Below are 72,089 nucleotides of genomic sequence, written 5' to 3' on the forward strand. Positions count from 1 at the left end.
GGTAAGTCTCTTTGTTGGGATCATTTTTCCCTTGAAGAAGTGTGCTGATTCCCGGCTGATTCAAGGCTGAATCTGAGAATAAGAGCAATGCTTTTGATAACCTTACAACGTTAAGAGGATAAAAAACTAGAAAGGACTAATTGTTTAAAAAGAATTTAAATTATTATTTTTTTAGCATCCACTATGTGTCAGTTTCAGTACAAAGCACACACATAAACACACACATCAGAAAAACAAGTTTCCTCAGAACTCCCCAGAATAGCTGATTGCAGAGTCCTAGAGCCATTTTCCAAACAATTGGCCCCGAGTAATTGTCCCAAAACAGCTCTTAGTTCTCATGATTGGAGAATGAACTGTTTTTCAGTAGGACCAGAATACGATTTGGCCTGGGACTCAGAATAATACTTGTTATACTTATTTTGTTTTCAAGTGATTTCTTTAAAAATGTGAGTGTTCTGCTTCAGTTTTAAGTAATATAAAATGAGATCTTATCCTTAACCTCAGGAACAAAACCAGCTAGAGTGCTACAAAGTTTTCTTGAAAAACACTAGTAGTCATTTATAACTCAACACTTTTAATATCTAAAAGACCATTGAGGTTAAACATTTACACACTTTGCACTTAGAATAAAAAAATATTTTTAACCTTATATTTCAAAATAGAATGCAGTCTAGCAGCATTTAAGGGTAAGAAATAATATATTTGGGACATAGTATAGAAACAATATTGTGGTCATATTACTAAAACTTTAGTTTACAAATCTATTTTTTTAAGTGGGGGAAATTTAGTCTGTCTTTTGCCAATTATTATTAATTTATTATTATCTTTCACTTTTAAATTTTGTTCTAGTGATTTTGTTTTTCTTTTCTTAGAAAATAATTTTTTTTGGCCGATTAGGAGAGCTACTCTTTTCTCTCTTCTAGTTGCAGCTAATGTTTGGTTTTGGAAACTGGGTATTTTAAAGACCGGTTTTGCTCAGAACTTTTAAGAATACAGCATTTACATTAGAACTACATCAGAAGCAGCGTGAATAGGCTGTTTCTTGTTTATGGGAGCCTTCTCTTGTCACCCACCATATGCAAACTCCCCACTACCAACATTTTGGCCCGTCCTGTCATCCATGTTAGGAAGCTTAAGCCATTCTCTGCAACTTCTCTCTCAATCTCTACCTCCAATCGTTCTCCAATTATTAACAATACTTCATCTTCAAAATCCCTTTAATTTGTTTTCTATTCCAGCAGCTTCTGTTCTACTATAGACTATCTGGACTATTTTAGAAGCTTCTCTATTAGATTTCTGCCTCCAAAAGCTTTCTCTTTTATCCATTAGCTGCCGATCACATTTCTGTTTAAAGACATTCACTGGCTTCTTTTGGTCCACAAAATAATGTAATCTTTGTTTAGTTTGCTATTCAAAGCCATTAGCATCTACCCCAACCTGTGGTTTATGTCTCGTCTCCCATCACTCTCGATAGAGTTCAGCTGCATTCCCAAACAGCCTGTATTCATCAGTTCTTAGAATTTCTGTACCTGTTCTTCCCTCTGACATGAACTCCTCTCCCTTTTCTCTGCCTTGGAATTCTTACTTAGCCTGCACTGTCCATGTCATATATCAGTACTTCTTGAAAGCTCTCTTTTGCTCTCAGTGGAGAAGTGTTCTACAAGGAGAGGGGTAGGGAAGGAAGGGAAAAGGCCTGCACAGTTGATGCTGGGGAAAAATTTTAGAGATTTGGAAATCGATTGTTGGGGACAGAAAAAGTTTTAGTAATTTCTATTAAAAAACATTGAGACTACCTATAATAGGAAGATTGGATTTGAAAGATATTTAAACATTTATTACCTATGAACTTCTGAAAAGATTGTGTCTTCAGATTCAAAATCAATCTTTACTTCAACTATGTACCCTTCCACCACTAATGCCCAGTATGCAGCAGATGCTCAACGAATATGAATCAAGTATATAATTGAATTGATATACTAGGTAACTATCCAATTGTGTTATTGGAATTCCAACTAAAATATTGGAATTTCTACTGAAATCTCTGGTATTATTATTGACTTTCCCTCCTGGGCACCCTTCCTGATATTATAACATATTATTATTATCCATATAATATATTCATGAGGGTTCTGCCCCAATGTTGTAATAGGGCTCAGCACCTCTATTCAAAGAAAATATAGTCTTAAGCACTTGAGGAAAAAAGATACTTTACTAAAGATTTTATAGGGTAGGAGAATGGGAATCATGTTACTAAACTCATAATATTTTATCTTCCCAATACTGGAAAATTCCTACACAGCATCATTTTAACCATCTCTTTTCTCACTCAAAAGCCACCAAAATTCTGTTCTTTTGTAATTCCCACTCCTACTGATCCCTTTCAGCGTCTGATCTCATTGGTGTCAAATATCCCATTCTAAGTCCTTGGTTTCACCATTTCCTTTCAGGACAGTTTTACTACCTGAGCTTCTCTAATTTTATATTTACACATAAATCAATTAATATCATTTTCACAATGCAGCAAGACATTGAGATTGCTCTTAGCCAAATATTCCCCTCTAGATATTAATATCTACTTGTAATAGATTGAGGAAATATATATGTGTATATATATTTTTTCTGTAACAATTTTTTTGTGTCAAATATAGTAGAGAAACTTAAGAGATTTAAAATATGCCAGTTTAAATGTGAATAAAGAACCAAATATTTAATTTCTCCCATTCCAAACTCCAGCTGCTAAAGCCTGAAGAAATATATGTGTACCATTAATATGAGAAATCTCATACTCCTCCATTCTAAGAAGGTCATGTGTAGGCTAAATTGATAAAACAGTGAGGTTAGAGGTAAACCTTAGTTTTCAACATTTTTTCTTCTAAAAAAGAAGATGTATCAATTAAAGAATAGTCATAAGAACCCTCCCCCCCACCAAAAAAAAAGTGTCAGGGCTTGAATACATATCTTTGAGAAGCAACTCTAAGGACTTTTCTTAATAGAACTGGATTTAAGAATTATATAGTAAGAAAGATTTCCTTCTATATGTTTTATGAAAGCCTTTTGCTGCTTTTCTAAGAAAGTATTTTGTAAGTGCCCATTAGAGTTAGCCAAATTGGATTGGAGTGTGATTGGCTTAGAAGAAATGACAAAGACTCCAACTGAGTTCTGAAGCATACTTGAAGCAGATCTTTGGGCTTTGAATTTAGCCTCCTCATTGACCAATTTCAGCCAAAGATAACACCTTTTTTTTCTCTCCTTTCATCTCCATAGGGTAAATTTCCACGATGATAACAATTCTTCATTCTTGGAAAGTGCAGAATGGACCAGCTTGCTTGCCACTTGGAAAAAGCTCAAACATAAGACTATCTACAGACCACTGTCCACCTCTATTCCTAAACCTGTGCAGTTTGACAATGACTTAGCATTAAAGAGAAGGGTCATTTTAAGTAGGTATCAGTGTATATATCGAGTAATAATTTCACTATAGCAGAGATTTACAATTCTGATGTAGTCAGTGTGCTGTCTTTTAAATGTATAGAAAACCAATTAAAAATAGCTTTGAACACTTTGTGGCTCACCACATTACTGTCTCTCTGGAACATCATCTTCCCTGTAGACATGACTGCTTTTATTTATTTATTTTTTTCTACTCTAGGTTTTATTTTTCTGTTAACAGTATATGAAGACTAATTAAGGTGATTTCACAGCCAATTGATAATATTATCACCAAAAGTATTTTTAAATGATTTTATGCTTCAATGATGGTCTTGTTTTCACCCCCGTACCCTGCAAAAATACTTCAGCAAGGAAAAGAAAGCTTGAATTGAGAACTTTCTGCTGCCAAGCACTGTGTTAGACACTTTATATAGATCATTCAATTTTGTGAAAAAAAGTATTCTTTTTTTAAAAAAATTATTTTATATATTGAATCAAAATCAATTATACATATTTTGGGGGTTGAACATTGAGATATGTTGATCAAATCAGTATTACTAGCATATGTATTGTTACAAATCATAATTATTCTTTATGTCCTTGTCCAACCTCTCCCCTTCCCCCATTCACTCCCCCTCCCCCCTCTAATTACCCTAGATTTCTTCTCTCCTTCTGAAAGAATCATGGTTACTCTGTTAATTTGTTGCCTAGATGATCTGTCCAACGCTGAGAGATGTGATCGGGTCCCCCAATATTATCATAGAGCAGATGCTTCTTCTGTCACTCTGAAATGGGCTTTGTTGAAAGAGACATCCTCTTCTTTTCTTTGACACTGCTGGAGACTCTCCTTGTGTGAATGCACTCCAGTGGTTGGTGGACCATTTGCATGGTGCTTGTGGTGTTTAGTAGCTTTCATGGCAGCCATAGTTATTGTGGAGGCTGCAGTGGGCCACTTACATGGAGGTGCTGTTTCTGGTATGCTCTTTGGCATTGGCAGTATGCCTGGTTGTGGGGTGTGTCTGGTCCCCTTCTCCATGTCTCTGGTCCCTGGGCAGGCTCCAAGTCACTGGTGCCATGTGCCAGGTTGTGGAAGGTGTGTCCAGTGCCCTTCTCCATGCCTCAGGTCACCATGTGCCTGGTTGGGGGAGGGGGTTCCAGTCCCTTTCTCCATACCCGAGGTCCCTGGGCAGGCCTCGAGGTGCTGGCATGGTGTGTCTGGTTGTGGGAGGAAGGTCTAGTCCCCTACTCTGTGCCTCGGGTCCCCGTGTTGGCCCCAAGGCAGTGGCACAATTTGCCTGGAAGTGGGAGTGGGGTCTGGCCCCTGAATCCAAGCCTCTGGTTCCAAGGAAGGCCCCAAGGTGCTGGTGGTGTGCCTGGGCTGGAACTAATTTTTTGTCCTTTGCTTCTAACATGGAGGAACTTCCTGTGGGAACCAGTACTTGAGCTCTGTGGTTGAGCTAAATTGCTGCTTTGCTGCTGTTTCTCTAGGGAATGCTTTTTGTGCAGCTCAGGGTTTAATGGCTGATCTTATATGTACTTCCAGCTCTCCAGATACCAGGTGGATCTGTGTTCTGCAGAATTTCTGATCTGGGCCTGAGTTTTTTTTATCAAACTGCACCCCATGCAATTCTGCATTCCTGAACAGTCTTCTCTGAGTGGTCCTGTGCTGATTGGGGGGTGGATCAGCTGTCCTTGCTGTGTCCCAGTGTTCCTCTGGTGGGCCTGTCTTCCCCACTACCCACGTTTCAAACACTTCCCATGGGACCGGCCCAGTGCTATCCCTTGCAATGACTCACCAGCCTCTGAATGGCTCCCTTTTTTCAGCTGTTCTGGCTCCTTGCTCCTGCGTGGGTCCACGGGAACCCTATTAGTGGTCTTGCTGTCCTGGGGGCCGCCAAGGCCCTCTTCTCTCCTGCCGCCTCCAAGTAACTCCATCTGAAGGGTGCAGCTGTGGCTTCTGCCGGCTCCTGCTCCGTGTGCTCAGCAGCACCAGCCTTAAAGCAGCCATGGCCTGAAATGCTCTGAGCAGCTTTTTCTTTCTCCCATCGTGGTTTCTCCTACCTTCATGAACTCCGTAAGTCTCTCCTCCTCTTCCCCTGAGCTCCAGCGGCCCCAGCTTGGCTGATGTTACATTTTTATAGTTGTAAATTTGGTTGATTTCTGGGAGAGAGTGACGCTGGGAACTGTTTATTCTGCCATCTTGACTGGAACCCCTCTGAAAAAAAGTATCCTTATCTCTTGTTTTACAGATGATGAAAAAAGACCAAGACAGATAAACTTAATATGACAGAAATTCCAAATGATGATTTCAAAGTGTATGCATTTTCTGCTTGGCTATAAAATACTGTGTATACATACAAGTGTTTTCCTTCATAAAGCACTACCTGAAGATGCCATGCTTTTATTTTCTGTCCAACATACTATGCACTCTCCAATACAGGGGGTTAGAGAAAGCATTTTGAGTGGCACTCTGTGCAAACATGATCCTGAGTATAATATAATTAATTAAGCAAATGCACTTTGGTCACCTATCTTGGTGCCAGGCACTAGGTTAGTCTTTTTCATATCTTTCCTATGTTATATCATGAGTCCTCAGACAGCTCCAAGGCAGAAATTATTCTCACCATTATAGAGGTGAGGAAACTGATCAGAGAAGTGAATTAACGAACACAATTTCATTGTGCTAAGTGGCAATATCTGAATTCACACTTAGATATTAATGCCTTTTGCAGCCCATGTTTTTTTCTGCCACCCAGACTTCCTCTTCTCTGAACAATTGGACTCCATGTCTTCTCCTGGATATGAATGAATATGAGTCTCCTGTGTGCCACCAGTCAGTGCAGTAATATTGCATCTAGATGTGAAACATGTATGATAGGAGTCCTTTTATTCTCTGGACTCTCCTTTACCGCAGGCCCCTTGTCTGCAATGCCATTGAACTTGAATATTTCAAGGGAAGGTTTCTGCCTCTGACAAAGGCAACCTGAGCCCTTGTTTGAAGTTTCCTGTATGCTTTTGGCTTAGTACAGCTCTTCTCTGTCTGGGAAGACCATTATCACCAATGCAGATTGCCCTGGCCATGTTCATGCAGCAGCAGAGGAACACGGGGAGACTTGCTTTGGTAGCACAGGTGCATGACGGTTCTAGCAAATGATGAGTTAAAAAAGGTTCGACACTTATTGTCTTCATATGCAGGTTGATGTCTCTAGAAATATTTCCTCTCCTGGACTACAAGAGTGGAGGAAGTCAATATTCTGACACAGTGGTACTTTAGGGCACAGGAGGGAGAGGCAGTGGGGCAGCTCATTCCATTTGCAGACAATAAGAGAGTTCATTGTCTGCTGAAAAATTGAAAATGATAAACCTTATTTTAAAAGTCACTCTGATTTTTGTTCACCCTGCACCAGCAGTCTAAACAACAGGAGTGATAGAATGTCTCTTCACCAGAGCAGACCGCTTGCATCCTTCACTTCTTAAGCCACTGGAGATGCAGATCTGCCTTTTCTAGTTTGCAAACCCAGCTGCAAACACCACTCAAACCATAGTTCTTCCATAGGCCTAGGTTAAAAAGCCTATTTTAGAATTTGGTGACTATTCATTGTGTATATTTGGTATTGTCTCCTTTGGACTCTCTATATTAAGGGATTCATACAAAAATGTTTGTTAAAAAAAATAATGTTTGTTACAGCCCACGGTAAATGGGATCTTAAATGTAATAAGCAGCCCTCATTCCTCAATACGTTGTCCCTTACAGGCACCAGCACGTTTTAGTGAGCCTGTGCCTTCACATTCATTATCTCATTTTGTCATCCTAATGACCCTGCAAACTCAGAAAAAGGAATGCCATCCATGAAACTGGTACATCGATCAAGGAGGACGTATGTAGGATAATCAGACAAGTTTATTCTTTTTCCACACTGACCATCCAAGTGTCTCTTGAGAGGCTAGTTCCTTTCCAGCCTCTGGAAGAAACCTAGAGCAGGCCCCACAGATTTCCTTGTCACTTGTAGGTTTTAAAAAGTCCAAATACTTTCCATCATACTATGGTCTCATTTATGTCAAGTTCAGTGTCATAATAAAAAACTTTAAATTTCTCAAGTTAAAGTAGGAAACCAGTACTGGAAGAGGTAAAAATGGCTCATGTCTTCTCTTACTCCCAGTCCAGGGTTTGCTCAGGTTGTTGGTTCATGACTATCTTCACTGTTGAAGAGGGAGATTGTTGAGGAGACAGGAAAGGGCTTCGCTGCCTGGCCAGGTACCCTCTCGTGTTGATTTCTTTTGGTCATGGAAGATGCTTGAATCTTGTGCTTTCTTCCTTAGGGCACTTTCGTGGGTACTTCAGATTTCCTCCATATTAGCAGGGTTCTCCAGAGAAACAGAACCGAAAGATATACATATAGATATATAAAAGGAGATTTTAAAAATGGGAATTGAATCATTAGATTATGGATGCTGAGAATCCCATAATCTGTTGCCGGTAAGTTGGAGAACCAGGAAAGCTGGTGGTATAATTCAGCCTGAGACTAAAGGCCTAATAATTTGGAAAGGGGGATTGGGGGCATTAGCATAAGTCTCAGAGTCCAAAGAACCCAAGAACCAGTAGCTCCAATGTCTCAGGACTGGAGAAGATACACCCCACAACTCAAGTAGAAAGAGAGAATGTACCCTTCTTCTGCCTTTTGTGCTATTCAGGCCCTCAATGGATTGGATGATGCCTGCCCACATTGGGGAGGGCGGTTCTCTTTACTCAGTCTACTGAGTCAAATAATAATTTTTTATGGAAGAAAAGTTACCATGGTTTTACCAGCTATGTGAGTTTCCATTAGCTCAGTCAAGTTAACAAATAAAATTAATGGTAATACCTTCTAATTTGAGAAATTACCACCTGAAATTCATTTGATGTAGGTGAATAGTTCCCCAGTTGGCTGCTTATCATTCCTTCTTTGTATCTAGGTGTTCATTATCTACATCCAGATACTTTTTGCTGAGGTCTTCTCACCCCTGTAGGTAGCCATCTTGCTTGGGTTATAAAGAGGCTAATAACCAGGTACCTTTGACCCACCATCAGCCCTGCTGTCAGTTAGCTGCCAAAACACTCTAGTGATAGCCCTTTGCCCTGCTGATTTATCAGGCAGGAGCCATATGCCAGTCTGCAATATACTTCAAACTGTAAGGCACATGTATCACAGCCAGTATATACTCTGCTTGAAACCCTTCTCACTAACCTGGGGGTGAAACTAAAGTTTCCTGTCCTATTCTCTATGGGAGTAGAGGAAATCTTCTCATGTTAACAACTTTCCATAAGTAAGTCCTCCCCCAATCTCCAACTCCCCTTGTAGTGGCCAACTTTAGTCCTTTTATACCCTAAGGTCATTGACAAAGATTGTACAAGAGCAGATGAGTTGCAAAACTGGGTTGTCCCTACTACTTTGAAGCCCTATCCAGGTGTTTCAGCATCTCACTTTGAAAGGTGGGAGTGATTGACCCCTATGGTCTTGTAGCCCCAGTATTAATCAAGCCTGTGGAAAAAATTCATTTTAACACATAGTGACAATTACTATCCACATTTTATCCACCATGTTGCCCCTTCACAATGCCGCTGAAGGTTCTTCATTTAAAATTTCTGAGTGTTTGGATTCCTTGGAGATCAGAATAACAGGATTTAACAGTATTAGTTAGCAGATTGCCTTAGAGAAGAATTTTTAATCTAACACTACATTTTCATTGGGATTGTAAAAGTATGAACCGAAAGTTAAAGATTGCACAGCACTTTGAGGAAGAAAAGAGCTGTAGCCCCTGTTTCACGTGCATGCATATTTCCTCACTCGATAAAGTAAGCTCTTATTTCCCAAGCTGATGGGACCTAGTATGTGTGTATATTTGCCTGGTTTTTGGAGAGTCCTGTGTGCCAGCCACTTTAGACATGGATTCTGAAGATAAGTGATAGATGGATCACAGCTCCGTTGGATTGGTGTCGTTGCATTATGGGTATTTAATTCATCACTTCATAAAGCTTTCTGAGATGACTGAATTGTGGAAGGCAGCATGCACTAAAAACAATCTCTTCAAGCTTGATGTTCTGCCACCTCTCTTTTCAAAGTTGCCACAAGAGACTAACAATACACAGGCATACGTGATTGTTTGCTCCAAATGCTTATATTCTCAAAAATGAATGACCCATTAGGCAAAGCTTTGAACTGAAACAAAACCAGCCAAAATAATGCAGAACACACTGGAAAGCTGAGATCCTCTCCTGACTTCCTTAACAGAACGTCATAAATATCTTCCCAGCTCTTTTATTTTTAACCCACAAAGCAAAACAGAAAAGAAAAAGAAAAAGAAATAAGAAAGAGGGAAAAAGGCTTTCTGCTGAAAAGCAAAGTTTAATTAAAAGAAAGTGTAATAAAAAAGAAATAAGCAGAAAAACTAGAAGGTATAAAATGCAAATGCATTTTCTTGTGCACATAGCTTTCTACTGCAGGAGCATATTAAAATTAGTATTCAGATCTATGGGATAAAGTTTGTGTTATTAAAGCAACTAAAGAGTTTTAATATTATAAATATGTATGATTTTATGAAACTGTAAGAAATATATTCTGCTCAAAGTTCTGCTAATACTGAATATTTTAATGAAACTTAATGCGTTTTATACAAGTGGTATACATTATCCACTTTAAAATTAGATAAAAACTATTTGAGAAATAATTATGAGTGTGTGTTCATTAGATTGGAGTTGGAGGACTGCTGGATAAGGGTATCAGGTCAAATCCTTCATCTGCTTCCAGGCACTCACTTCCATGATAATACTCCTAAGAATGTTATGGCAATTGAACCTCAATATTTAGAAAATTCTAATTTATTTCCATTCCTTCAAAAAACTGACTTATTCATGGAAAGTACTTATTTTCAAAAATAAAAATAAAAGTGTAAATTTGTTTCCTTCTACTTGGCCAGTGGTCAGATCTCGCCCTCTACCAGTTTCTGCTCCCCAGACACAGCCAATCAGTACACTGGCATTTTCTAGTTGATAGTAAATGTTCAGATTGTAGTGTGTACTTAATAGAGGCTGGCTTTATCCTTGCTTTAAGTTAATCACAAACAATCCTCTCTCTGTGCGCACCAGCAAGCCTCCTATGAGTGTCCATTGCAAATTGTCCATACAGTCTGTGTAAATAACTAGTCTGCTCAGATCTTATTTTACCAACAACTGCACTAATACTGACTACCAGAGATACAATAGCATTTTTATTGTACTTAGATATATTTAGTTTTAAGATGCTATTTCTCTTCTAAATGTCTTTTTCTATTTCTCTCTTACTTTCCTCATTTTTGTATACCTACCCTGTCTTCCCTCTGCCAAATCCTGACGCTACTGTCAGTAAAGGATGGACCATATATACTGGAAACTGTACATATTCAGTACAGGCACAATTGTATAGTTGTAATATATTTGCCACTTTAGTAAGTATACATATTGCATTATCTATCTATCTATCTATCCGGTTTGTCTATCTAGATCTACCTAATATTTTAAAAACACATTTCTCAGTTTCACACACTATTTGTATGACTTTATAAATCTAAAATAGTGCAGGTGTTCATTTTCAAAGAAAAGCATACTGCTTTGACGCTACCATATTTTGTGTGAAAAGCACTGTTTTTTAAAAAAGAGTCATTCTAAAAAGACTATTGACCACATAGCTGAGCATTTTCTAACCTGTGGTACTCATCTGAGTGAGATAAGGTGGAAGAAGATGTGAGTGGAAATGACTTAGGAGTATTTTCAAACAGCCCAACTTAACCACTCTCCTTCCTGACAATAAGGTATTAGGTTTCTCTGAGGATGTGAGACTTTCTGTACTTACATGTATATCAGGATCTGTGTTGGGGACAGGTAGGTGGGGAAGGATGTGCAGGGCACTTAAAAGCTTGAAAAACAAACAAACAACAAACAAAACTCAGAAAATTTGGATACAACTCTCTTATGATCTTCTGTCCATGAAAATCAACAATCTAAGTTTTGTATCAGGAAAATCTATACAATTTTGAATACTGAGTTGGCACCAGTGCAAAGAAAATTGTTAGCTCTGTTTAAGTGACTGGGATGGGAGTGGGGAAGGGTGAGGAAAAAAGGGGGTTCTGTCCCATTCTGTCTATTCTTAAGCCCTTAGCTTCAAGGTTCTAATCTAATGAGTAGATTCTTTTCAACCTAACAAGGGTTAGAGTCTCCTCCAGTGATGAGATTTTTTTCATTTAAATTTGTTTCAGTTTTGAAGGACTCCTACTGTGGACTTACCATCTGGTCTCCACTGTGTTTTTGGATTGAAAAAAAATATTTGCACTTTAGACCATGGTACTTATTATTCCATCCTGAATATTTGAAGCCAAGACAATGACAATAGTAATAAGGCCTGCTTAAATTTTAAAAATGTATGTCTCCTGCAGGCATTTTCTTGGCTTTACTAACATTTATTTATTTCACCCAAATAGTAAGCATAATGATAGTAATTGGGATAATATTGTGTTTATATAGTGCCTCATTGTTGGCAATGTGCATTCACTTACATTAAACCTTTTAATTCTCATAATAGCTTTGTATAGAACTCTTCATTAGTCCCATTTTTTAGCTGAGGAAACTAAGGTTCAGAGGGTTATGAGACTTTCCCAAAGCTACTCCTCTGGGAAGTGGCAGACTAAAACTTAGATCTTTTGACGTAAAACCACGGTTTTAGTCACAGTTGAAATATTTTAACTTGGACTTTATTAATGTACAATCAAACTTTGTATCACCAAATCTTGGTAAATGCCAATTGTCTCTTTTCTCTGATCATTCTTTGGGAACTTTAGGCACATTCTCTCTCTCTCAGTCTCTCATCTAGGGTTACTAGATTAAAATTGGTCCTGGAAGTTACATGCTTTTCATATGACTTTAACATCTCTGTAACATTGTGGCAGAGATATCACCTGATATGATGATATTTATTTATTTATTTTTCTAACTCCAATGAATGTGTTTAGCTATGCATTTGATTTCCATTAAATAGCAAAAATTCATGCAATGATCTAATGAAGATACACACAAAAACTGCTGTTAAGAAAATGCTATTGACAGCTGCAATGATTCGATTAACTTTTATTTCTTCCTCTAGTACTTCCCATAAAAGACCCCAAGACCTCTTATATTCTGTCTTTTGCTCACTAAAGCTAAAACATCGTCTTGCTCCTAAAGCATAATATTTTGAAAGAAAATTCATGCTGCCAAAGAGACAGCAGTAATCCACACTTCCTTTATTTCAACCATTTCAAAAATAGGTTCACACCTGAGCAATGACCTATCCAAGAGAAAAGAGATGTGATGAAAGAGTAGGTGATTTTACAATGAGGTGCTAATAGCTTAGAGTTATTTTCATGGTGTGTTCTACATGGCTAGAAAGATCCTGTCCAGAACTCAAAATCAGCTATACCTTCAAGCTGCAGCCTGTGGCAGGGAAACACTACCCCTGGCCAAAGACGGTATGGTGGTTGAAAACAGAGCTGAGAGCTTTTCCCTTAATTCTGCTGCTTTACTACCTAAAGAAAGGTTGTTAATCTTGAAAGGAACCTCAAAGATGGTACAGCTCAGCATTTATTAAACAGTAGTCCTACTATCAGAAATTTACAAAAATCAAGATTCTTAGGCTCTGCTCCAGACCTATTCAGTCTGAATTTCTGTGGTTTGGCCCCAGGAAAGTGAATTTTTAACAAACTCCACAGTTGGTTCTGATGCACACTAAAGTTTGAGCACCAAGAGTGTAGATTAGCCTTAACTTTAGATATGAGGAAATCAGGTAATGAAGATCCTGAAAAAAGTTTCTTGCCCAATGGGGTATACATACATAGACAGAATATGAGGTGGTTCTAAATCCCAGATATATGGATGCCAAGTTCAGCCAGTTTTATTCGAATCAACAAATGTTGGTTTCTTTTCTCTGAGCCTTTGCAGACTGAGGAAGAGAAATTAATTGAAAATTAAATGCCACAGTTCTAGGAGCCAAATTTCATTTTTATTATTTTGAGATTATTATTCTTGTTTTTGTAGACTTCAGGAATTGCACCCAACACTGAATTCATAAATATCTTTGGCAAAATCCTTTAAAGTTTTGAGTGTCACTGTAAAAATTAGAATTCCTCAATTCCATAAGAATTGTTACATGTAAGCAATTTGTCTATGTGTGCAAAGTGCAAAAACCAATGGGGTACAAGCCAAGATACATAGAGAAAAAAGGCAATCCTTAGAAGTTGCTTTCTTTTCCCTTTCCCAGTAACTGTGGCCAGTCCTTGTCTTGTAGAGGAAGGCTGAAAAATGCTAGTGAAAACTCAGAAATACTGGGGTCCACTCCATTAGCTTGGGATGCTCATTCCAAAGAACTGACATGTGCAGTGAGCTCAGGTCTACTGAGATTGGCTTGGGCAGTACGAGTGCATTGGAGTTAGAGTGATGCTATGGAAGTTGAAAAGAATGAGATGTAGGGACCATTTCAAAAATTAACCTTTTTACCACTCGAACTATCTATCTGCTTATTTCTATCACCATATTGTATCATAATATATTTGGCCCTGGAAGCTTAGATCATATGCAAATGGCACTTAATCAACCACAGACGTATCCTACCACCTTGAAAGAATAGCCATATCTGAAAGTAGAAAGACTGTTAAGATGACATCGTATGTTTTGGTGATTTATTGTGGCCACAACTGACCACGCTATTTGCTTGAGTGACCAAACTCAAGTTTGCCTATAATCTTCAGTTAACAAGGTGACTTTTCACCATTTGGCTTTATGATGCAATATCTGCTTTGATTTAATAAATGCATGTATGCTGGGTTTGCTACAATTGGAAAAAAAAATCTTCTGTAAGAAAAATCCTTGTGGGTGACCATAATTTTGTCTGTGAAAATATGTGGTTTTGTTTGATGCTATAAAATGTAGGAATTTGTCTCTACTTAAGAGCTTGACTGGAACAATTATAGATTTTTAACATTAAGGAAACAAATGCATGCGGTAGAAAAATTACTTTCAATGAGTTTTTCTTAAGACACAAGTTGCTTGAGATGATAAATCAATAGGCATCAAAGACTAAAATAAAATACAGTCACTGGGAAACTGTAGCTGCATATCTTTGTTTGGTGAAGATATACATGAAAAACATATTACATAAAATAGATGAGTAAGGACAACTCAGAGCTAAGAGTTCTGCTTAATTTTGCCTTGCATTTCCATTTCTTTCTTACACTACAGCTAAAACTTTTTATATTGAATTTTACACATGAATAATAAAACACGTTTTTATTTTCTAAATGTGTCTTTTAATTGCCCTGGGTGTCTAAGATCTTTGGACCTGTTACTCACTTTCAGGACACAATATTTAAGAGAACAAAAACCAGGATGCTAAAAAGGAATTCTTCTAATCCTCTGTTAAGAACTGGAACCAAACCTCAGTTACTAAGGTTCAAAGACCATGGTTAACACTTCTTTTTTTTTTTTTTTTTTTTTTCATCTTTCCACTCTTGGATTATGGCCAGAACCAAAAGCAGCAATGCTGATAAGGTGTGAAAAAGAATGTCTTTTGTTTTGCTGGCCTGATTAAAAGCAGAAAGTACATGGTCTTTTATGAGATTCTGTCCAAATGAGACTCACACAATTTTATGAACCCCAGAGATTGAACTAAACTGGGAATTGGAGCTTGAGTTTCCCCACCTGGAGTTATGTGATAAATTATTTACATGGTATACTTTCTTTTGCAGTACATTATGCCTTTTATTTGTAGTGGTTGCTCCTCTGGGCTGCAAAACTATAGTACTGTCAAAAAGTCCCCACTCTCCTTAATTTCCCACTGATATTTATCATGTTTCCTTGACCATTTTATAGAAGATAGTTCCAAAACTATCACTTGTATACCTTTGGTCAGCCATCGTGATAAAAATTTGTTAATAGCTATACTTAAAGGCAAAAACAGGGGACAAGAAGGAAAAGACAACTCATTCAACTCAGGATAATGCTTAGAACATTTATTGGCTGAAAATATTTGCTATATTGTGAGCTAATGCCCATTGGTTGAGAGCATTCATTGCTGTCTGCGACACTAGCTCTCACTGGCTGATTACATCCCAAAGTTCTCAAGGTAAGCAAAACTTTTTGCTGGACTTAAAATTTAAATCTATTAAATCTCTCTACTCAGATTCACTCCATTTGGTTTTATATTGCTGTCTTAGTCATATACTACTGCATAACAAATTTCCCCAAAACTTTGTACCTTAAAACAACAATTGTTTATTATGTCATAGAGTTTTTCTAAGGGTCAAGAATTTAGGAATAGCTCAAATAGGTGGTTTTGGCTTAGAGTCTATCATGAGGTTCCAGTCAAGCAGTTGGTTTGGACTAGAGTCATCTGAAGCTTTGCTCAAGGCAGGAGGATCTGATTCCAAACTCTCTTGTGGCTATTATCAGGCAGCCTCAGTTCCTTGACATGTGGGACTCTCTATAGGGCTAACTGCAACATGCCATCTAGCTTTGCTCAGACTGAAAGATTTGAGTGAGAGAGAGAATGATGCCACACTGTCTGTTATGACCTACTCTCTGAGTCACACGCTGTCATCTTTACCTTATATTCATTACGTGCAAGTCTTTAAGTCCAGTCTACACTCAACTGAAGGAGACAGGGATTATTAGGGGCCATCTTACCCACCATAGTCTTCCCTCTCACCGCAAGGATTCACATCTCTCCCACAAACAAAATATGGTCATATCCTCCCAGAATTTCTCAAGTCATTTCATTACAGCATCAGCTCAAAGTCCAGGATCTTGTCATTTAACTCAGGTCCAAGTGGAGATAAGGCTCCTTTTGTGAAGTAAAGAAGCAAGTTACCTGCCCTGTACAGACACAACATAGTGACACTAGTATTGAATGACTGTCCTAGGCACTCTTAGTCACAAAGGAAGTGAAGGGGAAAAAGCATCACACAGAGGCTTTGGCCTAGCACATTCTCTCCTACTCTGTCCTACTGCTCTGCGGTTATTCTGTACTGTTCTTAATTCTTGGCTATTGGTTTATCTAATGCCCACGCGAGCCATTCTTCTTTCTGTGTGAAAGGTAGCATGTGTCTGCAGCAGAGCAGTTTCTCAGCCTGCCTCTTGCCAGTGGAATGTGGGAAGTCCAATGACCTCTCTTTATTTCATATTGTCTCTTTCAGTTTAAACTAGCAGTGTTTCTGTTGACATAATACTTTTTAAAAGTTTGTGGGTCTTCTGTAAATCTTATATGGGTCCAGCACATTAGATAGGAACCATATTCACACATCTCTTGGAGATAAGCCCTTCTGTGTCTTGGGCTTTTGCTGAGGGACAATGCCTTCAAACTTCAGAAACTCGATTGATTGAGATGATCTGTTAGTTATACTCTTAAAATATTTAGAGAGGCTTTTGCTTAACTGAGTGGAGACTAAGGCAACACCTTTGATCTTTCTGAGGTCTTAATAAAGGATTTTTATTGTCATAATCTGTGTAAGTTTTAGACCAGGATTTCCTGAGATTTCCCTGGGTTTGACCTTTCCTCATGAGCCATTTCTTAATTGCAGCATTGTCTGCCATGCAGAGAGAAAGAGAATTTTCAAAACCAGCCAATGCAGGCTTCTTTTTTTTTTATTGTGTCTTCCTTTAGCTTATGTTTTGCCTTTTACATGTCACTCTTAGCAAGAGGAAACCAGGTGGCACCTTCGACACTGGCTGTTTGGAAGTCTCCTTAGCAAAATCACCAATAACTGGTTCAGTGCTCAAAATTCTATTAACAGTTATATCCAAGGTACTTTAAGCGTTTACTAACCCTCTCTTCACTCTTTACAGTTTCAGACCACTGCTTGGTTTCAAAGCCATTTCCACATATTTGCCTTTTTCTAGCAGCATTGGGTACCAATATTTGCACTAATTATCTATCTCTGTATAACAAATTATCCTAACATTTAGCAGTTTAAAATCACAAAAATGTATTATTTAATGCAGTTTGTGAGGATTAGCAATCCCAGGATGGATTAATTGAGTGGTTCTGCTTTAGGGTCTCTGAAGTAATACTCAAGGTGTTGGCTGGAGCTGCAGTTACCTGAAATTTCCCTGGTGCTGGAGACTCCAATTCCAAACTCAAATGGTTGTTGGCAAAAGGTCTCAGCTCCTTGACACATGGACCTCTCCTTAAGGCTGTACATGACATCACAGCTGGTAACTTCAGGACACATGACAATGGAGTAACAGAGAGTTACACCACGCTGTCTTTATGACCTAGTCTCTGAGTCACTTCTTTCTTATTCTATATGCTGTAAATGAATCAATAAGCCCAGCTCACACTCAACAGGAGGAGATCACACAAGAATATGAATACCAGGAGGCAAAAATCATGGAGGTCCATCTCGGAGGCTGGCTTCCTGTATTGCAATTAAAAAAATCCATTTACTTGAGGAAACTGGTTCATTTTTACTGATTTGGTAACATTATTTATCTTTAAGACTGTTTATAACATAAGAATATCTCCCAGCAAGAAAATAGAATTAATGATTGGTACAATTTTGTGGCATCACTTTTACACTGATTTTTGATGTTGCAGCATAACAAAATTTCATATTTGGTAGTGCTGAAAATTTTTCAAAATCTCTATATTCAATCTATTATCTCACTCGGTCCTTATCTTAAGATTGTGAGGATGGAATGTGTATTATCTCCTATTTTTTTTTTTTTTTTTTTTTGTCTTTTTCGTGACCGGCACTCAGCCAGTGGGTGCACCAGCCATTCCTATACAGGATCCGAACCCGCAGCGGGAGCGTCGCCGCACTCCCAGCGCAGCACTCTCCCGAGTGCCCACCGGCTCGGCCCTATTATCTCCTATTTTGAGAGGAGAAAAACTCCTAGGAACTTAAACATTTTGTCCAGTCATGTGGAAATAGAAACAAATCTTAGAGATAAATTTTCCAAAGATGGTCAACATTAATACAAGTGTATATCCATTTCAGCTGTTAGAGTACTCCAAATTAGGGTGATTAACCTGAGAATTAAAGAAATATAATGAGCTTTTAATAAGACTCCTTCATCTGTGTTTTGAAATTATGACAAATAATTTTGGAAGCAGTATATAATGTAATATTCCTAACTCCTACTAGATATAAAAACATGTTTTATCATTAATGTAATTTTATAAACTTGAAATATTGAATTAAAATATTTTTAAATATTTAATATTAATTTAAATATTTAAATATTTAAATAAATATTTAATAAAGAAATATTTTAGTATTTTAATAAATAGTCCCTCTTCACTTTTCCTTTTTAATATTTTATTCCCTGGCTCTTTAAATTTCACTCACTAATTTTTAAAAATTTTCTCTAGATCAGTGATTCTCAATCATAAATCGATATGTCACTGGGAATTTATAACTACTCATAATATATTATATTGGATTTTCTAGATATAAATTTAAAATAAATTATGAGAAATTCAAAATTATTTTTATAATAATACTATTTTTATTTACTGGCATTCTGACATAGATAAAGCTTAAGGTGTAGAGTAACATATACAATAAAAATGACACATAACATGCAAATCTATAGTCCATAATAAGTAGTTAATAAATGGCTGAAGTCACATCTCACATAAGAGAAGGATTCAAAATCAGTTCAGTGCATAAAGCTAATTTCAAGAATAATCAAAATTTATCCCTTAAAACTCCTTAAGTAGTAAATAAAGTGGAGTACACCATGCACAATTATTAATTAAGACCCACAGAGGAGTCAGTTTTTTCTTCATGGTAAGAAATAGATTTCTGGTTCTAGCTTGTGTGTGTATGTGTGCGTGTGTCTGTGTGCACACAACTGTTCACACAAATCACATTTATCCCGATGAGAGACTCACTCTAAGAATTGGAGGGGGCAGAGTGGCAGATGGATGTTGGTAGTAAATGAGTTGCAGGTGAATAGGGACAGCAGACTCACCTATGTTTACTCTGGGACCTACACAGGCTGAATGGCAAGTGGAAATATATAGCATTATTTATGTTTTCTGTTTTGCTTTATTTTTCTCTTTCTTTTTAGATTTTGCTGACTGCATAGTTGTATCAGCATAAGTTGATGGAACATAAGATGTTAGTGATTTGTATCATTGTCGTTGGTGATGATTCCAAATTATTAGTTTTTAAATTCAGTGCAAAAAACATTTTCAGGTTTTTCTTAATATATCACTAAGTCCATGGAAACATTGCAAGCCTGTGAACATGTCACATATGTGGCTGTGGTAGAAACATTTAGGACTATTGATACTATAAGAAGTTACCTCTAATTTTGGTATTGTGGTCTTTGGGAAAAATCAATTTCCTCATATGGATTTTAGACAAAAAAAAAAAAATAGTTGGTTGTGGAGAGATACAAGGAAAGTCTTTGAATGTGGCCAATGACATATTGCTTTTTTTTTCTGAAGCCACTGTGTCATATGTCACATATTATCATATTACGCATGTATGTTAAAACATAGTAAGTTAAAATGTTTTTTAAATCACGTATGATTTAAATAAATCCACATGGATATTTTATCTTTATTACAAATCTTAAAATTTTAAGACAAGTTAGGTAATCGAGTTTCTTTTTCAAATTTTAGAAAGATTATTATTTTTATTATCTTTTCCACAGGTACCATTTCCTTGCATTGATATCTTTGCTTTGCTTTCCTCTGAGTAAAAGACTCTCTTCCTGAATGTTCCACAGAGTTTTATGGAAAATACAAGTTGTTTATGATTTTGATATATTTTTTTTTTAAAGGAAAGCTTCATTTTTAAGTAAATGTTAAAGTGCTGGTCTAAATTATGCTATCTTGACTTCTTATTTCAAGATTTCCCTGAGATTTTGGTGTCTAGTGTACAATACAAATTATGAAATGAATAGCATTTTGAAATGTCTAAACATTTTTTGAACTAAGAACATTCTCACATTCTCCCTCTCTTTTTTCCAGAAGTATTTTTCAGTATTATTATTCTTCCGTGGGAAACATTGCTTCTTTCAAAATTTGTTTCTGCATAGCATTTTGAGCTTTACAAATTGGAATACTTAAAAATCCTACTATGAATGGAGCATATTTCAAAATTATTTTATGTATGTCAACATCAATGCAATATCGACACCAAAGCTTATACTCAAAGCCATAGAAGGGCACAGTTAAAAACAAGTAGTCATAGTAACAAATTTACATTGTATTGATTCCAAAAGTATTTATTTAAAATCAGTGTCTCTACTATGTCCATATGAGAAGCTAGGTGAATTGCCCAAAGTCACAGCTAATAAACAAACAGCAGAACAGGGACATGGACTCAGATGTTCTGTTTCTATGGTCAGTATTCTGTCCACAATATCAAATATACTTGAGTGTGTTATATAAAGCATGCATACATGCCAAAACACTATTTGCGTGAATTTTCACACTGACTACTTTGGGGAGATAAGAAGTCTAAAATGCTTTAATGAAATTGATATTATTAAAAGTGGTGCTTCCAGATGTGTTTAGCAAAGATACAAATGTTGTTTAGTATTTTATCTTATATTCATATTACATAATTCTGGGACAGTACTTTATTTACTACTGAAATATGACTCTCTGGTGTTAAATTCAGCAACAGGTCAACAAAATATACAATAATATAACATGATTGTTGAAAGAGCGTGAGAAAAATAAACTTTCTAAAAGAAATGAGAAAAATTCTACAAATGTCAGTTAGAATTAAAACAGCACTGGTAATGGGCCGACCCCGTGGCTCACTTGGGAGAGTGCGGCACTGGGAGCACAGCAGCGCTCCAGCTGCGGGTTCGGATCCTATACAGGGATGGCCAGTGCGCTCACTGGCTGAGCGCAGGAGGGTTGCGATCCCCTTACCAGTCACAAAAAAAAAAAAAAAAAAAAAAAAAACAGCACTGATAATACAAAATGTTACTTGTCTTGGGACATAGCCAAACTATACATTTCTCATTTTAACAAACTTGACATAGCCTTCTCAAAGTCAGCAAAATTCCATAACTGCTAGCTTTAAAATTGTGGGGCAGACTCATTATATAGGGCCAGTATTTCCTCAATACCAAAAACTAGAAAAATAGACTTATAGATAAATGTCTCCCATGAGCTTATACTAAAATTTTTAAACAAAATATTAGGAAATCAAATCAAGCAAAGTATAGAAAGCTTTCATATGAAGATCACGAAAGATTTGTTCCAGGTTTGCAAGGATAGGTCAATGCTCAAAACTAATTAATGGGGCAATTTCAGTGGGCTACAGAAGAAAAGTCACATGAGTATAGCAATTAGTGCAAAAAATCATTTGACAGAATTCAGCTGCCATTCATGGTAAATGCTCTCAGTAGAGGAGAAATAAAGAACTTCCTTAAACTGATTAAAAAAAAAAAACTATGAAAAAGACTAAAGTTAGTATCACACTTAATGATAGAAAACTGAATACTTTCCCCTTACCGTGGGGAAGAAGACAAGAGTTTCTGCACTTATCACACTTATTTGACATAGTACTGGAAATTTCAGCCAGACCAATAAGGAAAGAAAAAGAAATATAAGGCAGATCCAGAAGAAATAAATAAATTATGCCTATTTGCAGATGACTTGGTAGTCTATGTACAAAATTTGAAGAAATCCTTTGAATTCTTTTGAGTCCAGCAAGGTTGCAGCATAAAAGATCAACAGATGGAAATCAATTGCATTTCTACATACTCACAGGGAACATGTAGAAACTAAAGTTAAACATACAATAACATTTACACTTGCCACAAAGAAAGTGAAATACTCCCAACTAAATCTGACAAAACTTGCACAGAATCTGTATGCTGAAAAATTATGAAGTGCTGATGAAAAAAACTAAAGGAGACCGAAATAGAGAGACAGGTGTTCTTCAATTAGAAAACTCAACATTAGTGAAGCTGTCAATACTCCCCCAAATTAATTTACAGATTTAATACCATTCCTATCAAAATTCCAGTGAAGATTTTTGTAGACATAGACAAACATTCTAAAAGTTACATGGAAAAGCAAAAGTCCTAGAATAACTTAAATAATTTTTAAAAATGAGGAATAAAGTGGAAGGGAATGTCTACTGGAGGTTAAGGCTTACTATATAACTGCAGTATCAAGACAAAGTGGTATTAGCACAGGAATAGTGATATTGATCTATGGAACAAAATAGAGGATCCATAAATATATCCATACGAATATACCCAACTGATTTTCAATTGAAGTGCAAAAGAAATTCAATGCAGAAATATAACATTTTTTTTTTTTTACCGGTAAGGGTATCGCAACCCTTGGCATGGTGTGGTATGCACTATGCTCAGCCAGTGAGTGCACTGGCCATTCCTATATAGGATCCGAACCCGTGGCCTCGGCGCTACCAGCGCCACACTCTCCTGAGTAAGCCACGGGGCCAGCACGAAATATAGCCTTTTAACAAAATGGTCCTAGGGAAATTAGGTATCCACAGGCTGCCCACCCCCCCCCCAAAAAAAAAGAAAAGAAAAAAGAAAGATCTTGATCAAAACTTCACACCTTACACAGAAATCAACTCAAAATGGATCACCTGGACTTAAAGAAATGTAAAATGTAAAACTTGAAAAATTTTGGAAAGAAGTGTAAGAGAAAATTTGGGACCTAAGACTAGGTGAGCAATTCTTAAACTGGATACAAAAAACATGATACGTTAAAGACAAATTTAATAAATTGGACCTCATAAGAATTAAAAACCTTTTGTATGTTCAGAGAATAAAGCAACAAGCTAGACATTTGTGTGTCCATATTGGCTGAAAACTTTTGCAATCCACATAGCAGACAAATGACTTGCATCTGTAATATAAAGAACTCTCAAAACTTAAAGATTAAAAACTTTCAATTAGGAAATAGGAAGCATATTTGAACAAATATTTCACTGATGAGTATATACTGATGTCAAATAAGCACAAAAATAGGATATTCAACATAGTTACCTATTAGAGAAATTCAAATTAAAACCAAAATTGGAGTTTAGATGATAGCCATACATAGTGATAGTGGTATAAGAATGGCTAAAAATAAAATAGTGATAAGATCAAACGTTTTTGAGGATGCTGAGAAACTGAATCATTTGTACATTTCTAGTGAAAATATGAAGTGATAGTATCACACTGGAAATAGTTTGGCAGTTTCCTATAAAACTAAACATGCAATTACCAAATAACCCAGCAATCATTGTCTTCTTGGGTATTTATCCCACAGAAATAAAAACTTATGTTTACACAAAAACCTGTGCACAGGTGTTTACAGCAGCTTTATTTATGATAGCCCAAACAAGGAACCCAAATATCCTTAACCTGGTGAATGATTACAGAAAGTGTGGTACATATATACCATGGAATACTACTCAGCGATAAAAATGAATGGACTATTGATACATGCAGCAATCTGGATGAATCTGCAAGGAATTATGTTGAGTGAAAAAGCCAATTCCAAAAAGTTATGTATTATATCATTGCATTTACATGAAATTGTTAAAATTAAAAAACAAATGTGGATGTGGGGAACAGATTAGTGTTTTCCAGGAGTTAAGGATGTGTGAGGAGGAGGTGGGTGGGTGTATAAAGGAAAAGCATAGGAGAGACTTTTGGGGGAGATTGAGCAGTTGTTTATTGTGGTAATGGTTATACAAATTAAAAAAAAAATGAAGCAGAAACATCTTTAAAAAATTCATAGTTTTAGGAATACTTTTTAATCAAAATAGAGAAATAAGAAGGAAACTATGATAACAAATTGTGATTAAACATAAGGCCTTGCCTACAGAAAAATAAAAACTAAATAATCTGAAAAAATAATATTGGAGTTCACTCTAGAAGTGACCAGAGTAGAGTCAAGATGACATTGATTCCAAAAAAGATAATGTAATTATATAATTATGTCAATACAGTCTTTAAAAAAATAGTTAAATATGTTTATAATATTAGGGTAGATAGCTATGATCTCAAACAGAGCATGAAGAAAACAATGGAAAAATTGTCTACCAAAAGTTTGAAATACCATTATAATGATATTTAAAAGGCAGATGATAAGCTGGGAAAAATATATTTGCAATACATTAGAAAAGGCTAATTTGTTTTATTAAAAATATTTTTTAAAGGAATGAAGATAAAAAAACAATAGAAAAAAAAAAGGTGAGATTGTAAATTGTTAACTCAGAGAAAAAATAAATGAGAGACATTCATAGGAGCTAGGCAGACCTCAAAGTTTGGTTCAATTTTGAAAAGCAGTGAAGATGACTCCAAGCTTAAGTTACTTCTTATTTTCTGTCTTACTGGTTCAGCAAACAAGAAATTAAACAGGATATGCATGAAATGAGAATAAATTAGAGTAGACAAGTCTTCAGGCCCTCTCCTATTGGTCAGGGAGGGTGGCTTGTGCTTCAGTGGTAAGGCCTGTGCAGAGGAAGAAACCCACAAGGTCAGAGGATCCCAGGGCCTCTGGTTTGTAGTTTTTACACATTTTGGTTGGCAGAGCCCTCCTGAAACTTCAGGGGTTCATTCATTCTCACATAAGATTGCACACTTTATTGCTCTTATTTTTAAGTCACAAGACTTACAGCAGAACTGTCCATGCTGCGTGATGGAGTTTGCACATGTTGTCCCCTCCAAAACTGATGTGGAAATTTGATCCCCAATGTGGCAGTGTTGGAAACTGATTGAGTCATGGGGGCGGATCCCTCATGAATGGATTAATGCTCTCCCTGGGGTAAGAGGGGTAGTGTGTGAGTTCTCGCTCTATTAGTTCCTGTGAGAGCTGGTTGTTTAAAAAGACCCTGGCACCTTCTCTCTCTCTTGCTTCCTGTCGCCACATGATCTGCTTGTACCCGCTGGCTCCCTGCCGCTTTCCGCCATGAGTAGAAGCAGCCTGAGGCCCATGCCAGATGCAGCTGTTCCAGAATCGTAAGCCAAATAAACCTCTTTCCTTTACAAATTATGCAGTCTCAGGTAGTTCTGTTATAGCAACACAAAACTGACTAATACACTGTGCCACAACACACATGAAAGAAGCTTGATCTAACTTAGGAAGAAGGGAAGGGAGAAAAGAGAGAGAGAGATATTTAATATTGAGTGTTGGTGAGGATGTATTGAATAGACACAATTATTGAGGAGATAAAATCAATATGATCATTTTTTAGAGGGGATGATGTATAACTTTACTTAAGCCTTGTGATCCTAGAAAGGAGTGATGGATGGTCGAGAATTCTATCCCCCTTTTGTACTTCTGAAGTCACTTATTGCAAAGACCATCCTTCCCCATATGATTTGGATTATGACTTATGGATGACCCCCATATTTAGCTATGACAAGGTGAGATATAACCCTTCAAATTCCTAAGTTTTGTCTCACAAATGATTAGCTGAACTCTTTGTCCCATTGACCAATCTGGACAAAACTTAAATTGACCAAGCTTTAGTCAGACTTCCCTCCTTCCCCAGTCTCCTGAACTTTGACCCACCTGTGGGCACTGGACCATGCAGAACAACTCTTTCTTACGTCCTCTTCCAAGAACTGGCTGACCTCAAGGAAAAACATTTCTTGATTAACTGTCCCATTATGCCACCTGCTCAGCACACTCTCCAACTCCTGTTACTTAATAACATTGTTTACTCCTCCCTATGAAAGAAAAGCCCTTGTTTGCTGGAGACACTTGCAAATCCTACAGTAGTTGTATTCTCCCTATTGAAATAGTCTCTCTCCCTCTATTGCCAAAGACTTTTTGAATAAAACTTCTCCTCACCTAGATGTGGATTTGTTTTTATTCAACAGATGCAAATTTAGCAATGTCTATAAAAACTGAAAATAAGTATACTCTTTTACTCAGTAACTCCTCTCTTTCATTGTTTTTACAAAAATACTCATCCAAGTATGCCAAAAAATGTGTCAAGAATATTCACTTCAGTCTTATTTAAAATAGTAAAAACAAACACACAAAAAACATTTAAAACTTAGAAACAATTTACATACTTATCAACAGGGCACTCCTAAATAAACCATGTTATCCAGGCATTAGAATCTAATAGTTATAAAAATAAAAAATATTATGATTGATTATGTTGATATAGAAAGGTGACCCTGAGGTAGGGTTAAAAGAAAAAGGTAGAATACATAACAATATAGTGTGATTCATTTTGTTCAAATGTATGTGTGCACACACACAGACACAAACATACATATAGGTCTACAAATACACCTATATGGATCTATTCTTATATCTATAGATCTATATGGATATACAAGGGTATTTCAAAAGTTCATGGAATGATTTGTATTATTTTAATACTATTTTCCACAAACTTTTTGAAGTCCTCTTGTATACTCCTATGTTTATCTAGATCTATAAATATGCATACCTTTATATAGATATACATGCCTATATATGTGTATATACATATATAGAGAGAGATATGGGAAAATAATTTCTATCCATATCAGTTATTATAAGGAGAAAATATACAAAACATTATGTGATGTATATGGCATGTAGCATATATTCAATGAGTGCTGACTATTATTATTTACTATTAGGCTTTGGAATACCTCTTCAGATATGGGGCCCCCAACCAATAAGTGTGAGAGAGTGGGGGAAATCCAACCCAGGAATGGAGAGTTGACAGGAACTACGGTGGGTACTCAGAATTTAGGTAGGGTAGAATAGAAATGGAGGGCTAAACAATATAACTGACACAAGAAGAAATAAATGAGGCTCATGTAGAAGGTATAACAAAGCTTGAATTGGAGGCTTTTCCCAGACAATGGGCTATACTTGGTTTACAGTATTTGAGTCTGTTATCAGAGAGATCGGCTGTGAGGTATGGTTAGCACTCCCTGTGCAAAACTTATTGCTGAAACAGCAGATCCAGCATCTGGAAAACATGACTACGTTTTTAAAGAAATTTCTCATTGTTCCTTACTGACAAATAATGAAGCCTCAGACTGATGGCAGTTTGCAGTTGCTTAGGAGCTGGGCAGGACTCTAACTGCAGGAGATGGGGCATCAGAGTCCCCAGCCTGCAGGAAGATAGGGGCAGAAGAAACAAGACTAGGCTGTAGATGCTGAATCTGAGACATGACCAGGTGGTTTTCTGTCTCGAACCTTTCAATTTTGGAGCCTGAGAAGTCTCCTTGGAGGAAAAGCAGTAGAGAAAAAATCCTCATTGGGATTCCTCTTGCTTCACTTTTACCCCCAAGACCCAAAGAAAACAGGGTTGCTGTTTGTTAAGATTTTGGAAAATCTCCCCCACTTCTCTGTTGTGAGTTAGGTATTTCTTTTCTTCAGAGCTTTAGAAAAATCTAGAGATTCCCATAGAAGCTTTTTCTTTGTATCTCTTCCCACTCCTGGGAATCTACCTTCACTTAAAGCCTAAGTTTGGGGGTATAAATTGGTTTATTCTCTTAGCCATTGGAATCCTAGATGGGATAGAATTCTTCAAGGAAACAATCACACTGATATGTCATCTTTCTCTAATTTATCATGGCTGCAATAATTGCATTTCACTTCACCTTCACTACCTTTTTTCAGCTTAATGAAAAGACCAGATGTTACTAAATTGTGATCTTCTTTATACAAGGCTGTGGTCTCCAGGGTTTTAGGCTCATATGCACAGCCTCTCCATAGTCACAAGCCCAGGGAATGCGGCTGTGTTTGGGGTTAGTTAATCTGAAGACATTAATTTTATTTAGCATTTTCTCAGCAATAGGTCTGCATTCACTAATGGCACCTTAGGTCCCTTTAGAGATAGTCACACATTAAACCAGAAATACACAAATAGTCACAACTGCAAAAGTGAGAGATTTTAACTCCTGAGTAACCATTACATTTTTATGGAAAGAAATGATCAGATGTACAATTCAAAATTGTAATTTATACAATTTGAGACCAACGATAATTTTCTTCTTGTTCAGAAACACAACAGGACTCCCAAACTTAAAAAAAAAAAGTGTTTAAATGCACCCTTTTTTGTTTGTTAGGAGATTCTTAGGTCAAAATAGTTAGATACATGTGAATCACTTGGCATTTTGCTTATAGTATAATTGGCCTCCAAATAAATGCCAGTGGCTATCATTTGTGATAATTTCACTGTTGTATATTAGAATTAAATTAGGTACAGAAAATGGAAATATTCTTTAGAGTTGCAAAATACATGTGATGACATCTAATTTTTATATTCTCATATAGAAAAAGGTTGAGTTGTGGGCAAATGATTAGGGAGGTCATAGAATTAGAGAGGAAGCAGGAAGAATTAATGAATACTGGAACCAGAAGACATTAGTTTGAATCTTTTGTCTCATTTATATGCTCTCTCTGACTTTGGGCAAATTCATGAGCTTCTTTCAGCTTCAGTGTTCTCTTCCGTAAAATGGAAATAATAGTGTATAACTCATTGGGTTGCTCTCTGGGGGTTCAATAAAATAAGTTTTACAGAATTATTTTATAAACCACAGAAAATTGTAAAACATGATCATTGTTATTAAAGAGAGGCAAAGGTAATGCTTATTGTGTTTATATAACATTCTAGGCACTTTTTATGAGAGCTTTGCATATCAACGTCTACATCATATTTGTAAAAACTGTATTATTCTCTTATTCTCAACTGAGAAAACTGAGGCTTAAAACTGTAAGTGTCTGGCCTGGGGTCTCTGTTAGTGAATGGCAGAATGCACTCTCACCCTTGATTTCAGCTCTTGCTTCTTCCTTATTCTCTTTACCCAGATGTTTCTCCTCCTGTAAATGCTCCACAGGTGTTTCGATCCATTTCGCCAGAATATCCATTTCAAAGACATTTTAATTAAGGCACTTAAAATGACAAATTTAGTGTTTAACTTGTTTTATCATTTAGAAAATAAATGTTTTCTTTTTCTAGTGACACCATAGGACAAGAGAAAGTGCTGAAGAAGACAAAGACATGAGCAGTTTTCTTCCACATTGGACAGAGGTAGTATTGGTTGTTGAAGAAATTAAGTGGTCCTGTCTGTACTATAGTGAAAAAAAAATGTGTGAAAAGGCCCCTTTAAACTTTATTAATTTCAAAGAAATAGATGTTCCTCTTTGGTGAGTGTTTGTTTACCATGTTGGTTGTTTTAAGTGACATCTGTAAACATTAGCTATTTTATGCCTTGGTCTGCAATTCTTGCTCTGTGTGTGTGTGTGTGTGTGTGTGTGTGTGTGTGTGTGTGTGTGTGTGTGTGTGTGTGTGTTTATATTCACATATATCAGTGTTCTCAAAGAGAGGCACAATACTGCTCTCCAGCTCTCTGCCCCTCTCCTCCTGCTCCCCAATCAGGGGACATTTTGGCTGTCGCAACCAAAGGGATAGGGCTCCTACTGGCATGTAGTGGGTAGAGCCAGAGATGTTGCTAAATATCTTATAATGCACAGAATTGTCCCTACAATGAAGAATTATCTGGCCCAAAATGTCACTAAAAAATAATACTTTCTATCAGAATAGAGTTGCGTTGTTTTTAAAACACTTTCAAGTACATTATCTTACTGAGTCTCACAAAATCACTGTGAGGTAGAAAGGCTTCTCTCTAATTTAAACACGAGAACATTGAGGTTTGAAAGGGAAAATGACTTTATCAAGCCCATATGACTAGGAAAGTGAAGGTGCTAGAGCATGAAAATTCATCTTCAGCCCCACATTCTACCTTCCATATTTTTCCTTGGAATCTCTGAGTGGGCAGAAATGAATGCTCCAATCTCCTCCTCCTCAAGCCCAGCGTGGTTCCTTCCTCTTGCTAAAGCTTCAAAAATATGTGTTTGTTGACTGACTAATTAAAAAGGACATCAAGGACAATCACGCATATTATTCCACCCTATTTTGTATAAGAATTGTCAACTCAGACCCTTACGGAAGATTTCTATGTAAACTCAACATGCATTTTTTGTTTCTTATAAATAAATGCAATACTATTTCTTTTTTCATAATTTTGTTCCATTGTAAGTCTTAGAGCACGTCAGAATGTAAAAGCCCCAAATTTCCAGGTGGCAACACGATGCAGCTACTTTGTGGCTTCCTCTTCTCTGAAATACTGGTAAAGAAGCAAAGAGGAGAAACCAGCTCTTTGATTGACAGCACATTTCAAAGGCAGGTGAAGGACAAAGTGAAACAGACCTGGGGACAATGCATTTAAAACAAACAAACAAAAACAAGAACAAACACAAAACAAAACAAAAACCAGCAGCATGTATGGCTGTCTGCCCAGATTCCCACCCCAAAACTAATTTATTAAGGTGCTATGTTAACACTCTGCAACAATAGCAAGGCTGATTTAGCTTTATATTTAGCATAAGCAGCAATTAAAGACAGAAAGAAAAAGAACACTCATACTGAACGTGATGGACAAGTCACAAGATGCTCAACACATTTGTTTAACAGGCAGCAGAAACAACCCACCTGCAAATTTTGAAATGTTCTCCAAACTTGAGTTCAAATTTTGTAAAGCTAAAGCAATCAGTCAATTTGGTCAATTCAGAAGGAAAAAAATCACAAACCCATGGTTATTTGGCAATATGTCAAAATACATTCTGTAGAGGGGGGAAAAATCACATACACTCAAATTGATGATTTGGCTGAAATTTCACTTTTTAATTGGCACTTCTGTTCTGAGGCAGGCTATTTTTTTTATTTTTAGCATTCTCTACCTTCTTCCATGTTTATAGTCTCATTTCACTCTTATCTTCTGTCTTACAAAAGTTCTAGCTACTGAAGCTAACCCTATTTTTACCAGTACATATATCCATTTTTTTTTACCTTATGCATAAATATGCATTGAATTTCTTTTTAAAATTGAAGATAAAATTAACTGAATATTTGTGGTCAATGCTTGATATTTAACACTGATAAACTGAATGGAAGATGAGAACAGATTTGGGATCAAAATGGGAGATCATGAGTCCAGTTTTTGTTTAATTTCATCTTTAGCCCTGTGCTTTCTCAATATTTGCAAAACAATATATAAGAGAATAAAATTTCTTAAAACCTTCTTCATCAAAAAACTGCATCATATAAATATAAATTAACACAAATAAATTTTAGTGCTTTGCTGATATAAGGTAAATGAAAATCTCTGCTTTCCTTCTTAGTCTTGCTTTATATAATCTGATGATCTAAAACAATATCCAAATAGTTTGGGTTTAAATAAATTAGTAGCATTTGATGGAAAATACTTGGTATAGTGAAGTAATGTTGTCAGAAAGTAAATAATCCAAATTGCCTTCATTATTACTTTAAAGCGGATGATGTACCTGTTTGCATGGAGCATCTTAAATAAAAAACAGTTTTTCTCTGAATGATGCCTCTTTCTCTTTTTTCCTCTCCCCTCCCACCACACACTCCAATGCAAACTCCTAGAAAATAAGAAGCTTAACTCTTTTCAAAGACAGACCCCCTTCCTTGACCTCACATGTGGACTCCTACAACTGTATTACATAAGGAATCCCTTTACATTAAAGTTATTTTATAAGGCTAAGAAAAAAACAGAAATCATATTTTACTCAAATTTTACCTATTTTATTATATTCTAAACTATATTAAGTGAAAAGACATGAGACAATTTTGGAAAGAATAGGAATGGGGAAAATATTTTCCCAATCACTTGATCTCAAAGGATTGGGCTGATTACTCTCATCCTACCATCTTGAGAGTTGCTGTCTTAATATCCAGTAATAAGACAAAACCACTTGATTGCGTCATGCGGCATTTTATTTCACACCCCATTCTAATCCTGCCCGCCTCACAGCAGTTCCCACATGGACTTGGCCAGCAGATGTGTGCTGCTTCAGTGCTGACAAGCAGGGCAGCAACACCTCCTGGGCAATGACCTTGTCATGTGACATGCATATGATGCTAGGAAACAGCAGCAGCAGGCCAACCAAGCTTGCAGCCATCCAGAATGGCACGGTTCATTTTGATCAGAGAATCAAGATGACTTGCAGACTAAGAGAAATAGCTCGAACCTGAAGGACAGTCTTTCCATAAATATCTCATAAGTTGACACACTCTGTACTTGTTTATTCATATACATGTGAAAAAAAATAGTTCTCTTCTTTCTGAATAGAAAAAAGACAACACATGAACATCTGTACTTCTTAATGCCTTTTATTTTCTCTGACGCATTGAAAGGATTTTGTAACATATGGACCATACATTGTTCCAAACCTTATGTACGTTTAGCATGGGGGACAGAGTTATCGGCTCCATTAGAAACCTAGGAAAGATTAGGACATTTTCCTGGATTAAAAAATAGACACACCTCATGCTTCAAATTTCCAATTTGCTGTATGGTCTGAATGTTTGTGTCCCCCTAAAATTCATATGTGGAAACCTAATCACCAACATGGGGCCTTTGGGAGGTGATTAGGTCACGAGGGCTCTCCCTTATGAATGAGACTAATGCTTTCATAAGAGAGGTCCCAGAGCTGTCTTGCCCCTTCTACCATGTGAGGACACAGTGAGAAGGCACCATCTGTGAACCAGAAAGCAGGCCCTCGCCAGACCCTGACCCTGCCGGGCACCTTGACCTTCTACTTCTCAGCTTCCAGAACTGTGAGAAATAAATTTCTGGTGTTTATAAGCTATCCAGTTTATGGTACTTTGTTACAGCAGCCTGAACAGAATAAGACACAACTATATTTTTTCATCAAGAGCTTTGAAGGGACAAAGAATTAAAAAAAAAAAAAAGTGAAAGAAAAACAATTGTTTTTTATTAATGAAAGACTAGATATAAGCTTAGGAAATTAAAAGTCCTACAGAAAGCATTATACATCCACTTTTAGCTTTATTTTGCATACTTTTTTTTGCAATGGTATATACTTTTCTTTAGTTTTGTAGGATTTAACTATTTCCCTTTTTAAGATATCTCCCTCCCTCCCTCCCTTTCTTCTTTCTCTTTAAAAGTAGTTTTAAAAATTTATTTAAAAAAATTAGTAGTTTTGATGACCTTATAAATTGATCTTGGATTGGAAAATAAGGCGACTTAATTTTATACTGTCTTTGAGATGTAAACAGAGAACAAAGAAAAATGTTATTTTGTATGTCTTGAGCTTAAAGGTTTAACGTAAAGACATAGAGACTTGAGCTTAAAGGTTTTAACTTCAATGATTACAGCTACAAAATGAAAACTGTAATATATATATATCTTCAGTTTAAAAAAAAATCTTTGTTCAGTTAAATAGTGAATTAATATCCTCACCTGAATTCTAACCCATCACGTGAGGTGGCCCATTTTCTAACAGTTTTAAGCTGATAATTGCTCCCCTGCCTTGTCTTCACATCTTCAGTACGTACAACAGATTCTGTTAAGCAACTGGAGCTCTTTTTCTATGTTCTGAGTAACATCATTTGGGAAAAATGTATTATCCAAGTTGGCAATATCTGTATTAATTTAAGATGTATCCAAGTTTTATTCAAGATGCTTACTTTTAGGTGCTTTGATATTTAATGTTTGGAAGATCCTGAAGTTTACTGTAAAGACAGAGAGGGATAGGGTGCATAGTTCTGTGGGTGAAAGGCTATGCCTTAATTTGGCAAAAGGACTTTAAATTAGGGCTCAGTGTCAGGTGATTCCCCATTATTTTGTTCCAGGAATGTGGTTTTAGAGAAAACTTTCAAACACCAAACTTTGTAAAACCTTCTACAGCGATCGAATCATCTCCTTAACACAAAATGAGAAAAGAAAAATGTCAGGAAAAGTGAGGATTATCTTAACCTTGTATTACACTTATCAGGGCCCTGCTCTGAGTCAATGAGTGTTCAATGTACCCGAATAACCCAGTGACCCTGTTGAAGAGTGCCGATCTTCAGAATCAGGATCAGGAACAGCAAGAGGAGCAAAGACACAGCCACTCATAATGACAGCCAGCATGAACCTGACCACGTCTCACTGATGCAAGCCACAGAAAACACGCAATTACCTTCGAAGTTACTTTAAAATCAGAAATTCTGAAGTATTCAGTTGTGACTCTTTTCTCCATTACTCCATCCACTTCTCATTCTTAACTCTATCAACGTAATAAAGAGTTTTGTTCACTAGAGACCCTTAGACCACTGTGCTTTTCTTCATGGAGAGTAGGTGTTTTCATGGTGTGAACAATGAGTGTGTATAGATTCAGATTATTCAGTGCATGTCTTTTCTTTTTGTCATATTAATAAAACAGGAAGAGGGAGGACCATTCCACAAAAGCATCAACTACCAATAAATATATGGTTACCTAAAATAGAAATAGAATCAAACAAAATTTTAGTATGAATATTATATAAAGGATTGGCTATTTTGTCATTGGTTAACTGAATAGTTAATTTGTTTGTTGGGGGAGTTAGGATGCAACATGATTAATTAGTTTAACGTATTGTATGCTAAATGCAAATACAGAGACAGAAGTGCCAAATTATGCGTGCTTCACTGGGGTTGAACAGGAAAGTACAGTCTGGAAGCACACAGGTTTCTACTGAGTCCTTCCTTTATTCTCTAGGGACTAATTCACATATCAACCACACAGCATTTTATTTTAATCACTAAAACTGGGAAAGAACCTGGCTAAATTTTCCAAATTTTAATGAAGCCATCTAAAGACATTTCCTCACAATCCATATTGAATGTATTAATTTTAGAGCAATATTTACCTAAAATGTATAGTGTATTTAAGCAATAATAATTTGGTGGCATGGTAATAACCATTCTTCTCTTACATTAAAATATAAAAATAATTACAAACAGCAACAACAATATGATATGTATTTAGGGGGGAAATCCACTTTCTGTAACTGAGGTGAATCAAAAGGAAAACATTGGTGACATTCAAGAAAAGAGGATTTCACATTTTCTGCATTTTAAATAACATAATTAAAGTAATTGGAAAGAAGTGTCAGAATTGGGAACATAGCAGGAACACAACACAGTGTTTTTCAGGAACTAAGGTGCATTTTGGGTTGAGGGTTGATATGCTAACAAAAGTATAGCTTATTAATTCTAATTCTAAGGCCTGACTCTACTCTGATGTGTTATACCGCAATTCTGGATTTATTACTACTACATAATTGTAATTATAGTCATTTTGTACTATTACCTTTGCTTTCACTCACCCCTTTTCTCTCTTTCTCTCTTCTAAAACCTCCCTCACAAGCATTAAAGCAAGAGAGTTAATAAAAAAAAATGACTGGATGCTGTAACACAGATGCCACCTGACAGGTCTGAAAGCCTCGGTCACACATAAACCACTAAACTGTATGGCTTTTTGATATGCAGTGGCTATGACAATTTGTCCTGAGTTACCTTGAACTAGAAAATTTTAAATATATATTACTTTACTGATGGATTGAAGAAATGGAAAACACAGTTTATTGTTTCATGAATGTTATGTTTTTGGAACACCATTGAAAAGAAAGGAAATTCTTCCCTGATATGTATGAGAGTTATCTACAAATAATTTATAAGTATACATTAGTCAAGAGGTGTAGAGTTAAATGGAAGAGCTTATGATGGCCTCTGCCAAAAATTCTTAATGCACAGCATAGGAGTCTTCCTGTAATGTCATAATTATCAGCTGGAAGCCCTCCATACAAAATGTAAAAATAACCATGTGCCATCTGGTAATTGGTTTTCCCAGCAAATACATATGCAAAAGGGAATCAAGAGCGACAACAAAATTGAAAATCCAATGCACAGGAATGCTGTGTGACGGCCGGAGTTTTAATAAGCCACTTGCTGTGAAATCAGTTTTAAAATCCCATAGCATGATAATACAAAGCATTATAAGGTATATGCATAAGCATGAAAGTGCCATTATTTTTATGGATATGGGCAAAGTGATTGCACTTAACATTTGGGCTTTCCATATTGAAAGACATCATTCTCAGGAGATTTTACCTGTAGTTAAATAGTAGCTAATGAAAGTGAGCTAAAATCACCATGACATTTAGCCACAACTGAGGTTTATTTCCCCAGGTTTATTTCTCATGACTTAGTTTATGGCTCCATGGTTTTCTCTCATCAAGAAGTGGAAGTCTCTTTTCAAAATAACACAGATTTTCATTATGCTACTAATGGTTAAAAAAAAAAAACCCTATCAACGTGAAACTTCAATTCTATATTAAAATTGTGGGGTCTAAGTAGAAACGTGTAGTTTGATTACTTTGGGTTGGCTCGCTCTTTTTGTAACTTTATACTCGGCTGCTTTTGTCCTTCAATTTGGCCTCTACGAAACATTTTACTTCCTGCCATGGCAAGCAAGAGGAAGCCCTAACAAAGAAAAAAATGTGAGTAACTCCAAATACATGACCAGCATCATCGAGAGTAAAGCCTTGTAAATACAGGATTCTGAGCAACGGCAGCACTGGACTGTGACTTAAAGTATCTTTCCTTGACAACATCTCAAAACACTTTTTAATTGTTCCTTACTTCAACTCCATTCTGGGGAGTAGGATGGATTTCTGGCAGATGTCTTATAAAACACAGAGTTTATCTTCTCTTTCCCTGCTCCATCATCCTGAGAGAATGAATTGCTGATGTTTGTCCTGACTGCAGGACCCAAGGCCTTTCATCCCAACTTTACATGACCAGAATTTGATACTAAAAGAATCAAAGGTAACTAGGCTCTTAGGGCACACAACTGTGAAGGATTCCGGGGTGCTGAATGAACTCCAACAGTGCTCCCAGATTTAAATTCTCTGAAATGGATAAGTAAAAAAATCCATCACTAAAACAAATCCTTGAGTCCACTTTGTAGTATTTTTAATTGTTTGGTGTATAGTTAAAATCAATCCTTTTTTTTTTTTTAACCTCATGTAATTAAGATATGGTGAGAAATGGCCATATTCTCAGTCTGGTATGTGAACAGCCAGATATATAGCTGTGACGGCCATGCAACATCTTAATTTAGTGTTAGTCTAATTGCTTAGACGGAGGACAGAACCCCTGATTTGACTTTTTGAGAAACCGAGGGAATAGGAGGCAAAATAATTTGTCCATTGCCATAGGGTAAAGCATTATACAACTTAATAGCTGGGGATGAATAAAACTCTAGCCCCATTGTGAGAAAGGGCACATGTGAATTTATATTAAGTTGTATTGTTTAAGAGTGTGTCCTCTGGGTTCAGTCTTAGCCCCATCACTATTAACTCTCTGACTTTAGGCAATGCTCTTAACTTCTTTAAGCCTAGTTGTCTTCATCTGTAAGTTGTTGATAATAATAGTGCGGTAGCATTGGATAGGAGGCAGTGTAAAATAATGGTCAAAATCATCATGTCAAGGGTAGCACTGCTTGAATTTGCATCCGGCTTCAAAATTTGCTTCTGTGTCATCTTGAAGGAATTATTCAGCATCCCTCTGCTTCAGTTTCTTTATCTGTAATATGGGGATATCAGAAATAAAAACCTTAAAGAGTTGCTGAGAGACTGCTTACAATAACACTTCATTGAACCCAAGACAAACTATTGCTTCAATTATCATGATCTTGCAATGAATGATGTGCTAGGGTGCTAAAATGAGTAAATAAGGTAAAAATTGAATAGAGTAAAAATCACTTTTTAAAATACATTCAAGTATCTATGAAGTACTGTGTATGTGCTTCTGCATATACAATTCTGTACCGGAGTATGTATATAGAGAGGTGTACAGAGGAAGTTTGGTATACGAGAGGTCATATATGCAAAGTGTAACCTTACTGTATTTTAAAGTCTGCAAAAAAAGAAAGGGAAAAGAAAAAATAAAGACCATATGTCTTTTACATAGAGTTGGTGTCAGTTAAGTGCGTGAATGATGCTAATTCACTGTTATTAAAATATTTAAGAATTAAATGAAATGATACATACAGTGCCCTTCACTTAGTGGCTGGCAGATTGAAAGGGTTAATAAAATGGTGACCATCATTCATAGCATCCTCATTAGTATTTTTATTTAATTGTATTACTGTCAGATCACTTTTCTTAGGTGGATTATCAGTCAGAAGTCAGATCCCACCGCTGAAACTGTCTTTGGGGAGGCACTCTGTGGTCTTCTGCTCTCTTCTGCAGGTGCCCATCCCTTGTCCTTTCCTTGAACAATCTGGCAGTAGCTATAGGAAAGGACACGAAGTCAGACTTAATGGAGACTTCTTTCCTCCTTTGGGAATTGCCATCTAATGCAAATGAGAAAATGCTGCTGTTCCCTGTGGGACAAGAGAGTTTTTCTGTTATCCATTTTTTATTTCAGTGTCTTTCCACAGTGCCACATTTGAGCCCAGAAGAAGAGTCCCCAAACTCACACTTTTGTCATGAATCTAAGACAGGAAGTGACAACTTCTATTTGCCTGTTGAAGCTGGTTCTATTGCATCAGTGGAAATACATTTGTAATCTTGATATAGGCAAGGGAAAGTGACCCACCTAGTCCCTTGGCTGGCTTAAACTCACACCAATGGGTAGAATCTCTTTAATTTCTGTAATTTTTTTAATGCACCAGAAACTAAATTTTTACTAAACTAGATGGATTTCCCCAAGTATTATTATGTTTTTCTACTTTCTAAGTGCTTTATACAATACAAATTATTTCTTGAGAACACAGTAACTGGTGATATTTGGAGGATGACTGTCCCCTGGCCAGCTCTACGTATTTCTTCCAAGTTTCCTGAGAGGCAAGTACATTCCTCAGCATTATTACAGGGAAGTACACACACATTGCCACAGGGTTGACTTGTAGGTAAGATGAAGGCACCTTGTTGCTATAAAGTGAGAAAGACTCCTGGCTACTCTTCAGTTTTTTTAATGCACTTCATACTGTTGGCCTGTTCAGTAGGAAATGATTTTGCCTCATCTACTTACCAATAGCAAAAAGTCAAACCCCTGGAAAAAAAATAAGATTTGAATTTTTCATACGAAACTCTTGTCAGTACAGGTTTTAACTTACTCAAGGTTCTATCCTCAGAATAAGATCATTTAACCAAGATCTACAATTAATAAAATGAATGCATAGAACTTTTAGTTTTATTCTAAATATTCTGAATTTTGTTGCAGAAGAGGAGATAGCAAAGAACATTTTTCAGAGTTCAAATATTTACTCATGATTATTTTTTTAGAAAACAGTGTTAACCATTTTGTGTAACAATAATACAGTGATGCCAATATTGTGCATCAAACTTCATTTATGTTATAAATGAATGAGCCAAAATAGATGGTCACCAAAGGTTGTGACAGTTACGTGAAAAAAAATCCGTTTTATATAACAAGACATTTGAGGACAATGTGAGGGCTGTTGGTCAAGAGTTACTTTATTAAAGAAGAACCTGCCTTGAGGCCTTTCAACTTCATTTATTTGAACAGCGAAAGAATAGTGCAGTCTGATGACAATATTTAACGTTTAGTGTGTTGGCTTCCCCAGAAGCAGCAGCCTTCTAGGTCCGAACATAAGAATTGGTCTAATTATAACTAAATTTTATTTTTCATAGAATATATTTAAACTCTAACCTGCCATTTTCAGTATAAGGACGCCACTTGGGTATCACAATTATTTTCAACAGAAAAGCTGCGCTTCCGATTATAAATATTCTTTTCGTATCCTCACTTTTGGATTACACAAACCATAGTAGTGAAAATAAAAGAATGGCATACATTTATTGAATGACTCTAATATTCTTAGCAATATGGCTAACTTATTATAGTACCTTATTTTTATGCTCAAAATAAAAACAAAAGTTTTATTTAACTTCTCTGTAAATCATCTTTTTGCTAAGATATTATATGCCACTTGTCGAGGTGTTCAATGTATTCATTTTTGGAAATAATTCAATTAAGTGAATATTCTATTCAGAAATAAAATAAATACAGAAAAATCTCTGAGCTATCAATCTATTTACCATTTATTGTATACTGGTAAATAAGTCAGCATATTGAACTGAGTAAATTTAATTTAAGGGAAAAATAGAAGGCACAAAAGAATAATAAGTTCTTTTTTTTTTATTAATTGAAAGCAAGATACCAGCAGAAGCCAGTCTTTTGGTTTTCCTAAAGACTGATATTTCCATTTCAACTAACCTAAATGAAGCTGTAGATTGAAATATTTGGTAGAACAGAAAACACTAAGGTTGATGCTTTAAATTTCTTACAGTATAAAAAGCATATAAATAAATAACAGGAACTGTCATATAAAAACAAAAATTTTGGAATCCCTCTAAATACATCATAAATAAATCTCTATATAAATATAAGCTTTTTAAAAAAGGCAATTTAGGGAGTTTGATTGTTATATGCAATCACGTGAATTATGCTATTTTTAGTGATAAAATAGAAAAGGACATCACTTCTTTAATAGTGTTCCTTATTGCTCATCCAACTAACCATCTGAAGATGTTGCCTTTACATTTATTGAAATATGCCACAGATTGATGTACCAATGACCACTTCTTTCTATTTAAACAACAGATGGAATGTTGGGATTGAAACCAGACTTGGGCATTCTGTTTTCATATGATAGAGCCTAGTATTTATTTATAAAATATGAAAACAAACCATTCTGGTAAGCTTCTTGCAGGCACCATCAGTGTTCAGTTAAATCATCATGAGGGGCTGGTGGGTCAGAGAGAGAAAAGGAAGATGTGGGGTAGAATATGTAAGCAACCAAATATAAGGCAAAATATGCTGTTGCTTGCTGTACCACTTTAGACAAATAAACATATCTATATTTGACTAAATGCTGTTATTTTACCAGTTGTAGTACCAAATAACAAGAACATAATCTCTTTCAAAAGTGGTAGCAAAAAAAAAAAAGCATTTCTATTGAGATACAATGCAGAATTCCAACTTGATTTGGTTTTTCATTAATGCGAAAAAGTAATCACAATGTCTGTGTTATAACTTTTTTTGTGATATTTTTTGTTATATCATAGAGTTGGAAGCCTGCATTTCATCATTCACCAGATTCCAGAATTTAGAAGTACACCAAATATAACCTTGACTTTTCACTTTGTTAGAAGGTTCCTAATATTCATACTAAAGTAATAACACTTTTTAACAGATTGAGACATAACCTTAGGTAGTTTATTTAAAGAAGAGTTGGAAAATGAGAGACAGCATGCAAGTGCCGTGCTCTTCTTCAGTCTCTCAGAAGATGTGAGTAGAAAAGAGTAAAGCAAAAGCAAATGTGTTTTCAAAATACTGCAAGGGGTACCTGCGTTTCCTCAGTTCATTTTGAAGCCAATTGTGAAGACATGTCTATTTTTAGGCATTTTAATCCTACTCTGTTGGTTTGTTGGTCTCTCGATTGCTCTGCCTATGCAAATAAGTAGCATAAAATTTCTTGGTTTTATAACACAACTAACACTGTTCAAAAACCAGACAGCATTACAGGGCCTAGGTATACATTTCTGAGTCCTTGGTTCAGTAGGTCTTTCAGAAGGTAAGGCCACACAGCAACCACAATAACAACAGCTACAAAAATAATGTTAACTAAAATTTACTGAGCATTTACTACATATCAGGCATTGTTAAAATAATCTTTACGTTTCATTGCATTTATTCTTCACAACAACTTTATAATGAGGAACTACTAGCTAAGACAGAGAGGGTCTCTCAGAAACTTGTTCAAAGTTACGGAGCTGATAAGTGGTTGAGCCACAACTTGAATCCTGTCTAGCTCTAGATTCTATGCTCTTAATTATACCTACAAACATTTAATTAAAATTGTTTATAATCTCTCTTCTTTCTTCTATACACCAGAATATTCATGCACATAAGTACAAACCTTGTATAATTTACATAAATGAACAAGAGCAAGACAGATAGACCTCAATTTATGAATATTCCAAGAGTTCATGTTCAAGTCTATAATTTGGACCTTATCTTTTTATCTTAGCGATTGGGGTGGGTTCGCAGCCAGATAACGAAAGCTTATTTAACATGTGTTATACTTAAAAAATAACACCTTTAATACAATAGTAATAGTATGATAGATTTTATCCACCATGAATTTCCATGTTACTATGAATTAGAGTTTAAGGAATTCAAGTGCCTTGCATCAACTTTGATGGGATTGAGACTTCCCTTCCTCTTCTACAACCTTTCCCTTCCCTCCACCTGCTGGAAAATGGGCTTGGAGACTCTCCTAACTATGGACCTATAGTGATGTCTCGGGGCAGTGGCTCCAGCAGGGTCTGGGTTAAAGAAGCAGCTCCACAGGGCTAAAGAAAGGCTTAGAAAGTACTTAAAATTACAAGCTTCTGAGCCAGACAGACACGTGGTTTTTCTTTTTCTTTTTTCTTTTTCTTTTTGTCTTTTTCATGACCGGCACTCAGCCAGTGAGTGCACCGGCCATTCCCATATAGGATCCGAACCTGCGGCGGGAGCGTCGCTGCGCTCCCAGCGCCGCACTCTCCCCAGTGCACCACAGCTCGGCCCGACACGTGGTTTTTCTGACAAAGTGCTTTCAAATATTGGTTCCCACTTCTAGCCTCCATCTCCTCTCTTAGAGTCATTTCATATTATGTAAAATAACAATAATAATATTTATCTCATAGACCTGTTGTGAAGACTGAATTAGAGTTGTGTATATAAAAAGCCTAACACAGTGTTTGATAGAACATTAACAGTTACTCTTAGTGTGGACTAGAGTTGGGAGACAGAGCTCCTTTCTGAGACACATTTACGGGGATGCTTCACATTTCAGAATGGTCTATAACTTTTCAACCCTTTATTTCTTCCGAACCATGGAGGTTATTTAAAATATATATATATATATATAAAAGTTAGTTATACAAATCTGAAAGCTTAACTATAAAATCTGAAAATTATCATAGGGTGGTAATCTATCTCTAGTTGGGGAGAAGGGGAGGTAGAGAATGAATGTGCCTTGCTGAGTCCATAAGTTAAGCCATAAATAGACAAATAACTAGCTAGTGAGCAGCATGCCCTGAAATGATATAGTGACCTCTTTTACCATTGTATATTAAGGGAACATTATTTTTGACACACATATTCATAGGTTATTAAAAAACTCATTTAATAACCCAGTCTAACATATTTAAAGCAGTGCTTAAGTTAGGTAAGAGTGCTGAGAGGTTTTTTCCCTATTGTCCTAGAAGGATGGGTAGATGCAAAGTTAAAGACAGGAGGGGCCAAGGTTTCCATCAATGAGAGTCATCAACAAATTGAGTCAGCCAAGGCCAGCTAAGAGGCAGGAGGGTAGCACAGTCTTTCGCTCCTGCTGGCTCAGTCAACAAAGGAAAGGGAATAGGGCAATGTCCATGAAAATGTTCAGTATTTCCCACCCTAAAGCACTTCATTGGTTGCATGTGACATACTACCTAATTTTCTGGTGATGTGAGATAATATTTTGTGAATTCAAATATTTCCTGAGTGTTTTCAAAGGTATTAGAGGTAAAGCTCAAAAACTCCAGCTAACATAAAAGAGAAGAAACCTGATTAGGAAAGAGTGAAAGGCTATTGCCTCTCCTGTCAAAATGAAGGTTATATGTAGGGTTGCCAGATAAAATATAGAGCGCCCAGATAAGTTTGAAACAGATAAATAAGAAATAATTTTTTATGAGAATGTCCCCAATAGGGTATGGGGCATATTTATACTGAAGAGGTACTCATAGTTTATCTAAAATTCAATTTAACTGGATATCCTGTGTTTTTATATGCTGACTATAGAAATCCTAGTTGCCTTTGAAAATGACAAAAAGATTACCAACATTTTCCCACACTTCATCTTCTATAAATCATAGAACAACAGATAAGGATGCCAGTAAAAGTTTTAGAAAGACTCCTTAGGTAAGTATTCCTATAACGCTGAAGATAGAGAGAGAAATAATTAATGGTGTAATCTAATATTTGGCTCCACTGAATATTGTCAGTGACCTTTCTGAGTTACTTATTGAATATTTTCTTTTCTATAGACTTTCACATTGATTTTAAGTGTAATAGAACAAAAAAGATAAGAACAAGCATTTTCCTCAACTTACTAGAACACGGGACCTGCTCTTCCTAATTTTTGAAAGAAAACTCATTTAGGTTTACATTTATTTGGAATTATCAGTCATTTTCCAAGACTGAACCTTCCTTCAAAGTGAGGAAAAAGTGCATTTCAGTATTACCCAATAATGGGAACAAACAGAGCTTCTCCCACTAAGATTTGCTCTTTTTGGTTTTCACAGAAGACACTTGTATGGTGAACCTCCAGGTTTGTTGTTGTTGTACCCTGGACGGCTTTTCACTTTCATGTTCACATAGCAGATGACATATAGAATTTGTCCCTCTGGGGCAGAATCTGCATTTTGCCCCAAACCACTCATTGCATCCAGACTCCCAACTTAACCCTAACACTTCTAGAAATCAAGGCTGATTCTAAGATCCTCTTAGACACGCAACTTATGTCATGAAATTTTTAATTAGTTCAGAAAACCTGATATATTAGTTTGCTAGGGCTACTGTAACAAAGTGTCATGGGTTGGGTGGCTTAAACAACAAAGCTTTACTTTCTTATAGTTATGTTGGCTGGAAGTCTGAGATCAAGATGTCAGCTGGGTTGGTTCATTTTGAGGGCTGTTAGGGAAGGATCTTCTCCACACCTCTTTCCTTGACTTGTAGATGGCTTACTTCTCCCTGTGTCTTCACATGTATTCCCTCTGAACATAACTGTGTCCCCATTTCACCTCTCATGAGGACACTGATCATATTGGATTAGGACCCACCCCAATGACCTTATTGAAACTTAATGATCTCTTTAAAGACTCTATGTCCAAATACAGTTACATTCTGAGGTGCTGAAGGTTAGGATTTCAACATATAAATTTTTGTGGGGGACACAATTTAGCCCATAACACCTGATAATATCAAAACGCTTATAAAATCATACTAGGGTCATGAAGGAAGGCTAAAGTATAAAGTATAAAAGACAAAGAATCAGGCAGAAAGGCTTAGATAACTAAGGGCATAGAGAGAAGCACAATGTTTAACTGGTGGGTGGCCAAGAGTAACGAAAGCATTTTTGCTTTTTTCACGTCTCCTTTCTTTCTCCTGGTGATTATTCCCCATATTAAAACCTAATCTCCCAGAACATCTGTCCCTGGAGCTACAGCTCTTCTTTTCTCCTGATCATACTTTAGTCTTGCTTCTGTATCCTTCTAAATTTTGGGAAACAAGCATTTATCAAGGGTACTGACAGCCTTCCAGACATTTCTGAGATAGTTCTAGGTCTCTTCTAAGAATGCACAGGACACCCACTATTCATCTCCACATTGATGATGGCAATATAGATTCAATATTGTCATTTTGGAGCCAGTGAAAATGAAACTGAGTTTCTCTGGAAGAATTCACAGCACATGGTGTTCCATTTAAAGATGTATGAAATCCAACTCTTCCTTCTACTTTAATTAGTATATCTATTTCTATGTGAATATTTTTCTTTACTAGTTATATAATACAATTTTCTCCATTAGAAAATTCACAGGGTTTGCTTTTATTAGCTCTGAAGAATATATATTGTGCTTTGGGAAAACAAAAATGTCTGTGATTTATTCAGAGTAAAAAGGTATGGGTCATATTGTTGGGAACCGAAGAACATTCCCTGTTGTTTTTATATCTGTAGCATTCTAAGGGGAAGTTGACACTTTGCATTAGCGGCTGATAAGCATAAGATAAAACTCTATGAGGGAGAAGCTCTATGCTTTTTGCAGATTTTTCCCTGGTATACCTCATATAGGCATGCTTAAGTGAGCATACAGAAGTATATTTAGAAAACCACTTCTGTTGAAAGGGCACCTATACAGAGAAAAGATTTTCAAAGTGATGTATTGTGGACTACAAAGAACTGAATTAAAAAATGCCATTCCAAACTAGTCTGCTGTAAAAGCAAACAAACAAAACATTTTGACAAATTGGTGGCTTTTTAAAACAAAATGTAGGAAACTGTTTTCTTTTTAGTAATAGGAATGCACGCAAACAGAGTACTTCACAAAGTTGATGAAAAGATTTGTATTATCTTTTAATTACATTTTTCCATAAACTTTCTGAAGAACTCTCTTGTGTGTGTGTGGGGGTATAATATATATATATATTATATATTTAGATATTATGTACATTGCTATATTTATAAATTTGGGAATATATATATATATATACACACATACTTATACATGTGTGTGTGTGTGTGTGTGTGTGTGTGTGTGTGTATATATATACACACATATATTCTTAAAGAGAATTGGTTCAATTTTCCTGTAGTTCAAGTTTCCTATAGTTGTACATGTGCTTAAAATGTGAAAATAAAGTCGGATTTTATAGGCATGGACCTGCATACCAACTTCCATCATTCTTATCAAAATAGGCCCCTTTCTTCTGGCGGTACACACATTTTTTAAATGTAGCATATTAAACAACTAGCTATATCAATGCACAAATATTGACCAGACTTCTGAGGATTTTCTTAAAAATTAAGACTATTTTACTTTTTTCTCCCAGTGATAAAAGTTACCCTTGTTCTCTGTAGAGAAAAGTAGAAAGTAAATGAAAAGAAAGAAAAAAATCAGTCATTTTGTTTTACTCAAAGAGAACAATTTTTAACATATTTTTAACTAGAGAAAATGATATTTTCAGTGATAATATTGCCAAAATATTTTGTGCATCTGTTACTGTTTGTAGTAAAAGAAAAAAAAAGAGCTGGTTTATAAGCAGGAAACAACTATTAGCAAATTAATTAATGTCTAGTGTCCTATTTGTTGTTTCACCACGACAAATAATTATTGGCTTAGCTAAGAATCTGGACTTTGATGAGAAATTTGTTAAATGAAATATTGAGAGTGTTGCTATGTGTGCTTGAGAAATTGTACCAGCTCATGAAATTCAAGTGTAGAATCATGACCAGCAAGCAGAAGTAATTAGACAGGACCAAAGAAAACTGTAGTGTAAATGAGTAACAATAATCAGTGGAGAGGTAATCACTGCATTATTGTTTTCAGATAAAGGAGAGTTTAGCTCTTTTCGCTAAGTTAAAGCAGGGGTAATGGGAATGAGAATACTGGTTAAAGAAAATGAGAGAGAACTACATGCAAGAACTGGAGTAAAATTATCAGGTGTTTGGAGTAGTGGCAGATTCAACACATGGGGAAGGTCAGCAGCATAGGACATCAGAAATAGCTGCCTCATCTGCAAGGTCTGAAACCACAAATGAGATTTAGGCCACCATGGGGAAAGGCTGAAGGGACTTAAAAGACAGAGTTACCCTTTGCATCCTGTTCTACCCACTAGCCCTTCTTCCCCATTTGGTATTCTATTTCTTCTTAGAAGGATCTATCTCTAAGAGTCGTGGGGTGGAGGGAGGAAGGGGAGTTAAGAGCAGTTTATGGTGTTTTTTTCTCAATATCCAGTAATTGTCTGTAATTGGGAACTCAATTTTTTGTCACTGTATTATATAAGCAATACTAAATTCTTACCTGGGATACTGAAAACTGAGGAAGATTGCTTTCCTCTGTGATATTCTAAGACCAGGGGTTGCCACACTACAGCCTGTGGGATGGCTGCCTTTTTTAAAAATAAAACTTTATTTTAGAACAGTCACTCCCATTTAGTTTTTAACGTTCTGTGGCTGCTTTTGTATTACAAGAGCAGAGTTGGACAGTTGTGACAGAGACGAAAAGGCTGAGACTAAAATATTTACTCTTGTTCTTTACAAAAAGGTTTCACAGGGGCTGGCCAGTTAGCTCAGTTGGTTAGAGAGTGGTGCTGATAACACCAAGGTCCAGGATTCAATCCCTGTACCTGCCAGCTGCCAAAAAAAAAAAAAAAAAAAAAAAAAAGTTTTGTTCTTGACCAGCTGTGTCCAGTTGAATTTCCTATTGTGCTGGGAATGTTTTGCATCTGTGCTGTCCAGTACAGTAGCCACTAGCCACATGTGGTAATTTGAATTTGATTTTAAATTGATTAGAATTAAATTAAATTAAAATTCAGTTTCAGCCATTGGTGGCTAGTGTGATTAAGAAACTTTTAGAAATAGAGAGCAGAACTGTGGTTACTAGAGGCTGGGAGGGGCAGGGAGTAGGGGAAATAGTAAGGGCTTGTCTAATGGACAGAAAATTACAGCTAGATAGGAAAAAAAAGTTTTAGTGGTGTACAGTAATTCTAAGTATCTACAGTTAACAATAATTTATTGGATGTTCTCAAATAGCTAGCAGAGAGGAGCTTAAATGTTCTCATCACAAAGAAACAATACATTTTCGCAATGATGACTTTGCTAACTATCCTGATTTGATCACTACACATTGTATACCTGTATTGAAATGCAACTCTGTACCCCATTGAAAACAAAACAAAACAAAAGAAACCTTATTTTAAGAAAACAAAAGAAACTAGAGCTGGCCAGTTAGCTCAATTGGTTAGAGAGTGGCATTGGTAACGCCAAGGTCAAGGATTTGGATCTCTGTAGTGGCCTTTGGATCTCTGTAGTGGCCAGCTGCCAAGAAAGAAAGAAAACAGAAAAAAAGAAAGAAACTATTTGAAATTTAACTTATAATTAATTTAAAATTGCATCTAAATAGCTACATGTAACTAGTGACTACTGTACTGCATAACACAGTCCTAGGCTTAGATAAACTGTTTGCCAAAATTATTTAACAGAGCTTGGTGTTGTTATAAAGCTGAATAGATCCTTTATTTGCATGGTCAGATCACCATAATAGATTTTACTACAGTAAGCTCCTTTCTGCTTGCTATTATCCCAGATAGGTGAATTTTCCCCCACCGTTTTATCTTTTGGCTTAGCTGGCTCAGAATTTATGTGTACTTAAGAGCGAGAAGGCTCAGGGTAACACATCCCTGTGCTCACCTTTACATTAACATTGAGTTGACCTTCTTTTCTATTGTAAGCAATTGAATATATATATTAGAAAGCACAGAATTCTCTATGAAATTTTTCATATATTTCATCATATAAGTATTAATAGAAAATATTTCCACTTTGGTTCAATCTTAAATATTTGTAGTATTTCATTATTCTCTTTTGAACTTTGATTTATTTGAAAGTATGTTTTGCAAATTTCCAAATAGAGTGTGTTTTCTAAGCTATATGTTTTTGATTAAATGCACTTAATTGCCCTCCGGTGAGAGCCTGGTTTGACTCATATCAATCCTATAAAATTTTTTGAGGATAGCTGTATGTCCTAGCATAAGGTCAGTTTTTGCAAATGTCTTATACGTACTTGAAAAAGAATGTTTATTAATAAATGCAATGCTTATTATCCATATATTGTATCAGGCTTTGTAACTTTTCTTTCAAATCATATTATGGGTTTTTGGTTTCTTTGATCTGTGGTTTACCAAGATACGTGTTTAAAATTTTCACAAGGACCATGGCTTTGTTCATTTATCTTTGTAGTTTTATTAAATTTTTCATTATATATTTTGAAGCTATGTTATTAGATAATTTCAGTTTATAATTGACACATTATCCTGGTGAATTGCAACCTTTATCGTTATGCATTGCCTTTATATTTCCAATATTGGTTTTTACCTCAAATTGTATTTTTTCATAATGTTAAAATAATTAAAGTAGCTCTTTTTTTTTCTTTTTTTTCTTTTTTTTGGTAAATGGTATTCTCTGCATTTTTTTTTAGTCCTTTGAATATCAAAATTTCTTCTTATATTGTAGGTACAATAGTATAAAAAACTTATGACAAAATATTTTTTAAATTCCAATCTAAAAATGCTTTTTAACTGGAGAGTTTAGCCTGCTCATATTTATTGTAATTAATAATTGGATTGTTTTCTCCTGTCTTACTGCATGCTCTCAAAAAATCAAGTTTATTTTTTTCTGTTTCTTCCTTCACCAAGTTTCATGACATTTTTTTTTCATTTTCCCACTTTATTTTTTTTTCCTATTTGTTTGAATTTACTGGTTGTGTGGCATTAATTTATGGTTTCTAGCTCTTTCTTTTACATTTACACTTAAATTAACAAAATTTAAAATTAAACAATGTCTTTACCTCCCTCTTGAAAAATCAATAATCTTAGAATACTTAAAAACCCATCAGCCTCTCATTTATGTATGTATGTATGTATTAATTATTTTATTACATGCTGCTCCCTTTTTTTTTAATCCTTTTAATTTCAATATTTCTTCTTATATTCTAGAAGTACAGAAGTTCCCCCTTACCCATGGTTTTGCTTTCTGAGGTTTCACTTACCCGTTGTAAGCCACAGTCCAACGATATGCTATCATTTCAAGTATATTGCAAGTAAAAATTGTTTTTCTGATTTTTTAACCCCTAATATATGTTAAACATAATTACTACTATTTTTATTGCAGCCAATGTTTGTTTAGATTTACGCCACATTAACCAGTCTTTGCTCAATATTTTTTTCTATCAGGCATCATATTCCTGCCTGAACTATATCCTCTAGTCTTTACTTTGTCCTTATTACTGAAGATTATTTTGCTATGTGTAGAATTCTATTTTCAAAAAATATTTTCTCTTAGCACATGGCACCTATTATTCCATTGTCTTCTGGCTTTAATTATTGTTGCTGAGAAGTCTCTCATCTGTCAGAGTGCAATTCCTTTGTAGTTTGTCTCATTTCTCTTTGCCTGGTTCAAAGAAATTTTTTTTTCTTTGGTGATCTTTAATGTGTCTTCATGTGATTTCTTGAACACATTAGATCTAAGAATTGTTTTCTTTGAACAATTCTAAAAAAATTCTTAGCCACTTTTTCTTAGAATAGGGCCTCTTCCCAATTCTTTCTCTCTCTTTTTCTCTCTGAAACTTCACTTAGGTATAGTAGTCTCCCCTTATCTGTGGTTTTGCTTTCTGAGGTTTCAGTTACCTGTGGTAAACCACAGTCCAAAAATATTAAATGAAAAATTGCAGGAATAAACAATCCATGTTTTAAGTTGCACACTGTTCTGAGCAGTGTGATGAAATCTTGCACTGTCCTTTTCCAGCCTTCCCAGAACATGAATCACGCCTTGTACACATATCCATGCAGTAGACACTCTCTGCCAATTAGTCACTTAGTAGCCATTGCTGTTAACAGATTGACCATCATGATATCACAGTAGTTCTGTTCAAGTAACCCTTGTTTTCCTTAATAATGGCCCCAAAGCACAAGAGTACTGATGCTGGCAATTTAGATATGCCAAAGAGAAGCCATAAAGGGCTTCCTCTAAATGAAAAGATGAAAGTTCTTGACTTAATAAGGAAAGAAAAAAACATTGTATTTCGAGGTTGCTAAGATCTTTGGTAGAAACAAATTTTTTATCCATGAAATTGTGAAGAAGGAAAAATAAATGTGTGCTAGTTTTGCTGTTGGTCCTCTAGCTGCAAAAGTTACTGCCACAGCTTGTGATAACTTTTTATTACAGCCTATTTTTTATAATTGCTATATTTTATTAGTAATTATTGTTAATCTCCTACTGCGTCTAATTTAAACTTTACCATAGGTGTGTAGGTATAGGAAAAAAACATAATTTGTATTGAATCTGGTACTATCAGCAGTTTCAGCCATGTGTCAGGGGTCGTGGAACGTATCCCCTGAATATAACAGGGCACTACTGTACATGATACTTCTTTTTCTTTTTATCACCCCTGTTTTCTTTTCATATATTCTCCAACTCTATGTCTCTTTTGTGTTGCATGCAAGGTAGTTTGGTTTTTGTTGACCCTCTTCTCCAATTAACGAATTCTTTCTTCAGCTGAACCTAAATATCTGTTTAATTCAAGAGTCAGCAAATTTTTTTCTTAAAAGATGAGATTGTAAATTTTTCAGACCTCTGGGCCATATGGTCTCTATTGCCACATTGTACTCTGACATTGCAGCATGAAAGTAGCCACAGACAATACTAAACAAATGAGCATGGCTGTGTTCACTAAAATTGATTTACACAAACAGCAGCTGGCCCATGAGCCATAGAATGCTAATAACTGCTTTAATCTATCAATTTTTAAAATTATTTTTCATTTTTGGAAGTGCCATTTGCTTCTTTTTTAAATCCGCTTTTAGGTTTCTAATACCTGTAGTATTTTGTTCCTTGCACATATTTTCAACTATCTCTTTTATGTTTTAAACACATTACATATAATTATTTCATATGTTGTTTTCTGATAATTCTAATATCTGAATTTATTTTTCAATATTATTTTCTACTGCTTGTTGTTTCTACTGATTTACACTCATGGTTCCTTGATCACTTGTGTACTTTGTGATTTTGACTGTGTTACTCATTTTTTTTAACTGAAATTTAATGAAGCCTGGATTAAAGTTGCATTATTCCAGAATATATTTACATTTTCTTCTTCTAGTTGAGAGACTACCAACCAGGAAACACTTTAAATTTCCCCTCAGAGGTTGATTTTACTATGCACAGGTAGTATTAATTCATACTGCAGAAATGTAGTATTTATGTTCACCAATCACAAGAAATATATATTTTTTTTCCTAAATACATAATAAGCCTCTTCTAGTGGCCATGAAAATGTCCCACTCAGATCTTCTGCTGCAGGGAGCATAACTGACTGATGGCCTCTCTTGCTATCCATGACTGTATTTACACCAAGGACACACTTCTCACAAACTGCTCACAGCCAGGGTCTGACTATAGTGAAAACACTAATGCAGGGCTATTTATGCAAAATATGGGAAACTTTTACCTGGGAAATTTAGCTCTAAGATTCTCAATTGTCTTGGGCAAAATTTTACTGGATTGTGCTCTAGTCTAAAACTTTTCCTACCTAATTCTCATGCCTTGCCTCTCCCACACTGGTGTTCGACCTGCATCGTTCTGGAGACTGTCTTTGCCTTTCCTTGCTTCCACTACTTCAAGAGGTGTTTCTTCCATTGAGACTCAAACACATCTAATCCTGTCTTGGCATCTGCTTCTCTGAGGATTCAAACTTACATATACCCTCCACATTTTTTTCTTGAAAAGATAAGACCCCCTATTATCTTATGAATGTATATATACGTGTGTGTGTGTATTTATTTATTTTGGATGTTAAGCTACCCCAGGTCAAACCAGTTTATAAATTTTATGGCTTTGTACATTATTGACAATATAGAATATCTGTAACAGACACTTGTCAAGAAATAGAACTAACTGATACTTAATACCCATCAAGTCTAGTTGATTGCTCAATGGGTATACAATCAAATTGTTCCCCTAGAAGGTTTAAAATGTGGTTTATGTTAAATGATAACATTTGCTATGTGCTGCATGTATTTGCCTCATTTTTTATTTCTCCCCAACTCATCAAACATCACTATACCCCGTCCCCCCACTTTTAATTTCTCTTTTTCTGAATTTGTTTTGGCATATAAAAGGGAACCTTTTCAAAAACTTTCATTCAAAGTGTATACTTATATCTGAGAAATTTATGCTGTTGAAGATATTCTTAAATTGATAACAGTATCAAACATGACCTATAAGAGAATCTTTTCTCTTGTCCCATTTTTAGAATTTGTGTTTCCTTAAGAAACTAATTTGTTATATCTGATGATTACATTGAGTTGTGAAACTGGTCATATTTCTAGTTTCTTACTGATTGCTGAAAAATGAAGTTAAACTTGAAGGTTACATATAATTTTGCTTATTAATATCACTTTTGCATTCATTTTATTTTATTTCTTTACTTTTCTCATAATTCTTCTATGTATGTGTGTGTGTGTATGAATGTATATATGTATGCCTATTACTATGTATCGCTGATGAGTATTACTGTGTATGGCTACAGGACAACGTGTCTATCTTTTCACTGATTAATGGACATTTTTTACCTTAACACTATATATATTCATTTCTTTTACAATCTTTGTTGGTAAGTTTTCCGCTCTAAAACCTGTCATTTTTCCCAGTTGATATTATACCATAAATATTTATCTGTGTGGTTATATAGTACTCGTGGTTATTACTTTTATGGTTAAATTATATTCCTTCATTACTTTTACTGTTTATACTAATGTGACAGAGTCGGAATATTAAATATAAGTATCCAAAGTTGTTTCCCTTTTCTGCCTTCTATGTATCATTTTGTTTGATGGCTTCTGACCTCTTTTTATTGCTGATCCCAGTAGATGGTGGAAATGTAACCTGGGGAGGGGGAGTGAGACAGAAGTAGAGTTAGGAAAAGAAAAGAAAGAGTTAAGAAAAAAAAAAAAAAAGAATAAGTAAGAAAAAAGGAAGGGAAAGGAAAGTCCAAGAGGAGTATTGGCCGAAGCACAGTTATATCGAGGGCAAGAGGCAGGAAATACTGGGAGTCACTGCCTGTGAGGTGGGATTTGGGGAAAGAAGTAGGTAAAATATTTAAAATATTAGTTGTTTGTTGTGTAGGATAATTCTGCCTTTATCATCCCTCAAGAATATATTCAGAAACAATATAGATGATTCAGCAAAGCCTTTGTAATACAAACTGAGTTTCTTCAGGAACCAAAAAAATAGCTCACGGAAACAGCTATATTTTGTTTACACTTAGACTTTTTTCTATAACTTATCTATTTTTAGTAAAGCTTTAATGAAACCAATGGAAACATTTTTAATACTTTTATTTGTGCTATAGGTATTAAAGTAGAAAACACGATATTTTATTTGAATGTGAAGAATCTTATCAGAGTTGTTATATTATCTGAAACAAATAAATTGGCAATGGTCTCATCAAGAACGGGATAAAGAATAAATTCAACAGGGATAATTTCAGTATATTCAGAAGCAGAAACAACCAAAAGAATCACTATAAAAGCAAATGGAGAAATACCATTTAGCCACATGCAATGTGCAATATATCTGACATGCAATGAAGTAGCAATATGATTTTAAAAATAATACTAAATATCAGATATAGCAAATTTATATGTTACATTTTAATAGTCTATGTATTTTGAAATATGTAGCTTAAAGGGAAGAGATGATGAGAAAAAAAGCATAAAATTGTGATCATTTAAAATATTTCACTTCTAGAGAGTCAGAAAAGTTTAAAAATGTTTCAGTAAGTTTTTATAATTATGCCTTTTTTTTTAAACTGGTGAGAAATGCTTTTAGAAGTCTCTAATCAATACAAAGGCAAATGTCAACAAACTATGTTTAAATATTAGCAAGAGAAATTGGGGTTAAGAAGAGGAATTTATTTTGGGCCATAGGTGTGATCAAAATGGAAATCAGCCTGAAAGAAAAATCATGGGCTGTGCGTGCCTTGGGATATTTCAAATGTAAGGAGACTTCACTTCCTTGGATGAATAAAGTGTAGCTTGACTGCATAGAAATATTCACGTCAGGTGATTTTGGAAGTCCTTGATAGCTTTAGAATTCTGACTCATTTCACTGATTAAGTTAAACAAAATAATATTTATATGAGTGAATATATTATATATTAATATATTTATATATTAATTATAAGTAATGTAATAATAATAAATCAAGCAATCAATCAGCAAGTTCAGGACAAGTATTGTGATTGGTGGAAATGGAACCAATCAATATCATTAGCACTTTCTCTTTTCCAGCATTCTCAGAAACAGAATTGGAACATATACGTGTTGGCTTTGCCTTAACTGTTGAGTGAAATCGCCTAGGAATTAAAAATGTTTTTCCAAATGTAGGAATTTTATAGCATCCTCATTCAAATTTCTAGTCATACCGGTTGTAACCTCATCTAGTATCAGTATTTTTCACCAAGTTTTGATTACCAGGAAAGTGGTTACAAAAGCCTTAACAATAAAATGGTAACTAACAAATTCTGGAGAGAGAGATGGGAGGTGATATAATTACACCTTTTTATGGTTTATACTGCTGCAATTGTTATTTTTTGTAACAACAGATAATTTAAAAATACAAATGAAATTAAACTGTAAAAATAAAAACAAAGGCAGGCATTTTACAGTATTAAATGACAGCAAGTGTCACCTGACTACAAGTGTATGATTCTTGGCTGGCACCCAATATTTCTTACTCAGGAAAAAAAGGCAACGTTTCTACACATCTTTAGTACAATTCTTTACACATGATAGGTACTTATAAAATGGCCGATAGATGGAAACCAAATTAGTTTCATTAAACATGTACTTACCAAATTAGCGTAAAACACACAAACACACCCAAAACAAAAGTTTGCTCCAACAGTTGATAGTCAGAAATCAATCATATTTATTTTTTTATGATTCCAGATCAATTTCCATTTTTTTAGAAAATTTAAGCTTTGATACTAGATAGACATAGCCTTAAATTATAATTTTTTCATATAAAGTGCCCATGACCTTTTAGCTATTGAGATGCCTAGATTTGCAAAATGTAACTACAGATTTTTGGATTAATTCTAAAGTTTGAAAGTTAAACTAAGCATGGGTCAATGTTTCTCACAAACTAGTGACATCCTTTTGCTATTCAGTTTTCCAACTGATAGGGAGTGACTATTGCAGATAATGTTTCTGCACTTAAACCCATAAGAATTATTGTGAAAGCAAGCGGAACTCATGAGAGACCAGGGGGTTGAAGTGAAAGAACCCTTGCAGTGAAAAGAATCAGGGATTGTCTTTAGAACCCATGCTACCTGAGCAACCAGGTCAAAAAAGCTTCCTCTAATGAAGATCCATCCATTACCATGACATGCAAGCTCTAGCTGTAGATCACTTTCATGGTCTCCAAAGAAGCTGAGCAGTTATCAGTAACATTCAAAAATCCACTGGAAAGTCATTCATTTCACTTTATGGTCCTAATTAGCCATTTGTATAGTTCTATAATTAAATATGTTCCTTTCTCATCAAGTTTTTCACTTTAGTAATGATACCACTGTGCCACAAACAGGCCCCATGCTGCTGGGTTTGGGACTTATTCATAGCATTTAATTGGTCACCCAGTGGTTAGCCAATAACCCCTTCTATGGGAAGCAACACTCTGAATGCTGTTAATGGGCTGGAGGCACAGTGATTGCCTCCTGGTACCCAGCAGTACTGGGAATAAAGCAATTTCCTCCACTGTGTTGTGTGCCCAATAGCTAATCCTCTCCACTCCTGAAATGCACACTATTTGGTTATAAGTATTTGTGCTGGCTTACTTACCGCTGGGTTGTTAATAGGCAGTGATTCTTCAATGCTCCTTCAGTGAAGTTACAGTCTGCTTGCTGACTGCTAATTAAAACAAGTTTGCTCTCTAAGACTGCGACTAAAAGGTAGCAAGGTCATCTTATTTAATGCAATAACCTTTTATTTAACAATGTCGATACACTACTCATATGCGCACATTTTGTAAATTGGCATGTCTATTATTGATTGCTTCAAAAGAACAAAATTGAGCCACTGACTAGTTTGCTTTCCTTTGAAGTGAAATTGTTGAAAACCCCCAGTTCAAGCCTCTGTTATACAGTTGAAACCCAAGGCTTGCTGCAGGATTCTATTTACGACATTTGGGCGTCTGAAAACAAAAGAAAAAAGTCAACTGTACTAACAGGAAATGTTTAAGCCATTAAAGTAATGCTTGGATTCTTCTCTCAGGTGTTTTGTTTTAATTATAGTTTGATGTATAAAAGGGCGTTATTAGAGAGTCTCTAACTTAGAGAGTAAAACAATCGGTAGATGGCACTTCCTAACCATCTGCTTGGTGTAAGTACATACAATGAAGTCTTAGAAATGGGATTCAGGACAATAAAATAAAATAAAAATTGGGGTGATCTGTCACAGGACAGAGACAGTCATATTTTTTCTTGCATAATGCCCAGATATTTTTGTCATATTTCATAGAGATCTGGGGGAAAAAATTAATTTGCTAAATTTTTGATGTGCACTTCTTCCTTAACATTCCTAGGAATCACCTCCAGTGATGACAAAGAAAACAATGTAATGTACTCTATAAGACAATATGATACCCCTTCCTGCCTTAGGCACTTTTCAGAAAGTCAGGAGTGTCAAAGTGGATTATTCAGGGAACTCGAAGTTCTTCTACCTCAAAGTTAAACATTGTTACTTTAGAAAACATAGTTTTATCTCTCAACTATAAACAGTTACAAACAATTTTAAAATCCTCCACTCCCAACTAGAAGAGGAGACATTTAAAGACAAACTGTTATAACTGAAAAAAGCAATGCTGTTTCCTGGGGCAAGGTGACATCAGAAGCAATTTGTCTCTATTGTATAAAGCAAAATATATTTTAGAGGGTTTTAATATCAAGAATTTAAATGTCATTTGGGAGTTAGAGCATCCTATATCATATACCCGATAAAATGTGTTCATATGTAGCTATAATTATGCAGATACAAGAGTATACAGTCAACATAGAAAAAAATCATTTAAAATATTTTGTAGAAGTAAATCAATACTATTTTCCTATTTCTCCTGCAATAATATGTGAACTACTTGAACATACACTTAAGTGATGTAATATGTTAGTTTTGTAGCCTGCAATTTTACTAGATTTATGCATTAGTTTGAACAAATTTGTGTGTATGTGTAGTCTTTAGAGTTTTCTACATATAAGATCATGATATTTATAAACAAAGATAATTTTCTTCATTTCTTTCTCATTTGGATGTCTTCTATCTCTTTTTCTTGCTAATTGCTTTGGCTAGGACTTTGCATACTATTTTAAATAGAAGTGGTGAAAGTGGTCATACTTGTCTTCTTTCTGATTTTAGGGGAAGAGTTCTCAGTTTTCCATAGTTGAGTATGATGTTAGCGGTGGGCTTTTCCTCACTTAATTATGGTATATGATCTTTTCAATGTACTGTTGAATTCTGTTTGCTAGTATTTTGGTAAGAATTTTCACATCTATATCAGCAATATTGACCTGTAGGGTTTTTTTTTTTTTTTTTTCCCCTTGTAGTGTCCTTGTCTGGCTTTGGTATCAGAAAAATACTGGTCTCATAAAATGCATTTGAAAGTGTTTCCTCCTCTTCAGTTTTTTGGAAGACTTTCAAAAGATTGGTGTTAGTTCTTCTTTACATGTTTGGTAGAGTGAAGCCATCTGGTCCTGGGCTTTTCTTTATTGGGAGGTTTTTGATTACTGCTTCAGTCTTCTAACTATTACTGTTTTGTTCAAATTTTCTATTTCTTCATGATTCTACCCACCATCAACAAACTATCTAAAAAATTCCTTAAAAACATTCTCATTTAAAATAGCTCCCAAAGAATAACATACTTAAGAAAAAACTTAACCAAGAATGTGAAACAATTATACACTGATAACCACAAAACACTGATAAAATAATTTTTAAGAGATACAAATAAATGGATAATATTGCAAAAATGTCCACACTAACCAAAGTGATCTATAGGCTCAACACACTCTATCAAAATCCCAATGTAATTTTTTACAGAGAAAGAAAAATGAATCTTAAAATTCATATGTAACTATAAAGAACCCTGAAAAGCCAAAAAGGAAAAAATCTTGAGAAAGAACAAAGCTGATTCAAATCACTTTCTGATTTCATAATATATAACAAAATTGCAGCAATTAGAACAGTATGGAACTTGTTATGGACTGAATGTTTGTATCCCCCCCAAATCTATATGTTGAAATCTTAACCCTCAATGGGATGATCTTAGGAAGTGGAGCCTTTGGGAAGTAATTAAGTCATGAGCATGGAGTCCTCATCAATGGGATTAATGGCCTTATATTAAAGACCTCAAAAAGCTCTCTAGCCCCTTTCTGTCATATGAGGGCAGACTGAGAGGATGGCTGACTATAATCTCTGAAGCAGAACCTCACCAGACACCAAATTTGCCAAAACCTTGATCTTGGTCTTCCCAGCCTCCAGAACTGTGAGAAACAAATGTTTATTATTTAAGACACTGCTATGTTCTGAATGTTTATCCCCTCCACTGCTCATGTGGAAGCTTAATTTCTAATGTGGGAGTGTTGAAAGGTGGGGCCTTTAGGTGGTGATTGGATTTTGAGGGCCCTGTCCTGATGAATAGATTAACCCATTAATGGGTTATTGGATTAATGGGTTATCATGGGTGTGGAGTGGTGGCTTTATAAGGAGAGTACACAAAAGCACTATTGTTCAGCTCTCACTATGTGATACCCTGTGTTGCCACACAAAAGAAGGCCCTTACCAGATGCACCCCATGGACCTCGGACTTCCCAGCTGCAGAACTGGAAGAAATAAATTTTGTTTATTTATAAATTATCCAGTTTTAGGTATTCCATTATAAGCAACAGAAAATAGACTAATACTATCACATAGTCTATGGTATTTTTGCTACGGCAGCTGGAAGTGACTGAAACAACACTAGTATAAATGCAGACATGTAGACCAATGTAACAGAATAGAGAGGCTAGAAATAAACTCATGCATATATGGTCAACTGATCTTTAACTTAGAAGCCAAGAATACACAATGGAGAAAGAATAGTTTCTTCAAAAAATGGTGCTAGGAAAGATTCATGTAAAAGAATGAAATTGGACCATCATCTTACATCATATACAAGAATCAACTAAAGATAAATTAAAGATTGAAACATAACACATGAAACTATAAAATTCCTGGAAGAAAACATAGGGAAACACTTTATGACATTAAAGCTTGGCAATGATTTTTTGGATCTGACCAAAAGCACATACAACAAAAGCAAAAATAAATAAATGGGATTAAGTTAAACTAAAAAGCTTCTTCTCTGCAAAGCCAATCAACAGAGTGAAAAGGAAAGCTACAGAATGAGAGAAAATGTTTTCAATATAAATATCTGATAAGGGGTTAGTATCCAAAATATGTAAGGAAACCCAGAACTCAATTCCAAGACAAGGAAGCAACCTAAATGTCCATTGACAGATGAATGGATAAAGGAAATGTAGTATATACATGCAATGGAATATTATTTAGCCATATAAAGAGGAAGTCCTCCCACGTGGAAAAACATGCATGCACTTTGAGAGCATTAAGGTAATTAAAATAAGTCAGTCACAGAAGAAAAATTACAGCTTGATTCCACCTATATGCTTTAACTAAAATGGATAAACCTAGAAGCAGAAAGTAAAATGGTGGTTACCAGGGACTCTGGAGAGAGGTAAGCAGAGAGCTGGTGTTCAACAAGTATAAAATTTCAGATATGCAAGATGAGTTAAGTTCTAGAAATCTGTACAGCATTGTATCCACAGTTATCAACAATGTACTATATGCTTAAAAACCTGTTAACAGGTTAGATATCACAATATCTATTCTTACCAAAATAAAAAAAAGAAAAAAGAAAAGAAAAAAGAGACTTCTCCAAAGCCACACATAAGATCTGGCATCACTATTTTACTCTTCAGATCTTTTAAAGATAATCCCACAGATATTAAAGGTGGTTTCTCCTCTTTATGCTCAAAAGAAAGGACTTGAAATTATTTACTGGTTGTTTTTCCTTCTATACAATTTTGGATTAAAAACACTATTTTAGTATGTATTTATGATTCAAACAACAGCGTTGATTAAGTCTATGAAAACAAAGCAGGATTAAAATGATGTAATCTGAAATTTTCTTTAATTTTTTTTGCAACTGTGAAATATAAACATTTATTATAATAATTAAATATTTCATTATATTCTTATACACCAGAGTCAACTAAAATGTAATATGCATTATTGTCAAATGAATGAAATCCTCGATTTTAAAAATTGTAACTGCTTTGTTTTAATTATAAATTTATTGCTAATGCAATAAACAACTTCAAAACTTTTGTCAAAAGATGGTTGAAGTTAAACGAAAACCACAGTGATAAAAAGAAGTGTGTTTCTAAAAATGTAAAGAAAGAAAGGTTTAAATCATTGAAAACAAAGTGTAATAAATATGTAAGAACAACAGCTAATAAATTATCTTTAAAAGTCCCATTTGATATTTCTTCAGATAATTCAATGAGTTATAACAGAAACAACTTATAAAACAAATTCAATGAATATACATACACATACGTATACACACCCGCAAATATTCATGGGTAGTGATGACTCATTGACAGTGAGAAAATAACAACAAAATACTTTCATGTTGGGAATCTATTTCTGCCACCACCAAGTTACTTTCTTTGTTTGTTCTTTCTTTCTTTGTCCTTTGTGCATCTGGAAAATATTAGTGCATCAATACTATAAATAAATAAATAGATAAATATTATTTATTATCTCCTAGAATAGTGTTGAAAAGATTATTCATCTACATCCATACCTATCTCATATATGTGTGTGTCTACACACACAAATTCTGACTAATCTTTTATCTAATATTTTGTGCCATTGATTGGAAGTGGTCTGATGAAGTGACAAAGAGCAGAAGCTCCGCAGTCAGGCTTCCTGGTCTGTCACTCCGTCTGTGTCACATTGGGCAGTTTACTTATCTTGTATGTACCTTGGTTTCCTTATCATTTCAATGGAGGAAATCATAGTATCTACTTCATTGAGTACCGAGAAGACTAAATGTGATAATGTATAAAGTGATTATAATAGTGTCTGGGACATTACAAAGATTCAGTAGACATTGGCTCTTATCATTATCATTACATGCAGCATCTTATTTGATTCTTGCCACAAGGATTGATGTATTCATTCGCTTATTCAACAATTTCTTTTTTTTAATATTGTTGTGTGTATGATACCAAGAAATGCTTTGGTATATACTGGTAAAAACTGTAGTAAACACCATTTATGTCCTCGTGGGCTTTGAACTCTTTTGAGGTTATTAAATTAGAGTAAATGCACAAGCAAACAAATAAATTGCCACAGATGTGATCACAGTTACAAGGGAAAGAAATCAGATGTTGTAATTTAGAATAACAGGGGAATCTACTTATCTGCTATATTCAGGAAAGGCCTCTCTAGGATCCAAATGGTGAGGAGCCAGCTGTGGGAAAAAAACAAAGAGAATATTGGAGGAAAAATGTTTTGTGTTTGAGCAAGTGAGTTATTAGAAGGCAAGAAAGTAGTTGTCTGAGAATGGGATATATGAAACACAATTTTTGGATGGTTTACAGAGTCGAGAGGAGATCATATCCGAAGTGTGAGCATGGGAATACATGCCTGTGGTAGAGTAAAGAAAAATATATTTAAGGATAAGGATGATAAAAAACAGAAGGGAAAGGGTATCGGATGGTTCATACACACAAATGTTGAAATCACTGAGTGTGACAGATGTAGGAGCACAGACAAAGCCTCAGGCAAAATTTTTGATGAATTAGAAGGAGTCAGATGATTGGGAGGAGGTAAGAATAGGATAGTAACTAGAAGAGAGAGGCAGAGATGTGAGCCTTAGAGAAATGAGGGTTTTGCAGGAGTTATGGGGAGAAATGGCCTGAGAGGCCCTGGAGAGCAAAGACTCTGCTACACCCTTCTGCAGTCTCCAACTCAAGAGGGGTGTTAGAAGTGGTACTTCTGCATGCGAGGGCTTCAGAACAACCTGCGATCTCTAGTTTTGGGTTGAGATGAAGAAGTGGAGGGAAGTTTGTCAGTATATAGAAGAGTTTGGTGATGACATAAAGGATGCTGGAGGCAAAGTAAGAGAAAGTTTTGAAAGGCAAGCGGCAGACCACCCTATGGTGAGCCGCATGGGGAGGCGGAGGAAGGGGAGGAGAGCTTTTACAGTTGGGATTGGATAAAAGAAGGGAGGAAGGAACAAGTGGGAAAATAATTAAGAAAAAGAAGTTAAAAAAATTGGAATATTCCAAACAACCACAGGAAGACAAAAGAAGGGCCAAAAAATAAAGAAAACCAGTAGAATTTGTAAGGATAAGATTCAGTCTTCTATCATGAGGAAAAGTGGTTTTCAACATGATATTGTGTTGTAAGCTCCTGATTCAGGTGGAAAGATACATTTGAGGATATATTTGAGTTTTTTCAAATATCAGGAGTTAGGGATCTCAAGTTGAATTTCAGGTCTGCAGAAAGACTGGCTTTATTTGGTGATTGCATAAGAAGACAAAAAACCAAAACTGCTTGAAGAACTTGGAGATAATTTCACGTTACAGGCTAAATGCTCTGTAAATTTTACCCAGGAATGACCTAGTTTCTAAAAGATGCTGTTGTAAGTTTACAACACCAGGAACAGAAACACCAGTCTTTAAAGGATAGTAATAGGTGATATAGACACCCAAGACTGGAGAGAACGAACTAAAGCTATTCACAAAATTTCCCACTTACAATCAGAGAAGGTTATGATTGACACCTTGGATCTTCAAATGGATCTAGGATATTCTATTAGAAGATTAAAGGAATCATATGTGTATATAATGCATTACCAGGAGGAGTGATGTTCTGGATGTAAAATAAGATTAAAAAAATTTGTTATGATAGATATCTCACTTTTAGGAATCTATTTTACATAAAGAAATAAAATATTTATTTACTTATTGAGCATCTTACAAACAGGCATTCAACAAATATTTGTTTGTTTTTGTATTTATCATGAATTAGCAATTTAAAATTTATTGCTTTTAATGCTTCCTGGCAAATTCAGTTTCCCAAGGAATGAATGCATTTGATATTTTGCTGAGGTGCACACTCTAACATATACAGTACCAGGCTGTTGTGGGAGACTCACTTGGCTGGGGAGTGAACACTTCTATTTGACTGCCCATAAATATATGCTTCAAAATGTCTTAACTGTTGATTATTATCCATGTCACTATACCACTTTGATTTTTTTCTTTTTAGCTAAAACCCTGTTTCCTTTTTTAAACTGACTCCAGAAAGACAGAAAGTCAACTTTTAGTATGATAAGTGTATTCACAGATTTGTGCAATCTAATAGGTCTTCTGACATAGGCCGTGAGAAAACTATGGGTTTCCAGGAAAAAAAAAAAAAAAGAAAGGTCCTGCAGCGCTTATAAGAGCAATAGGTACTCTGAACTATTTGAGCATAGAGAAATGCTCCATTAAACATGTCCAGAAAAGCTAGAGAAATCTTCACTAAGGAGTTAACTCCTAAGCTGAGTTGTGAGGAGTAAGTAGATAACTGGCTGTACGGTCTGGCTGGAATGTGTTGCCTGTCCCTACTGCTCATGTATGGTGGCCTGGACTGGCCCAGTGGTAGTGGTGATCGAAGGTTTCAGGCACACATAAGAGATATTTCAGAGGTGGAAATGGCAGTTTTTGATGTTTGGAGCAGTGGGAAAAGAAGGAGTCTAAGATGACGTTCCAGTTTCAAGCAATTGTTCAACAGCTATATAGGAAACCAAACCATAGGGAACAAAGGAGGAAGTCAGGTTGGATGGAAAGCCAATACCCTTAAGATGGGGATAATGCTAATACTCACCTCATATATTTGTCATGAGGATTTAATGAATTAATAAACACGAAGTGCATAGAACAATTGTAGGGCATTGAGCATTGCACATAGAACATTGAAGTCACTTAATAAATGTCAGCAGTTATTACTAAACAACATTAAGTAAATTAATGTACAACAAATGCTTAGATTATCATTGTCAATAACATACTGCACACAGAAAAAATTTCCAATATTAACATAAAGGAAAAAAAAGTGTGCTGCTTAATTCAATATGATTAATATTGGATGGAAATAATGAGTTGAAAACAGGTAGGCTTATGGGACTGAGAAAAATTCATTTTCTTTTAAAAACGTTTCTTTAAAAATATTAGAAATTAAACTTTTCTGTAAATGTCGAAGTGAAAATGGGCAGTATGTGCAAATGGGTCATGAGCATGTTGCAATAAAAGAGATGCTAAATGAAAGAAATAGGAAAGGACAAACTGAATTTGTAATCTCAGTTCGGTGAGGTTCCCTGTGACTGTAATGGCAGAATATAGCAAGATAAGGTTTTACAAAGATATGGTGTTAGGCATGAGGGAAAGAAGTAACAGGGCAAAGGACGTGAAAAAAGGACGCAGAAAACAAGACTTTGAGAAGATAAAGTAAGAATGAAGGTCTAACACTAGTGGAGGAAATAGGACCACTCTCTCTAAGCAAACACCAGAAGAAGGGAAAAAGGTACAGAATTGGAATAGAGATGCACAATCTGCTATGAGAGGAAAATAAGAAAGAAATAGGTTATGAAAGTGTTTATGAAGTAATTGAAGTCATACAAATATCTAAATAGCATTTTAAAATCAAACCTTTTTAAGAATACATGGGAAAGAAAGATTTTTACTAATGGTACACTTTGAAAAAAGAAGTTAAGTACATTTCAGCATAAAAATTTGGCTGGTTTTGGATGTTATAGAAACATTTACTGAAAAGCATAGTGCTGTGCTTGGGGATTTCACATCAGTTAAAAATGGACAAGAACCATGCAAGGAAAATAATTATGTTAATGTATATATATATATATATCAAATGAGTATATGAAACATTCAGAGTACATGGAATTACACAAGATTATAGATAAGACTTTGGAAAGGGTTAAAAATGAAATGTATTACAATCTCAAAAAAATCCCCAAAACGAGTGTAAAAAATAAAACTATTTAAATTGACGGTGATATTTTGCATATAACAGGAAAGATAATATTAGAAAGAGTTTTCAGGATTCACAGAAAACATGCAAGAAAATGAAAATTGTAACTAACACTTGTCTCTAAAACCAAACATTTGAATTGACATATAGAAATGGAAAAAAAAAATATTTATTTAAATGTGTATGCTAACAGTTTTGAGTATTTAACCAAAAGGGATAGAAATATCTCAGGAAAACTAAAAATTAAAAAAGTAAAAGAATGAAAAAGCAAATAAAACTTCTTTTAAGTCTTCTTTTGAGAACAGAATTGAGGGGCCGACCCCGTGGCTCACTCTGGAGAGTGCGGCGCTGTGAGCGCAGCGGTGCTTCTGCCACGGGTTCGGATCCTACGCTCACTGGCTGAGTGCGGTGTGGACGACACCAAACCAAGGGTTGCGATCCCCTTACCGGTCACAAAAAAGGACCAAAAAAAAAAAAAAAAAGAACAGGTTCCCAGTGGTGGGAATTGGGGAGGGGGAAAGAGGTAAGGCAGGAATTGGTACAGGGCCATGAAAAACGATTGCACTGTATACTGTTGAATATACTAATTGTCCTGATTGGAGCATCACGTACTTCACACAGGTAATGATATTCAACTCTGTACTCCACAGATATGTACAATCAACTATGTTATAATAAAATAAAATATATATGTCTCCTTTTGATGACTCTATGATGTTAGATGGAAAAAGTACCCCCAAGGTGGGTCATTTGGCAGCTGTGTGTGGAGTATAAGTAAATCCCTATTAGAATAGAAATCAATGGAATCTATAGCAGGAATGGTCAAGGATATGGGAGCCTACACTTTTCCAAGATATCAGAGAAGGGAGAGGAGTCACTAATAATGGTGTAAAGCAAGCTCTTGAGAAAAGTAAATTTGAAGGATTTAAAGACCAAATTAAAAATTTCCAGCCGTGAAAGTGTTAACAGAGTGCTTAGATAAAGTAAAAGTAAAATAAGATAAAAAAGGAGAAACAGTAAAGGATAGAAAATTTAGTAATTTTATTTATAAAGTGTAGGGATGATAATGGTTGTGGGGGGGAAGGGGGTGATGGGAATGTCAGGAATGAATCCAAACATCGCCAGCCTAATGCACGGAGTTTTTCAGAATAATAAGTAATGGACATAGACTGACAAGAAGAACAAAGAGATTTATGGTGGATTGGAGGAAGAGACTGTAGATAATAAATAAGTCGTTTGCAGAACTATCCTAACAGCAAGAAATTATATATGGGTTACATATATAGATATATAAAATAATATAATTATAATAGTATAATGATATATATAGTATACATATAACTTCTTCAAAGTGCACTTCAAAAGTTCATGGAAAGATTTGTATTGTCCTTTAATTCTATTTTTTCCACAAACTTTTTGAAATATCTTCATATATGTATGATGTTTCCAAGAAATTTAAAAATGAGCGATTTAAGGGTAGACATCAAAGTTCATAAAGTGATCTATAATCTCCTGAGTCTGATCACTGCAGAAGGGCAGTGCTTTGGGGCTGACAGCTCTACTGCGGCATTTTCCATGACTTTCCAAGACTTCCCAAGACTTCTGGGTTCTGGCCTGGCATCCTCTGACTGCTGTTTCCAAAAATGTGGCAGAGCAAAATGAAATGCTCACCACCATGAAGCAGAAAAGGTTAACAATGACAAGTTTTAAATGTAAATAGAAAGGATATCAGAAACTGGAGGCCACCGATGTCACTAAATACTAGTTGCAAGGTTTTCAAAGGAATTTTGCTGCACAGACCGGTGAAGAATAATCCAGGGCACAGTACCCCAGTCAGAGCACAGGACTACAAAAAGATAGAAAATAGCTGTCTTAATTTTGGCAAATATAAGAGAAATCACATACCACATTCAAGGACAAAGGAAACATTCTTTTTGTGAATACAGCAGAAGCTTTTTTTTTTTCCAGACAAATCATGGTTTTCTCTTCTCAAGTTGCTGATTTCCAGAAGAGGTCTAGAAATAAGTGAGAATAAAATGTATCTCCATTCTCACTCCAATGGTGGCAAGAAAATTGAACTTCAAAAGGCCACATAGCCTGTCACTTGATGAATGGACTTAAGATCCTTTAAAAAGAAAATAGTTACCACATTTGACAAGTAAATATGAAAAAAAACAACAAAAAAGGCAATAATCATGAGTTGCCCCATCACTTACGTGAACATTGTCTATCTGTAAATAGAAGCTTAAATAAAGAATATGTCTGATTTGAGGAAAAAAGAATACCAAATTGATCCCTAAAAATTCCAGTCTTTAATTCTATTCTTTCTCTTGTTGTGGCCTTCAACTTTATACTACTTGCATAGTTCAGACAATATCAAAATGAAAACTTAACAGAAAACTTGTTCTCATGGTTGTGATTCATGTAGATTCTGTCAGTCAGAGGAAACACAAAACTCCTCTTGGATGACATTTCAACAACCCATGCCCACAGGATACGTGTAAGCTCATCATACTCAGATTAAAGTATATCATAAGCAAGATTCATCAGGGGAAAAAAGGGGATTACAATTTGGAGAATTTAAGATAGTAAGACAATGTGATTAAAAAAAGGCTACAAAACAAATATGTCTAAAATGATAATTAAACTCCCCCCAAAAGAATAAAAATCTTACTAAAAATTGGGCATGTATAGATAATTCACATATAACCTTTAGAATTAAAAAAATATGCAGTAATTGTAATTAATAATTAGATGCAGATCAAGAGAGAATAAATAAGTAGAAATATTAGAAGTGAGAAAATTACCAAAAATTCAGCACAGCTACATAAAAATTATAAAATAGTGGTATGAGAGAGAAAATTAAACTAAGAAGGCCCAGTGTACATATAATAGAGAATAATCGAGAAAATGTATATGGAGATAATAGCTACAATTTTATTGGAATTTATGAAAGACTCAAAACTTTAACTTTAGGAAGCCCAACTAGTTGAGAAAAAAAAAAAGCTAGGTCCACAGCTAGAGACATGGTAGCAAAATTGCAAACCTCCAAAGACAGAAATAATCTTTTAAGAAATAAATTCTTAAAAGCTACTAAAAAGCAAAGATTACCTAGAATGAAAGAATAGCCTGAAAGTAGCCATCTCAAAAGTAAAAATAGGACTCAGATGACAATGGATTACCTTCATAGTGCTGATGGAAATGCTATCAAATTACCCATCTAAAAATAATTCGCCTGAAGGGAAGATAAAATGAATATATTTCTACATGAGACTGAGAAAAATTTTTTTCTGAAACACTCTTAGGAAAAAAAATCAAAAGTTTATATTTCAGAAAGAGGTATACTAAACTCAAAATGGTTAGTATGCAAGATGAAATGGTAAATTTTTGGACAAATTACATAAAGTAATTATGATATAAAGTAATGATGATAAAACATCATTGTTACTAAGAAGTACTCTGAGGTAGGGATAAAAATGGAATTAAGAGAACAGTAATATGTACTTTGAGGGTGATCGAGTTTTGTTTAGGAGAAAAATAGAGAACCTGAATATTTGACATTTTTTATGTAAAATATTTTGGTGAGATTTTTTAAAGGGAAATACATAAATATATATATATAGAAATATTATATATAACCTTTAAAAGAGTAAATAAGAAAAAAGAAAACTAAGGAAAACCTTACAGAAGTAATAGAAGTCAAGAAAGAGGAAAAAATTAAAAGTATGCATCATAATGAGCAAGCCCATCTATAAGAAGTTATCTATAATAAGATAGGAATAAAATCAAATATATCAGTAATCACAAAATTGTAAAGAATTTAATTCTTCAATTAAAAGGCAGACTATGCTAATGGTTAAAAAATAAAGTAATAACTCCTGGCTATATGCTGTTATTAAATATATACATAAAAGACGAATAGACAGGTGGAAAAAGTTATAGAAAAAAAAGCAGTTTAGATTTAGGGGGTTCATTTTCTCTGTGATTCTTTTACTTCCAGTGTCTCCTGAATTTCAAGATACTTCTGATGCTCTGATAGCCCTACATTTCGGTCTCTGACATCTCAAGCCAATAAAAGCTTCCATTCTCTGTTGATTAAGCTGTGCGTAGGTGGGGAGACAGTCAGTTACAAGCATAGCAAACTTGCAAATCTTACCTGGAGAAGTTCTGTCTTTCAAGGGTAGACTTTCCCAGTACCAGCCCCCTCATTTTTGACTTTTTAATTTTTTTGTAGGCTCTTTGAAATCTATAATGTTTAGACAGACATCGACCAGTGGTTTTTTGGGAAAACAAACTCAGAACTTGGATCATAGTCCTTTTATGTCTATCTCACTTCCAGATTTTCCTCCTTTGTGTTTCTAGCTGCTCTGTTCCTCTAAATTCTGACATCTGCCACCTAAAGCCCATGAGACTACAGTTTTCCACTCTCAGAACTAGGAGGAATGGAGTGTTACCCCAAGAAAGAACATCAAAGTCTTTTAAATTTTACCCAGTGCACTAAGTCTTTTAATAGTAAACTCTACTCTAGTTTCTGCCTTCCTTTAGTGTTTTCCATTGCATTCTGATAGTTGTCTGAGCATTTTTGTTCAGTTTTATAGTTGTTTTCTCTAGAAGGAATCATTTAATCATTCTTCACAACCATTTTCAGAACTTCTGATTCATTTTATTTTTGCATATTTCTAGTTTTTTAAAAAGTATGAAAATAAATACATATCGATTTTGTAGTAAGATAAAAGTCATTCTTTAAAGTCCCAAATTGGGGCATTGGTTTTTGGTGCAGGATATTTTCAGAGATTCATTCTCAAAGTACAAGAGTTCTATCTAGCTCTATCTAGATAAATGGAGACAGATGAGTGGGTAGATGAAAGAATTCCTAACAAATCCTGTTTTTGGAGCTGTAAGCTAATTGTGTTTTCTTTTTGGATTTTAACAGACTGACTACATTGCTATAAGCTGTCATGATACACTGATAATTTGGGTACTAATGAATAAAGCCGTGCATTGAATGAAGGTAGCCCATTTATTTTTCAGATTGTGACTATATTTCCCATAAATATATAAATAATATTGAGACCACAAATAATTCAGAGTATATGTATATGTAGTGGAGTCACAGTTCTTCTAGAATTCAGAGTTATAATATCAACTGAAGAAAAATAGCTGCAAAATTGATGCAAAACTGTATGATTAATTTTGTTAATTATGCTTTTCCAATGTTAGGTCTAAAAATGTACATTGAATATAAGGATTT

The sequence above is a fragment of the Cynocephalus volans genome, chromosome 16 (genome assembly GCF_027409185.1).
Source record: "Cynocephalus volans isolate mCynVol1 chromosome 16, mCynVol1.pri, whole genome shotgun sequence".
NCBI lineage: Eukaryota > Metazoa > Chordata > Mammalia > Dermoptera > Cynocephalidae > Cynocephalus > Cynocephalus volans.